This window comes from Dama dama, chromosome 15 (assembly GCF_033118175.1).
Source record: "Dama dama isolate Ldn47 chromosome 15, ASM3311817v1, whole genome shotgun sequence".
Lineage (NCBI taxonomy): Eukaryota > Metazoa > Chordata > Mammalia > Artiodactyla > Cervidae > Dama > Dama dama.
In genome coordinates this window covers 57365663-57437751 of record NC_083695.1, presented here as the reverse complement: position 1 = coordinate 57437751, position 72089 = coordinate 57365663, and the positions used below count along the sequence as shown (strand labels likewise).

The 72089-nt window shown below is 39.9% G+C and overlaps 2 protein-coding genes across 2 annotated transcripts; one reads left to right on the top strand and one right to left on the bottom strand.

Moving 5' to 3' along the window:
* The first annotated feature begins 21252 nt into the window (after positions 1-21252).
* ANKRD22 (ankyrin repeat domain 22) lies at positions 21253-46303 on the top strand. The gene is made up of 6 exons (XM_061162120.1): positions 21253-21484; positions 34370-34561; positions 36553-36660; positions 40867-40944; positions 43697-43795; positions 44058-46303. Exons 1-6 carry the CDS (start codon positions 21464-21466, stop codon positions 44133-44135), a joined length of 576 nt encoding a protein of 191 aa, XP_061018103.1. The 5' UTR covers positions 21253-21463; the 3' UTR covers positions 44136-46303.
* Positions 46304-46443: 140 nt separating this feature from the next.
* On the bottom strand, positions 46444-68018 carry LIPM (lipase family member M). The gene is made up of 9 exons (XM_061162119.1): positions 67872-68018; positions 59364-59481; positions 55371-55569; positions 54275-54384; positions 53004-53140; positions 52732-52878; positions 51103-51174; positions 49626-49697; positions 46444-47054 (listed from the first exon to the last, which is right to left on the bottom strand). Exons 1-9 carry the CDS (start codon positions 68016-68018, stop codon positions 46785-46787), a joined length of 1272 nt encoding a protein of 423 aa, XP_061018102.1. The 3' UTR covers positions 46444-46784.
* Positions 68019-72089: the final 4071 nt, after the last annotated feature.

Below are 72089 nucleotides of genomic sequence, written 5' to 3'. Positions count from 1 at the left end.
AAACGCAGGAAACAATCGCTTCAAAAATGGAAACTGCAGGCACGTTTGGCTTTTTCCACTCCTGAGATTTATTTTGGTGCTCTCTTCCTCTTAGTTACTTAGGCTTCAGAGAATTCTGTGCCCATTATGTTCTCATAGCCAGTATACTGGATACTCAGTGAGATTTCAGAATTCCTGGAAACTTGTCCTCTCCTACAAACTGCCCTGAGTCTCATCCTTCTCAGCCTAATTTTTCCTGCAGAACATGGGAATGATGGCCATGTTACAAAGGTAGTTGTGAAGCTCTTAATGTAGTTATGAAACTGATAAATATGAAAATATTTTGGAAATACAATGAGCTTTACAGATAGAAGGCTTACTACTATTTAACATTTTGACATCCAGACATTTGATGAAAATGTAAATTCTCTCTTCAACTGGTATTATTTAATCTCTTGGGTTTAGGTACATAAGATGGTGATAAATGTGGATAAATAGTAGTAGTGTTTGGAGTGACAGACTTTTTTCTAAAGACCTTTGTTTGTAGGCTGGCTTACAGACAGACACAAGGGATGTGTGTACCTCTACAGACAGGGAGAGGGAGAGCAGGAGAGAGGTGATATTAATAGAAAAGCATCTGACCTTCCGCCCTTACTGTATCCCCCTGCCCTTACAATGTATCCTGTGACAGTTGCATCTCCCCTGGGGCTGCTTCATGTAATAGAAATCCTTCTGTGGTAAGCTTTGACTATTATTTAACAGCTATTCAGTAGGTTCAAGCAGAAAAGCACACAAGATAGCATTGTATTAGTTATTTAAATTTAAAATGTCTTTGGGCAATGGAAGAAGAATATCTTCTGTTTATAGAAAAATGTGCCCAACTGAAGTTTTGGTTGGAGAGAATAAAACCTTCCTAAAATACAACTCTAAAATGTAATCTATTGCTGTGTGAGCAAAGACATGACCTTTTCCAAGGACAAATATTAAAAATAGCAGATCTCTAAATATACTTGTGCAGCTGGGCTTAAACTTAGTCTCATAATGTAGATACATGCTAATGTCTTTGTCTGCTCTGGCTGCCGCAACAAAAGGCCACAGACCGGGGGGCTTAAACTACAGAATTTTTCTCATATTTCTGTACGCTAGCAAGTCCCTATCAAGGTGCTGGCTAACTTGGTTTCTGGTGAGAGCTCTCTTCCTGTCTTGCAAACACCAACTTTCTCTGTGTCCTCACATGGAGGCCCAGGGGAGAAACAGATCTCTCTCTCTCTTCCTCTTCCACCAATTCTATAGGATTAGCACTCCACCCTTACGACTTTATTTAATCTTGAAAAGGAAGTGAAAGTGTTAGTTACTCAGTTCTGTCCAACTCTTTGAGATCCCATGGGCTATATAACCCACCAGCTTCCTCTGACCATGGAATTCTCCAGGCAAGAATACTAGGGTGGGTAGCCAGTCCCTTCTCCAGGGGATCTTCCCTACCCAGGGATTGAACCCAGGTCTCCTGCGTTTACCATCTGAGCCATCAGGAAAGCCCTTATTTAACCTTCAGTTCAGTTCAGTCGCTCAGTCGTGTCTGACTCTTTGCGACCCCATGGACTGCAGCATGCCAGGCCTCCCTGTCCATCACCAACTCCCGGAGTTTACCCAAACTCATGTCATTGAAACTTAATCACTCCCTAAAAGTCATGTCTTTAAATATAGTCACCTTGAGCCACATTTGGGGGTACGCAACCGAACTGAACTGAACTGAATTCTGTCCCTAGCAACATATTTGCCATTTGAAGTAGGTATTCGATACAAAATAGGCCTTGAATGAAACCACATGGTTTCATACAAACCTCTTAGGAACTAGAGAATTCTTTTACCCCAGGCCACAAAATACTCATGACTGTCATTGTTATGCACTTACTTATTCAGTTTCTCTGAATAAATGTCAAACTTTGTCATCATAGGTCAGTCTGTCATAATGTGTTATACTTTCAGACTCAAATAAATACAGAGTCTGCCCTCCAAAAAGAGAAGGGGGAAATTCTAAGAGGTTATTGTTATCCCCTGTCTTCGATGTAATCATTTTTTTAAATCAGAAAGATTTTGTTATCATTTTTTGAGGTGGAAAATAAGGTATATTTTCCTGAAAAAGCAGAATTTTCAAGTTTGAGAGTCAGAAGTTACCACAGATGTCATCTAGCCCAACTTCCTTACTTCACAGCGGAGGAAACTGAGATCTTGAAAGTGCAATGACTTGTCAAGGTCACTGTAGACTGTACCACAGTTTGCTCTTGAATCTGTTCCACTGCAGTCAGGAAACATGGTTAGCTCACCACTTGCTAGTGTTAGGTTTTACTTTTACTGATTGTGCATTACTTTCCCAGGCAGGATATTAATTGGTTGGTTCTCTTAACCCTGTGGAACTAAAAGGCTGTATGTGAGGCCAAAAGGTGAAGGATTGTGTTTCTAGAAGGGGTACACAGAAAGGAGTGGAGATGAGAAGAAGGCAAATCTGCAAAATACATGACAGTTAGGGTCAGAAATAAAGCAGAACTCAAGTGCCATATAGACGCAAATGGGTATCTGTTCTGCATGATGAAAGATAAATGAATTTGTGAAATTGGATGTGAAGTAGCAAGATAGTCGAGGACAAAACATGGATGCTTTTAGTCAGACAAATTGTACATCAAAAGCAAGTTGGCTAGGGGACTTCCGTGATGGTCCAGTGGTTAAGACTGTTGCTTCTGCTGCAAGGAGGTTTGATCCCTGACTGGGGAAACTAAGATCCTACATGCTGTGTGGTAGCATGACCAAAAAATACAAATAAATAAATAAAAAAATTTAAAAACAGTTGATTTATGTAAGCCTCGGTTTATTGATGGGGAAATACAATAGAATTCTTATGAAGACTAAATAAAACCATATTTAGTCTCTTCCTGTGTAAGGCAGGAAGGGGATGGAAGGAGGTTTTAGAGTCTGGACTACAAAAAGAATGGTGCTGTTGTTAACCTAAACAATAAAATAGCCATTTATTTATTTATTACCACAAATGGATCTATTTGGGAACAGCAAAGGAGAGGAAGCTGTACTTTTATAGAGGAGACTAGGACATTGGGAAAGCCTGTTGTAAAAACTAAGTGCTTTGGAGGAAATTGGGGGTTCAAAGTCTAGTAGCTTTTCATTGGCTGAGTTGTGGCAGCCTCTCATTAGTGGAGCTGTTACTAAGTAAGAAGAAAATCTTCCTTCCTCCTCCTGTTGGTGGTGAAGTAGTGTTACTTCCTGCCCCAGGTGCAAGGTACATCTGTTTGTGTTGGAATCTGTATTGATGGCAAGTGGTAAATGTGTGAGGGCTCCCCCTGCTGGGCCCCGCATCTATTTTCATGAGTTTCCCTTTATTAATTTTCACACTATTTTTGCTAGGAAAAAAAAATCAAGCAATTATATAGGTTATGTGAGATGGTGATGTGTTGGTGATGAACCCAGAGCAGCCAAGTGGAAATGCCTAGCAATCCTGAGACCTTAACCTTAAGGTATAGATTTGGAGATTATTTGCTGAATGGTGATCAGAAAATGAATGAAAGCCTAAAGGCTTAATGGGAAAGGCCTGAGCATCATGGATGTCCACGTTTGCTGGGCTAAAGGAAGAGGAGCTAGAAAAGGGCAATCTTAGAAGAGAGCCAGGTATAACTGAGTGTGGGAAATGTTAATTGCAAAACCGCTGACTTTTCCTTGCCCATTTGCTTACATCCTCTCACTTTATCCACAAAACTCAACAAAGTAGGTCATATCATCACCTTTATTTTCCTGGTAGAAAATGGAGTGATACAACCATGATGAAAGCTGGCATTCTGAACCACAGGGAGCAGAGAATCTCATTAAGTAAGGGGTGGTGGACAGGGCCAAATGCTGCAGAGATGGCAAGAAGAACAAAGTCTGAAGGGAGGCAATAGGATTTTCCCATTTACAAGTCACTGGTCGTAAAGAGTATGCTTTCAGAAGAGGGGTAGCACATCAACCAGGTTACAGGGAAGTGAAAATAAAGTGTTGGGAAAGAAATGGGAAGCCACCTGTGCACCAGTTACCCCAAAGAAAGGCAAGGACTAGACTGGTAACCAGAGCCTAGCACTGATAGCTTCTTCCTCCAGTCAGGGAAGCAGAGGGAAAGACCGGGTAGCAAAAGGCAGAAAGAAGACTGTGCAATATGAAAAGAGGTAAGGACAACAGCTTGATTACTTCTTGGGCTTCCCAGGTGGTGCTATTGGTAAACGATCTGCCTGCCAGAAGACTCGATCCCTGAGTCAAGAAGATCCCCTGGGGAGAACAGCAACCCACTCCAGTATTCCTGCCTGGAGAATCGCATGGACAGAAGAGCCTGGCAGGCTACAGTCCATGGGGTTGCAAAGAGTTGGACATGACTGAGGCAACTTAGCATGCATGCAGTGAAGACAGCAAGATCTTAAAGGATGGAATCAATAATACAAGGAGAGAGGAACTATCTTACCAAATAAAATAATTCAATGGAAATCTGCCTCACAGTAATTACTGGCCCCAATTTTAGGTTTCAAGGTGGGATCTTGAAGGAGTTAAGGTTTGAGTGCAAGGCTCTCTTGGTTCAGCATTTTCCGCTGATCTTGGATCATTAGAACCATGAACACAGGTCATGTCTGCCAAAAGCAAGGTCATTTACAGCAACGATTAAGAGAGAAAGGGCTTTGGAGTCAGACAGACCTGGGTTTAAATCTTAGTACTGCCACTTTGCAGCTGTGTGACCTTTGAGCCAGTGAATTAACTTCTCTGAATGTTAGTTTGCGGCTGCTACTGCTGCTAAGTCGCTTCAGTCGTGTGTGACCCCATAGACGGCAGCCCACCAGGCTCCGCCGTGCCTGGGATTCTCCAGGCAAGAACACTGGAGTGGGTGTTAGTTTACTTGTCTATAAAATGGGGATAATAATTTACTTCAAAGGGAGTTTATAACTAAGCATTGAGTTGTTATAGTAAGTGCTTAGCACAGTGATCGGCATCCTGTGGGCACTCAAAAACTAGTCACCATTACAGTTAGTGGTGAAAAACGAGTCCCTGGTTGGCAGGTCAGTCAGATGGGCAGAGTCAGATGGAGAGACTTTTCTGAGCCATCCTGCAAGTTCTTTAGCTGCAAAATGGGATCAAACCAGTCTATCCTAAAGGAAATCAACCCTGAATATTCATTGGAAGGACTGATGCTGAAGTGGAAGCTCCAATACTTTGGCCACCTTATGCGAAGAGCCACCTCGTTGGAAAAGACCCTGATGCTGAGAAAAATTGAGGGCAGGAGGAGAAGGGGATGATAGCGGATGAGATGGTTGGATGGTATCATTGACTCAATGGACATGAGTTCGAGCAAACTCCAAGGAGATAGTGGGGACAGAGAAGCCTGGCATGTGGCAGTCCATGGGGTTCACAAAGAGATATAACTAAGAAACTGAACAACAACAACAAAAGTGTGTGTATGGGGTAGGGGGAGGGGGCAGGGGGTGCAGAGTCTGTCTAAGTACTTACAGGCTATTTAGTATGCAAATAGCCAGGCTTTTCTGGAAAGTGATGTGTTCTACTTGGAAGCATTTGGATACTCTTTCAGCCTTGACAAAAGTGAAAGTGAAAGTGAAATTGTTCAGTTGTGTTAGACTCTTTGTGATCCCTTGGACTGTAGCCTAGCAGGCTCCTGTCCATGGAATTTTCCAGGCGAGAGTACTGGAGCGGGTTGAAGTTTCCTTCTCCAGGGTATCTTTCTGACCCAAGGATCGAACCCATTTCTCCTGCACTGCAGACAGATGCTTTACTCTCTGAGTCACCAGGGAAGCCCTATATCAGAGCCAAAAAGATACACTTGCAATGCAGGCTAGACTAAGGAGACAAATGCATCTGTCAGCAGATACTTCATTAAGATCTGATTTAACTTGATTAAAATCAGTATTGACTTAGCCTAAGGAAGCTATAGCAATAGAAATAACTTACTCTAGCATCATGTCAGTGCCTAGAGAATGATTTGAATTCTGGGAAGCTCTTGGGTGATGGGGGATGGATTCATAAGTGATTTTAAGCTTCTTCATTTTTTGCAGTTTTTCTCATTGTGTGATTTTTCTATTTTTTCAATATTTCTGCAAAGAACACCTATTACTTTTATAATAATAAAACTTTTAAAAGTTGTAGAAGAAATACATGTCTTTCACTAAACACTCCTGTCTGAAAAGCCAGTTTGAAAGGGCATCTGGCCACTGTGTTCAAGATGGTTTGGAAGGGCTTCCCTGGGGGTCCAGTGGTTAGGACTTGGTGATTTCACTGATGGGGCCAGGTTCAATCCCTGGTTGGGGAATTAAGATCCTATATGCTGTGTGAAGTGGCCAAAAAAAGGCATTTAAAATTAAGTAGTAAAGGGGAAGATGACTCCTAAGGCTCTTCTCACTCTATCAGTCCATTATTCTTTAAGAGTTTTATGCGATATTTAACTAACTTGAAATGTTGTTCAGTTGCTCAGTAGTGTCTGACTCTGTGACCCCACTGACTGCAGCACGTCAGGCTTCCTGGTCCTTCACTGTCTCCCTGAGTTTGCTCAAATTCATGTCCCTTGAGTCGATGATGCCATCCAGTCATCTCATCTTCTATTGCCCCCTTCTCTTGTCCTCAACCATTCCCAGCATTGGGGTCTTTTCCAATGAGTTGGCTCTTCGCATCAAGCGGCCAAAGCACTGGAGTTTCAGCTTCAGCATCAGTCCTTCCAATGAATATACAGTGTTGGTTTCCTTTAGGATTGACTGGTTTGACCTCCTTGCTGTTCAAGGGACCCTCAAGAGTGTTCTCCACCACCACAGTTCGAAAGCAGCAAATGGTGCCCAGCCTTCTTTATGGTTCAGCTTTCACATCCGTACATGACTACTGGAAAAACCATAGCTTGAAATGTAGAGTTGGAGTTTAATCAAAGTAGCTACTCTTAGAGGGAAGATGATGCAGTATACACAATCTACCTTAGGAAACAGTTAGAAAAGTATTTTTCACTATCAAGATAATGTCAAAACTTTGAATGACATTTTTAGATAAGAAAATCAATATCAAATTGTGAACTGTTTGAGAAGTTATCCTTTAAGCATTAGTTGTTTTTTTTTTTAATTCTCAGCAATGATAGTATATGCTAATGGAGAAATAGTAAAACTAAGGCTATTATTCAACAATCAATGAACAAAAATTACATCTTGTAAGAACCATGAAACACAATCCTAGGGAGTGTTGTTGTGGAGTAAGATAACAACAAATGGAAAAAATTCATCAGTGGTCCTCATGAAGCTGAATTTTTTTGTATTCTAGAGTAAGACAAAATCTCGAGGGTTCTAGCAACCTGGAGGCCAGAGATCCAACACCTTCAGAAACTGTATTATCTGGGAATTTTACCTCAGGTTCCTGGACCCAGAAGAGACCTTATACCTGCTTTGGGGGATGACTTACCCAACATCTAAGAGACTAAATGAACCAACCAAAATAAAGGACTAGAAATGGTGATACATAGGCACTTTGTCACCACTTCTGTAAGATATCAGGAAGGATTGATAGACATTTCAGTGAGGATTTAATATCTCATAAAGGACTGATAGAAGAAATCAAGCAGAAAATATTGGCTGGAGTTCATTAACTCCGGATGGGTCCAAGAATCAGATTTGGAGACATTGCAACCAGGGCCAGTGCCGAGAATAACGCTGCAAGACTGATCTGGTGAACACACCGCTGGTACTATTGTTCAACTGGGTCACTGCAATTAGCGCCTCCAAACTCATCAACACTAGTCACTGAACCTTGTGTTAAGAGACATTTCTTCATTGGTGTCTTGCATTTCTGCATGTCTTGCAATCAGGGGCACTGATTGCCTTCATTTCAGTCTATTTCTCATGGACATTTGCTCAGCAGAAGCCTTAGAAGATAGAGATAGTATTTCCCTCCAGAGAAAAGAATAGACATGCTTATGGCCCATAATAAAAGATCCAGGTTTGTTCCCTGTAACACAGCCCCTGTGTGTTCAGGTTCTATCTGGTTCATCCACATTGTTCCCATGAAAATTAGGATCAAGGGCAACCAACTAGTGCATATGCTCATATTCATCCAGCTTGATATGCCATGATTAATAGAGTTCTTTATCTTTGATCCAACCATTTTGTGTCTTCTCGGAGGAGCATCAATCCAACTGTGTCACGTGACCCTATTAGCTTCAAGCAGAACAAAACCTTACACCCATCAGATTTTGCACATTGCTGCTAGAATGACTCCCACTGATGATGAAGAAAACCCAAGGCTTTCACTAGAATGGAAATGGAAGTCTCAGCCTTTTTTCTCTTTTGAACTTCCAATTCTAAGTTCTGATGACAGTTGCTTCTAATTGTCAAGTGCCCATGTCTAAGGTGAAAGGAGTCTGGGAAATCCAATATTTGTTTTTATATGGTTTTGAAAGTGAGAAATACTCCAAACATAGCTTGTTTAGAAGCATTGGCAATAGTATAGACAAATGTTCACTATGTTAGTAGTCATTCTATATTTCTCAAAGTGATACATAGGAATTCTAAGGACTTCATCAAAGGTTAGATCTAAAGAAAGAGGTCTATAATATTCCTCAGGGAAAAGCCTTAATTTTCCTGGCTCCTGAAGTGAAGTGAAAGTCACTCAGTCATGTCTGATTCTTGGAGCTCTCATGGACTATTCAGTCCATGGGATTCGCTAGGCCAGAATACTGGAGTGGGTAGCATTTCCCTTCTCCAGGGGATCTTCCCAACTCAGGGATTAAACCCAGGTCTCCCACATGGCAGGCGGATTCTTTACCAGCTGAGCCAAAAGGGTAGCTCCCATGGCTCCTAACCAACAACAAGAGAGATGTTTATGCCACTTGGCAAAAAACGCACCAGATGGCACTCTAAGCAGTAAATACATTTCTCTGTGTGTATGTGTGTTTGCTCAGTCATGTCTAACTCTTTGTGACCCCATGGACTGTAGCCTGCCTGGCTCCTCTATCCATTGGATTTCCCAGGCAAGAATACTGGAATGGGTTGCCATTTTCTACTCCCGGGGATCTTCCCAACCCAGGGATCAAATCTGAGTCTCCTGCATTACAGGTGGATTCTTTACCCCTGTGCCACCTGGGAAGCCCTAACAATTTTTCTACTTTCTTCTAACTGCACTGGATGATTTGGAGGGGTGGTTTTGTGTTTGTTCATTTGTTTGTTTCATGGCTTGTGGATAGAAAGGCAAGTCAAGGCACACCAGAATCCTTCCAAGAAAAGAAGAGAGATAAGGCCAAATTCTAGTGTTTCTTTTCATATATCTCAAATAAGATGGTTTCCTATAGAGTCATGGGTGATTCAGGGTTAGGATGAGGAAAGTTACAGGTGTCCGAGGCCTGCCAGAACTGCTATCATCACTGGGGTTAACAAGGTGAGGGGCAAGGCTGAAAATGGGATGACTCCCCAAGAGAATGGTGAGCTGGTAAGCATGGGAAAGCAGCGCCAGGGGAGAGGGTCCTAGGAAATCATGTTTGTTAAACCTGCTGGCAGTGGGCTCAGCCCATGGTGAGTGATAAATAAATGAGAGCTCTTATCTTTGATATCAAGGAATGGCTAGGTAAATGATATTAAAGCCTATTTTATAACATGGAAGGATGTTACTCTGTACTGTTGAAGGGCAAACATAGGATGCAAAAAAATCATGCAAAAAAAAATCTCATTTTTTTTCAAATAACTAAATAGTGTATCATATTCATAGGAAGAAGATTGAAGGGTATATACCCCAAAACCACTTTATTATAAATTGGAACATACAAAATCCCATAACAACTTGAGAGTGCATTTCATAGGCTCATAGGACCATTTCATAGGACCTCATAAGGGAGTAGACATAAATCATTTTTTTTTTTTCTTTTCAAACCCTGAAAAGCACCAGGAATAAAATAAACTTGTAGGTCACAGTGTAAAGTAGGCTACAGTCTTCATCCTGGGTTACAGTAATAAACTCACACCCTGAAATGTATAGTTTGTCTCATACTGTGGAACTGGGTTTATAGCAAAATTGAAAGAGACATACAATTTACGTCATCCAGCAGATTCTTGAGTCAATGGAGAAATAATGGAAAATTTGCAGAAGTAGGTAGCTGTATCTTGAAAGAGCCATCAGTGTAACAAGATTTGTCAGTAATATATTTACTTCCTAAGTTTTACTTTCTGTTTTTACTGAGAAAAATAAACTCTCTTGTTTCTCGTTAAAGGGACTCTTGAGAGTCCCTTGGACTGCAAGTAGATCAAATCAGTTAGTTTGGAAATCAGCCTTGAATTGGAAGGACTGATGCTGACGCTGAAGCTCCAATATTTTGGCCACCTGATGTGAAGAGCCAACTCATTGGAAAAGACCCTGATGCTGGGAAAGATTGAAGGCAGGAGGAGAAGGGGATGACAGAGGACAAGATGGTTGGATGGCATCATTGATTCGATGGACATGAGTTTGAGCAAGCTTCGGGAGATGGTGAAGGACAGGAAACCCTGGTGTGCCACAGTCCATGGGGTTGCAAAGAGTCAGACTTGACTAAGCGACTGAACAGCAACAAAAATAAACTTGCTTATCTCTTAATAAATTTGAAAAAAATTTGGAAACAAAAATGTCACCATTGCAAAGACCATGGGGTCACAAGCATGGTATTTACTCTTGTGTTTCCATTAAAGCATGTTATAATTAATTCTGCAAATACATGGTAAAGAATGACAGAGTAGAAAACACCATGGAATTAATAACCACATAAGAGCTAAACCATTAGGTTACCTATTTTAAATCCCCACTTGCAATGCTCAGATTTTTAAAAAATTTTCAGGGCTGGCTGACCCCATTTCCTTCTCTATTATCATAAATTTCTCTATTTCCTGGAAAGTTCAAAAGTGATTTCAAATCTGACAAGATTTTTAAAGTCTTGGATTAAAGATCCAGTGTTAGTACAAAACAAGAAGTATAATTGCAATTTGACTTCTGAATCCTGGACTTAATTTTAAGTGAATATTACAAAACAAGAGAGAAATACAGAAAGAGATGTCAGGGCTCGAATGCATGAAAATGAGAAACACATTCTGATTAGCAAAAGTCCTTATTTGATTAGATAGCAGTTCTTAACATTAAAAAGTGCTCAAATGAAAAATAAATGTCCTTGTATTATTTAAAGAAGAAATAACTATACAACCAAGGAATTTGTACAGGTTGTAGACAAGAAAAAAAGACTGTAACAAGGTATCTAAACCCTCTCATTTCTCACATTAAAAATTATTGATTGATATGCTAATAATTCTCAAAATCTTTATCTCTACAACAGCTTACTCCAAAGTTCTAAAACCATGTAACACACTTACATGAGTTACACCTGTGTCCCATATTCACAATTTTGCAAAAACTGGAGCAGATCATCTCTCCCTAACCCTTCCCCCGTCTTACTCCTAGAATTTAGAATTGCAGTGAAAGGTACCAAAATCTACCATATTTTCTAAATGGGAAACCTGCATGTCACCCTTGTTATGCTATTTCCTGTGTATCTTATATCAGACTAAGAATTCATGCTATATTTAGTGTCTAAACATCTCTAGATTATTATAGCAGTCAGGGAGCTCCAGTGGGACAACCACAGTAGTTACTTCAAAAGAAAGATTTAATATAAGGAATCAGTTAAGTGGGTATTGGAGCATTGTAAAAGGAAGGAGGGAACCCTAAGCTAACAGAGAGTTCAGGGGCAGCCACTACCTCTTGGATTGGAGGAACAGAGAACACAGGTTGGGATCATCAGAATTCAGGAACTTTCAGGAAGGACCCTGAAATTCTTGGGACCCAGGCATGAAGAGGGGCCATTGGTTGTTGCTAGTCCTACAGGAGCTCAGCAGAGGAGCTGCATCAAGTTGAGAGAGAGAGCTGGTTCTGGTACCACCGAAGGGTGTGATTAGGTTGGTTCAGGGAGTGTGGAAGGAAGCTGGACCAATGGCTATTCCTAGAATGAAAGGCTGTTCTGGGCTTACGCTGGTAGGACCAGCAAACATGGAGGAATGAATGAATCTCTTTCTCCCTCATTAGCTGTGGAGTCTCCTTTGAGAGTTCCCTATTGGGAGAACCCAACACGAAGCCAATGGAGAGAAAAGAAATGGTAGTTTACAGAGTTCCGATGTCAGCATCACAGGCTAAAACAGAAAGAACTGTGTTTGGTGCCAGGAGATAGTAGCCATCAAATGACAAAAATAAAACAGTTCAATATGATGTCCTTTGTTTAAGGGAAGGCAATCTGTGGATTGGAGGAGGAGAGTGGTTCAGAAGCAGTGGAGTACTCTGCCTGAGGGATGTTTGGGCAGTAATGAGTTTCATAGGTTGTTAGGAGCGGCAACACAGAAATAGGACATGGTGGGTTAGGAGCGTGGATATTTCTTCATAAGGCTGGCAGGTCATTTACGGAATAAGGAAAATGTTTTGACGTTTGGCTTAAACTGATTGCTCTGGGGTTGCCCATCTGATCTTATTTGTTTATTCATTTATTTGGCTGCACTAAGTTTTAGCTGCAACATGCAGGTTCTTTTTAGTTGCGGAATGCCAACTCTTAATTGCAGCATGGGGGTTCTAGTTCCCTGACCAAGGATTGAACTCAGGATCCTTGCATTAGGAGCACTGAGTCTTAGCCACCGGACCACCAGGGAAGTCCCTTTGACCTTATTTAGAACAAAGATATGAAAACAGATTCTTGATATTTGAGGACTGGCTGGCTGGAAATACTGTGTTTTTGGTCAATCAGAGCATTTATAAGGACACAGAAGTTAAGTAAGTTTTTGTCTGTTGACCTGGCTCCCTGCAGCCTTCAGAGTTCTTCCTTTTCTCTCCAATCCCACTATTGCTCTTCTGCTTTAGGAACTATAATCTCTCAGTTGACCTAATGCAGTATCCTTCTCCCTGGTCTTGCTGTTTTCTCTTTTGGCTACTTCAAATCCAGTCTCCACACAATGGCCAAAGTGATAGCTTTATTACCTAAAGGAACTTCTGATCATGACATTCCTTTACTCAAGTGCCTCCTATGGGAGCCCTTAGACAATGTGATGAGTCAAGATCTCAGAGGAAAACTCTGAGGTTCGGTGGGCCACACTCCCTAGTTATGTTCTGCCGAACTCTCATGAAGATCAAGTCTTTGGGTTAGACCTTGTAGCAACCTCTTTTTCCTCACAGACAGTAAGGTGCTGAGCAGCTGGAGTTGACTCTATCCACAGTCGGAGGAAAAGGGGATAACAGAGGATGAGATGGTTGGATGGCATCACTGACTCAGTGGACATGAGTGTGAGCAAACTCTGGGAGATACTGAAGGACAGCAAAGCCTGGAGTCCTGCAGTCCATGAGGTCACAAAGAGTTGGACACAACTGACAGACTGAACAACAACAGTCATATGAAATGGACACTTTTAATTTTAAGCCTGCCAGTGTCTGACTCAAACATTATCTCTTGATAGAAGACATTCATGTGTGAAAGTTGTTTCATAGAACTTCTTTTTGTTTGTTTCTGTCATTATGGCTCAGTTTTCCAGAGCGTAAACTCTAAACAGGTTTAAAAAATTATGTTTCTCATATTTCAGTGGGCTTCCGTGGTGGCTCAGCTGGTAAAGAATCCACCTGCAATGTGGGAGACCTGGGTTCAATCCCTGGGTGGGAAGATCCCCCCGGGGGAAGGGAAAGGCTACCCGCTCTGGTATTCTGGCCTGAAGAATTCCATGGACTGTATAGTCCATGGGGTCGCGAAGACACAACTGAGCGACTTCCACTTTCAGACCTCATTATGACAGTGTTTCACCCTGAGAGACCCCAGAACATGCTCCCCCTAACTATGCTTCTTTGGCAAATGAATTGCTTTATTGAACTAAAGTCCATTGAGAACCAGCAGAGGCAGGGAAAGATTTAAAGGCAAGATACAAAGTTTCTTTTTGTGAAGAAAATTTGTATCTGTAAAGGAAAGGGTGGAACCGGAGCCCCCTGCCTTGGAAGCTGGGAGTCTTAAACCCTGGACTGCCAGGTAAGTCCATGTTTTCCTATTAATCTATCTTTTCTTAAGGGCCCCTTGGAATTCTTTGGTGACCCAGTGGTTAAGACTTCACTAGTGTTAGGACTTAGTGCTTTCACTGCAGAGGGCATGGATTCTATCCCTAGTGAAGCAACTAAGACTCCATAAGCTGCGAGGCACAGCGAAAGGAAAAACAGAGAAGCAGACAAACTTTGTAGTTGTGAAGAGCCCCCAGCAAGAACCTAGAAGGGTAGAAGGAAAAAAATTTTTTTCTCCTCTACAATGATACTCCATTCTCACACCACAACTGATCCAGTCCTCTATCTTCGCCTTTAATTCTCCTGTTGGCCTAGAAGAGGGTTTCTCTACCTCAACACTATCTGGGGAGGATAATTCTTGGCTGGGAGAGGCTGTCCTATACCAGGATGCTTAGCAGCATCCCTAGAGTCTACCTTCTTGAGACAAGTCGTATGCCCCACACCCCTGGTTGTGGCAACCAAAAATGTCTCCAGATAACGCCAGATATCTCATTTTGAGTTAAACAGCCATTTCAGTTAAATGACATGATTAGTTAGTATAAGCATGTTCCACACAACATTTTTGTTTTGCCTGTAGTCTGAATCCCCAATCGGGAAAGAAGACTCCTCGAGACAATGCAACTTGCAATAGGGGAATTTATTACTGACTCGAGCCAGGGCCTCCCGCCCTCACCAAGGGTGTGAGGACGAAAAGGCCCCGAGCCCCAGTTCTCTCGGGTATTTATTGGGTACAATTATTTAAAAAGCAGCGGGTAGTTGGCGCAAGCGGATTGGTTACACAGTTGCAAGGCAATTTTTGTTGGCCCAATCCTTGGTGGGCTTTCAGCTTTCCCCTGATAGGTTCCCTTTTTCTGGCTAGGCACATGTTGATAGGCTGGCTCCAGGTGGCCTGATAATTATGTTACCCCGGGAAACCAGGCCTACTCCTAATCTAGGCTGCCTGTCATGGCGTTAGCCGTGACAGCCTCACAATTTTAGAAATTGATCTAAAATTTACATTTAACTGAACATCCCGTATTTTTATGTGCTAGGTCTGGCTGTCTTACCTGGGGAAGAAAATCATCCCTGATCGAGAGTCTCTGGTTCAGAGATTAATGAAAGTGTTTCACCACTTGCAATGAATCAGCTGCTTTTTTATTACTTTGCTTTTAGTGTCTGCATCACTGACTCAGTGGATATGAATTTGAGCAAACTCCGGGAGACAGTGGAGAACAGAGGAGCCTGGTGTGCTGCAGTCCATGGGGAAGCAAAGTCGGACGCGACTTAGCCACTGAACAATACAACAATACCTACATTCAAACATTTCATCTTTCACGATTATAATAAGTATTGTGCCTTTAGAAACAGACTGTAGGGCAGGAAAAAGGATTTTACCTCTACCCTTCTAGATCTATGGCTGAGAATCCCCTGTAATAAAGGCAGATTAACAAGAGAAAATTGAGCAGAAGGTTACTAGCAGGTATACCTCATGTACACCTAGGAGACAACCAGGAAAACTCGGAAATGGCCAAGTCACCACCTTAAAACCATCTTCAGACAGAAGATGTTGGGGGAGCAGTGGTTATGGGAGGTGATCAAGAAAGTACAGGAAACAAGGGTAATAGTGTTAGGCAGATTTAAGTCATTCCTTTCTCCGTGGATAAATTTCTAGAGATTTAGAGTCACCCTTGTCTTTCTGGTGGTGTTTCCCAGGTAGCTCAGTGGTAAAGAATCTGCCTGCAATACAGGAGACACAGTTTGATCCCTGGGTCAGGAATACCCCCTGGAGAAGGAAATGGCTACCCATTCCAGTATTCTTGCCTGGAGAATTCCATGGAGAGGAGCCTGGTGGGCTACAGTCCATGGGGTCGCAGAGTCAGACAGACTTAGCAACGGAGCAGGCACATGCACATTTTCTTCCTGGTACAGTGAAGGAGATATTTCTACAAATGGACACTTTCATTATAAATGTAAATCTCCCTTGCAAAAGAGTAAATTCTACTGCTTTCAGAGATTCTCCTGTGAATGTGCAGTTTGAATAATAATCAATTGAAAATAATCCTTATGTCAAAAAGGCCTATTTTAAGATGACGTATTCTGCTACCATTTATCAGGAAGGAAAAAAAAATTCTCTACCCTTTTAGGTTCTTCTGGCTGGCCTAAAAATTTAATTGACAAGAAACAGATTAACAGGAAAAGATCAGATTTAATTTTGCACACAGTGGAACCGCACATACATGAGAAGTTCAGAGAAAGAAAAGTAAATGAGGTATATATGCCATCCCGAGCTAAGGAATGGAACAGAGGCCTTGGGCTTCAAAGAACAGGAAATTCATTTGCAAGATAATAAGAGGACATGTTTGGTAATTAAATATTTGCCCTGCAGTATTAAATGGGTCACTTAGATAAAATTTATCTCCAGTAGCAAGGCTTTTTTGGGAAAAACTCCAAACTTAAGTTCTTCTGGGTAGTTAGTTCAGTTCAATTCATTCACGTCTGACTCTTTGCGACCCCATGGACTGCAGCATGCCAGACCTCCCTGTCCATCACCAACTCCCAGAGTTTACTCAAACTCATGTCCATAGAGTCGGTGATGCCATCCAACCATCTCATCCTCTGTCATCCCCTTCTCCTCCCGCCTTCAATCTTTCCCAGCATCAAGGTCTTTCCCAATGAGTCAGTTCTTCACATCAGGTGGCCAAAGTATTGGAGTTTCAGCTTCAACATCAGTCCTTCCAATGAATGTTCAGGACTGATTTCCTTTAGGATGGACTGGTTGGATCCCTTTGCTGTCCAAGGGACTCTCAAGAGTCTTCTCCAACACCACAGTTCAAAAGCATCAATTCTTCAGCGCTCAGTTTTCTTTATAGTCCAACTCTCACATCCATACATGACTACTGGAAAAACCATAGCCTTGACTAGATGGACCTTTGTTGGGAAAGCAATGTCTCTGCTTTTTAATATGCTGTCTAGGTTGGTCATAACTTTTCTTCCAAGGAGCCAGTGTCTTTTAATTTTATGGCTGCAGTGATTTTGGAGCCCCCCCAAAAAAGTCTCTCACTGTTTCCCCATATATTTGCCATGAAGTGATGGGACTGGATGCCATGATCTTAGTTTTCTGAGAGTTGAGTTTTAAGTCAACCTTTTCACTCTCCTCTTTCACTTTCATCTAGAGGCTCTTTAGTTCTTCTTCACTTTCTGCCGTAAGGGTGGTGTCCTCTGCATATCTGAGGTTATTGATATTTCTCCCGACAATCTTGATTCCCAACTTGTGCTGCATCCTGTTCAGCATTTCTCATGATGTACTCTGAATATAAGTTAAATAAGCAGGGTGACCATATTCAGTCTTGACGTACTCCTTTCCCAATTTCGAACCAGTCTGTTGTTCCATGTCCAGTTCTGTTGCTTCTTGATCCGCATACAGATTTCTCAGGAGGCAGGTCAGGTGGTTTGGTACACCCATCTCTTGAAGAATTTTCCAGTTTGTTGAGATTCACACAGTCAAAGCCTTTCTTATAGTCAATAAAGCAGAAGTAGATGTTTTTCTGGAACTCTCTTGCTTTTTCGATGATCCAATAGATGCTGGCAATTTGATCTCTTGTTTCTCTGCCTTTTCTAAATCCAGCTTGAACATCTGGAAGTTCACAGTTCACATACTGTTGATGCCTGGCTTGGAGAACTTTGAGCATTACTTTGCTAGCATGTGAGATGAGTGCAATTGTGCAATAGTTTGAGCATTTTTGTCATTCCCTTTCTTTGGGATTGGAATGAAAACTGACCTTTTCCAGTACTGTGGCCACTGCTGAGTTTTCCAAATTTGCTGGCATATTGAGTGCAGCACTTTCACAGCATCATCTTTGAGGAGTTGAAATAACTCAACTGGAATTCCATCACCACCTCTAGCTTTATTCATAGTGATGCTTCCTAAGGCCCACTTGACTTCGCATTCCAGGATGTCTGGCTCTAGATGAGTGATCACACCATCATATTCTTGCCACCTCTTCTTAATATCTTCTGCTTTTGTTAGGTCCATACCATTTCTGTCCTTTATTGTGCCCATTTTTGCATGAAAAATTCCCTTGGTATCTCTAGTTTTCTTGAAGAGATCTATAGTCTTTCCCATTCTGTTGTTTTCCTCTGTTTCTTTGCATTGATCACTAAGAAAGGCTTTCTTATCTCTCCTTGCTATTCTTTGGAACTCTGCATTCAGATGGGAATATCTTTCCTTTTCTCCTTTGTCTTTTGCTTCTCTTCTTTTCATAGCTATTTGTAGGGCCTCCTCAGACAATCATTTTGCCTTTTTGCATTTCTTTTTCTTGGGGATGGTCTTGATCCCTGCCTCCTGTACAATGTCACGAACCTCTGTCCATAGTTCTTCAGGCACTCTGTCTATCAGATCTAATCCCTTGAATTCATTTGTCACTTCCACTGTATAATCACAAGGGATTTGATTTAGGTCATACCTGAATAGTCTAATGATTTTCCTACTTTCTTCAATTTAAGTCTGAATTTGGCAATAAGGAGTTCATGATCTGAGCCACAGTCAGCTCTGGGTCTTGTTTTTGCTGACTATATGGAGCTTCTCCATCTTTGGCTGCAAAGAATAAAATCAATCTGGGTAGTTAAGGAAGGGGCAATGGATTCTCTTGAACCCACTGGGTCTCTATTGCCTTTAGTTCAAAGTAATCTTCATGTCAACATGGCACATTTGGGGAAGCTTGTTTCAAACTCCTACACCTTCAAGATGCAGTCAAGAGAGAGATAGATTCCAGTTAGAGGAGTTGTGGTCCTGTTAGGAAATTAAAGAAGACTTTTCAGTTCAGTTAGGGTACAAAGAGCTTGGAGAAACCAGCAGCAACCTTAGCATAGAGGTAGTGAAAGTGAAGAGTTCTGTTAAATAAGTTAGAAATTACAAAGGAAGCTAAAAAGGGTTACAGAAGATTTACACAAGAGAGTGAAGTACTCCCTGGAAATAGCATTAATGTTTAGGTCAATGGGAAAGACCCTGAATGTGTTAAGAATAAAGAAATGCAGAATCAAACTAAGCCAAAGAGGAAGTCAGCTGCAATCTTACTGGGTATTGCAGACTTCCGACTTCAAGTCTCCAACAGAAGTATTAGCTAATTCTTAAAATTACTGGGGGGTTGGCTCCAATGCCAAGGCACAGTAGTGTATAATTCTCATTATAACAACAATAAGACTCCACTGCATCCATCAGTGGAGTAGAAAGAATTTCCCTGGGGAGGAAAAGAAATTTAAGAGCTCAGGTCTTGAATCCTAGCTCCTTAATTTTGACCAGAAAGAACCTCAACTGATCAGAGTCCCATCCATTTGCTTGGGATGACTGAACTCTTTTCTCATGAGTGTGTGTTTTAATTCTGGGAACGTTTAGCACTTTGCTGTGATTGTGTTAAGTTCAGAAAAAAATGTGTGAATATTTTGTATTATATTTGGTACCAAATATAACAACTTCCCTGGTGGCTCAGCTGGAAAAGAATCCACCTGCAATGCGGGAGACCTGTGTTTGATCCCTGGGTTGGGAAGATTCCTTGGAGAAGGGAACTGCTACCCACTCCAATATTTTGCCTGGAGAATTCCATGGACAGAGGAGGCTCTGAACTGGCAGGCTACAGTTCATGGGGTCACAAAGAGTTGGACATGACTGAGCAACTTGCACTTTCACTTGATATATAAAATGTCTGGGCTTCCTAGGCTCTAGTGGTAAAGAATCCACTTGCCAATGCAGGAGAAGTAAGAGAACTCCATGGGTTTGATCTCTGGGTCGGGAAGATCCCCTGGAGCAGGAAATGGTAACCTGCCCCAGTATTCTTGCCTGGAAAATTCCACTGACGGAGGAGCCTGGCAAACTACAGTCCATGGGTCTGCAGAGAGTCAGCCGTGACTGAGTAACTGACTGTTCACACACACAGACACACACACACACACACAGACACACACACACACACACACACACAATGTCAACAGTGCTTAAGAGATTTGGCATGTTAGCCTATTTGACCATGTGGCCTGGTGATTCCATGCAAAATGTATCGTTGTTGTTCAGTCACTCAGTTGCATCTGACTGTTTGCGACTCCATGGACTGCAGCACACCAAGGTTTCCCTGTTTTTCATCGACTCCCAGAGTTTGCTCAAACTCATGTCCATTGAGTCTGTGATGCTGACCAACCATCTCAACCTCTATCGTCCCCCTTTCCCCCCTGCCTTCAGTCTTTCCCAGCATCAGGGTCTTTTCCAATGAATTTGCCCTTGGCATCAGGTGGCCAAAGTTTTGGAAGTTCAACTTTAACATCAGTCCTTGCAATAAATATTCAAGATTGATTTACTTTAGGATTGATTGATTTGATGTCTTTGCAGTCCAAGGGAGTTTCAAGAGTCTTCTCCAATACCACAGCTCAAAAGCATCAAATGTATAATAGAGATTTTAGACTTATGATTTTTAAATGGAATATTATAAATTAATTTGACTAAATTTGAAAAAAGAATGTTTAAGACAATTTAATATTTGTTTTATTAGAGTAAGTTTAGTTTATTCAATTCACAAGATCGTTTAGCTGTGAAAGTATTACTTGTTATGCTCAGAATTACAGTGCTTATAAAGGAAAATCAAATATGGTAGTACTATAAGTGTAATTTAAACCTTTCAAGGTAATTGAATTGACTAGAATGTAAATGGGATTAATTTTTCCAAAATTTAGTATCTTTTTGAGTTGCTCAAACTTTACTCAGAGATGCCCTTGAAAGTCATTATGAGTGTATTTATGTATTTAAAATAGTATAGTTCACAAGTTGACTTTATTATTTTAATTAGTTTATATCAAAACATCAAGAATATTAAACAAACTTATCTGTGAATAAAGATAGCAATAATCCATTAGTTTTAAAGTGGATTTTTCACAAAGGTCAAGTCCTGTGCCAACATATATGGTTCTAACAAGTGAGTTTGTTTTCACTTAGCCTTTCTCAATAGCCACTGAAAACCAGATTTCAATAGGAAATGTCCCAAACACAGTACCCCGTTTTGAGCCCTGAGTCCTTCCTGACCCTGTGAGAACTTTTCTTCCCCCTTCAACTCTGCTTCCTTCTTTTCACATGTCACCATTGGCAGAGTAGATATGACTCAGAAACCGGTTCCTCGGGGTTGTAACATTAGATGACGCAGGACTTGGGTCATTCATTACACAGTAAACTAATGCCCTCGTTTCACTGGGTTGGGCTCACTGGAAGGTGTGTTGCTGTGGGCTGCTAGAAGAATACTCACCGGCGTCAGAAGAAATGACTTGCCGCTGACCGCCCTGGGCTTCTAGAGACCTTTCTCTGGACTGGGAAGGATTGGATTAACTGGGAATACGTCAAGAAGATTCAAGAAGCTGTAGAGGTGAAGTAAATCTGTGAAGGACCAGTATGGGAATCCTATACTCTGAGGTATGTAAGTTCTCTGGAAATAAGATTCCCAGGGTGTTAAAACTGGCTCCTGCTTTTCAAATGGAACTTCCTATCCCTGTTACTATGTCTCCTTTTCTTCTGTCTAACTTTCTGTAAGAGCATTAAGTCAAAACAAGGTCCTGTGTGCTAGTCTTTTTGATATGTTTAATATTTTTACAGCAATATTATTTTGCAGCTCTAAAACTTTAGCTAGACAGAGCCATAGCGTGTACAAGTCATGATGTCCAGATGTTTATGGGGGTAATTTGGACCCATAAAATGAAGTTTATGAAGATAGAGTTAATGGAGTTGTGTTTTCTGATGTCAAATATCCAGGGGATAAGGAAAAATTGTCCTCAGCTGAATTTTCTAAACAGACAACAGATAGCCTGGTTCTTTTATGGAACCATTTGTATAATATAGAGTAACACCTTTCTTCTTGGTATTTGAAAGGAAATTCACCTCTAGCAATTACTAATAAAGCCTGCCCCTATATAGAAGACAGATAAAACAGAATGCATTTTGATATTTTTCTTTTCACATCTGATGGATACAGAAATACTTTCTCCTATATTGAGAGTAACCAGTTAGAATCAAATAGATTTTTACTAATGTTTTAAAGGAGAACAGGAGAGTGATGTTTAAACAAGAGTCCAGGAGAGGAAATGATGTTATTGTTCACGATTTGCTCCCTCTCCTCTCTGACACAAATAGCCTGTCTGTCCGCATTTCATTGCAGACGCTTGAAACCTCTTTCAGCAGTGGAACCTCTTTGGGTGGTTCGTCTATTACTAAAGGCATTTTCTCAGTGTTGGCAGTTTTGTCTAATGCCAGGTGTGGGTTTGTGTTTCTGTAGTCAACTTGTTCTTTAATTAGTTTATATTTCTAGGTATGTCTTGCCCAGCGACTTTAGGCTGGTGAAAAACCCACATAGATGAAAGTGTCAACATGTATAATATTCTAAAATGCTACTCTGGCTTTTCTTAAACCCTAGATTGCCTAAGCGCTGGGGAGAGGAACTTGTTGAAAATGCAGTTTCAAGGGCCCCCACCCCAGAGATTCTGCTTCACTCAGTTTGGGGTAGGGTCCAGAAACCTGCTTTGTAGAGGAGCCTCTCAAGTGATCCTGATGTAGGTAATCAGCTTACCACCTCTTGGGAAAGAAACATTGGTTTAGGCTAGTGCTTTTCAAACTTTAATGTGCATACAGGTCACTCAAACATCTTTTTCAAATATAGATTATTATTCCGTAGGTCTGGCTGGGCCTAAGATAATGCTGCTGGGCCAGGACCACAGCTGTGAGAAGCCAGGCTACAGTTTTAGCTGTTCCCTTCTCCAAGGGATCTTCCCAACCCAGGGATTGAACTCAGGTCTCCTGCATTGCAGGTGGATTCTTTACTAACTGAACCAACAAGGAAGACCAGACTGTAGTTTAGGCCCCAGGAATAATTACTTACAGAAAATCTCTGTGTGAGCAGCGTAATTGTTAATGGCCTGCTGATGCGGCAGGTGGTTGAGTCAAGGCAAGGCAAGACATAATGAGTTACTTAGCAGTATCAAAGAGAATATCCTCAGAAGCAGAATGAATGGTTCACTTTTCAGATATATCGAGGACAAAGCAATGTGGAATTTACTGTGATATTTGAAAGCAAATACAACAACCACATGCACACACACATATCACATGCTTACACATATCCATAAAAGACTTTAACTTACCCAGAAACTCATAGGTAATTATTCAAAGCTCATAATTAATATTGAATCATGGATAGTATTGACTGAAAAACACATGCACAACCTTAAAGTTGAGAGTTATGTTTTATTCAGCAGACACTCTGAGGATCTCAAGCCCAGAAGGCAACATCTCAAGTAACTCTGAGAAAACTGCTCCGAGGAGGTGAAGGGGAAGCCAGGATATATAGGAGCTTTGCAAGCAAAGGCAGGTAGTAGGAACAGATGATTACTGTTAACAAAAGAAAACTAGATATCTCAAGTTAAAGAATTTAGTGCTTTTCCATGTATGGAAAGACACCAGAGTCTGGGCTCACTGAAATCACTTCTTTGATATGCATCTCAGTTATCTCGGGCCTATATTCTGGTTTTCACATCCTGAGTGTTCTCGGGGCTCACTGTAGGGAGTGGCCGCAATCTGCTGGCTTCCAGATGGCAGGTTATTTGTTTTCTTCCTGAGTTCCCTCAGGGCTCATCAGGTCACCTTTGATGGTCAGAGGTGGCTGCAGTCTTTGATGACTCTGACATTCTTTGTTTACTGATATGTCAGGCAATAAGGTAGTAATGGGATAAAAGGTATTTCCATGCAACTCAGTATCAAATGATACTACTCAAGTAACTCAAAGAGGTACTTACAACTTGGGCTCACATAGCATCTTAACAAAAGAACAACGAGTTTGTAGATCAGTGGCAAGATGGAAGGAAAAGAACTTTGAGTTCCTAAGGCAGAAAACTGAGGGAAGGCAAATACATAAGATAGCTAATGGAAGATGAGGGCTGGTTTCTGTAGATTGCTTTGTTGCCTTCTCTGGGCTGACAAAGGTAATTTTGTGTTTCCTGGTAGAGAAGGAAGGGAGACACCTTCACAAATTTATATCCTGCTTTTAGTTAAATAGGAGGGCAGAGAATAATCTTTGTATCTACTTTTTCTCAATTGCTTTTACCTTAAAATAACTGTTCCATTAAGAGGTGAAAATTGGGGTGCATATTCTGCTATTCTTTAGAGTCTTGCATTGCTAATAGTTATGCTATTTTATATTAATAGCTATTTATATTAATACCTAGCATATATATACTTATTGAGATACAACTGACATTACATTAGTTTCAGGTGTATAAAGTTATGATTCAATATTTGTATATATTGCAAAATGATCACCACAATAAGTCCAGTTAACATCCATCACCATAGTCACCAGGCTTACATTGCATCCCAATGACTTACTCATTTTATAACTAGAAATTTGCACCTTTTGACTTCCTTTACCCATTTCCCCCACCTTTCACCTCCTTCCCTCTGTCTCAGGCAACCACCAATCTATTTTCAATATTCGTGTGTGATTTTTGTGTGTGTGTGCTTGATTTGTTGTTTTTCATTGTTATTATTTAGATTCTGCGAAGAGTCAGACATGACTGAGCAACTGATCACAGCACAAAAGTTAGAGCATCTGGTATTTATCTTTTTCTGTGTGACATACTTCACTTAGTATAATACCCTGAAGGTTCATCTTTGTTATGAGCCCCTGCTAAGGTACTTCAGTCATGTCTGACTCTTTGCAACCCCATGGACTATAGCCTGCCAGACGCCTCTGTTCATGGGATTCTCCAGGCAAGAATACTGGAGTGGGTTGCCATTTCCTCCTCCATCTATGTTGTAACAAATGGTAAAAGAAATTTGTTCCTGTTTAAGGAAATGGCAACCCACTCCAGTACTCTTACCTGGAAAACCCCATGGACGGAGGAGCCTGGTAGGCTGCAATCCATGGGGTCGCTGGGAGTCGGACATGACTGAGCAACCTCACTTTCACTTTTCACTTTCATGCATTGGAGAAGGAAATGGCAACCCACTCCAGTACTCTTGCCTGGAAAACTCCATGGACGGAGGAGCCTGGTAGGCTGCAGTCCGTGGGGTCCCTGGGAGTCGGACACAACTGAGCGACTTCACTTTCATGCACTGGAGAAGGAAATGGCAACCCACTCCAGTGTTCTTGCCTGGTGAATTCCAGGAATGGGGGAGCCTGGTGGGCTGCTGTCCATGGGGTCGCACAGAGTCAGACACGACTGAAGCGACTTAGTAGTAGTAGTATGGTTGAATAATATTCCATTGTAGATACAGATGTACCACATTTTCTTTATCCATGTATTCACTGTTGGACATTTAAATTATTTCTAATATATTTTTAAGAAAGAAGGAGAAACTAACACAACATCGTGAATCAATTATACACCAATAAAATTTTTTTAAAAATAGAAGGAGAGAATGAGTGGGTGTCCCAGAGTCATTCCTAATGCCTACAGTAGGGGATATGCTCAGAGCTCAGTGAGAGAACCTAGCTTGGAGTGATCACCCCCGGTTACACAAGCCAGACTTTTAAACAGGGCTGATTCGTTTAAACTCTTATCACACATATCTGTTCATACTGTTTACAATAATAACAAACATGTACTTTGGACTTATTATGTGCCTGGTTGTGCCTGCCAATGCAGAACACATAAGAGATTCAAGTTCCTCCACTGGGTTGGGAAGATCCCCTGGAGGAGGGCATGGCAACCCATTCTAGTATTCTTGCCTTGAGAATCCCATGGACAGAGGAGCCTGGTGGGCTACAGTCCACACGGTTGCACAGAGTCGGGCATGACTAAAGCGACTTAGCACACATGCACACATGAGGCAAAGACAGTTTCAGGAACCTGCTCAGAGTTAATGCAACTAGAGAGTATTTACTGGCTAGAGACCTGTGTACATTCAGGGAAATTCTGCTTACCTGCTGGTGAACCTGCTAAACTCTTTCTCTAAAGCTCTCTAAACAGGTATGTCACCCTCCATAAAGAAGCTGGTCTTAACCACTCTGCTCCCCATGAAGACACACTACGGCCCTTTCCCTTAGAAGAATAGGGTACTAAATCCAGGTGCCAGTGAGGTACATCTTACTCTCAGCTGTAAAGAAGTGTTGCACTGGAAAGTATTGTTGCAAAACAAAAATTAGAAAGCAGGAATATGTATAAAAACTTAAAGAGCTCAAGAATTAGTGCTTAGGAGACCTATAGAATCTTCTCTAAGCTCTTATACTTGTCAGCTGGAGAATCAGGCCCTAAGAGGAATATCTAGGGAATCATACAATAAATGATGTAGCACTTTAAACTTTAGGAAAGTTTAATGTTAAAATTACCTGTGAACAGAGGTGCTTACAGACACACACACACTCTTAGTATTAATGTTTTAGAAATGAATCTATTTTTCAGATAGGAAGATGATGCCATAGAAAAAGAGCATATGGTTTAAAGAAAAGGGGGCTCATATTGAAATGAACAGTGTCCAGAGAAAGCAATTTCAGCTGAGCAGGGCTTTTTGGGAGAGCTGGTACCCCTGAGGAGGAGAGCTCAGTGGGGAGAGAAAGAGAGATGTAATGAGTGGAAAGGCCATTGGGATGGAAATCCAGAAGACCTTGAATTTAGTCTCCATTGTGCCAGAAACTCTTGGCCCTTACAGGGAATCATTTAACCTCTCCAAGTCACAGTTTTGATACACATAAAACAAGAGGGCTGGGTGAGATCCAGTTCAGCATGAAACACTATGTCATTCCAGATGAGGGAAAAGGAGAAGCAAAGGCAGTTGAAAAAAAAAAAAAATCCCTCCTCATAATTTTACAAGCTGTATCTTCTTTGTTTGTATATTGTCCCTTTGCAAAATTTTGGTGTTATGTATTTAAAAAGAGCACCAAAGAGCACCCCGTTGTTTTCTTGATTCCTTCCTTGTATATTTTAAGTATTTTACAAATGATGATAAGGTACTAAATCACTTTTCAAAGAGGAAATGATAACTTCAATGTATGAGCAGAAACTGGGGCTAAGTGCTAATAAATATTTATTCACACATTCAGTCATCTATTTGTTTAATCAACAATACTTATTGATCACATACTACATTCCAGGCACATACTAGTTCCTGGCACATAGTGATAAGAAAATAAAAGTGGATCTGGACCTCTTGGAGCTACCAATGTGAAATGAATATACAAACTGGAAAAAAAAGAACTAGATGCACTGAAAAGAGGAAGCAAGGAAAACAACAGGATAAAGAGTATCTAAGACAGGTGTATATATGGAATTAGATTTGACCTGAAAGGCTTCTCTGAGATAGTGACATCGAGCTAAACTCTGGGCAAAATGAATCAATCTTAGACTCTAGTCTTGGGGATAGTGTCCTGGACAGAGGATGTATGTGTGGAGAATCTGAAGCATGGGAAGTTGGGCCAACTGGAATAACCAAGCAGTGTATGCAAGGCATGCTGATGAAAGCAGTTCTTCTGGGTACAGGCAATAAGAAGTTTTATCATCTATTCAGAACTTGTGCTTGCATGCGTTCAAGTTGTGTCTGACCCTTTGTGACCCCATGGACTGTAGTCCATCAGACTTCTCTATCCATAGGATTTTCCAGGCAAGAATACTGGAGTGGGTTGCCATTTTCTTTTCCAGGGGATCTTTCTGACCCAGGGACTGAACTCACATCTCTTGTATCTCCTGCGTTGGCAGGCAGGTTCTTCACCACTGTGCCACCAGGGAAGCCTGGAATTTAGAGATTAATGAATCTGACTCTGGATTGATTTGCTTTTGGTCATCACTGCTCCAGGGATTCTAAATAATGTCAGCTTAACATGGTCCTCCACACCCTTGGGCAGAAAGTCCCAGAGTACAGGAAGCAGTAAGTGTAAGACTAATCTCTGGCGGTCTCGACCGGTAGCAGCTTGAAGCAGAGTTTGAGCTCCTGGCGGATTGGTGTCAGGCCACGGCAGTGAGAGTGTCAAATCCTGGCCACCAGACCACCAGGACCAGTGATCGGTGACAAGGCCCTGGCCCCTCAGCTGTGTGCAAATGAATTTCCATGTAGAGAAGGAAAGTTGTGAAGCAAGTAAAGTGTTTATTAGGAGGAAAAAGAGTACATATGGAAAGACACACAGGCAGGCTCAGAGAGAAAGAGTGCTGTCCTCGTGGTAGTTTGAATTACTTTTATGGGACATTTCTTCTGGGTTTCCTTTGGCCATTCACCTTGCTTGGCTTGCTTCTGATATATTTGGTGCATCCCAGGACCCTCCTAAGTGTGCACATGTGTCTCTTAGCCAAGATGGATTCTAGCAAAGAGGCCTATGGGAAGTTGACATCACTTACTATGAGCTGATGCTGCCTCCCTTTCTGACCTTCAAGGAGCCTTTCTGCACACGTGTCATCTGGAAGGTCTCCTTGCCTTCGAGAATGAGGAATATGTGATCTTTTATCTCTTACCTGGGTAGGGCTCAGCTCCTCTCTTGCTCCAGCTATTTCAGAGTATCTGTCCACGGGGAAGAAATTCCGGCTGTTCAGACTGGGGCCCGTCTAGCTCCTGCCTCAACACGACTTCCTCCTCAAAGCTCTGAACTTACTTCTTTGGTGGTCTGAGCTGGTGGGGAGATACAGGGCTTCTGATTTGCTAAATCTAGCAGTGAGAACCCACACTTCCTCTGCCCCTTCTCCTCAAACAAGCCTTTGCCGTCTCCTGGTCCTCATCCCTGACCGCAAGGCTTATCAGTCTCAAGTGTGGTAATGATGCTTCTTTAACTTTCTGGCGGTGAAGACAACACCACGTTCTCAAGAGGATCTTTGTTAGAGAAACAACACAAAATAGATAAATGTGTGCCTTGCCTTGATTTCCCCTTCACTGTTACTACTCCTTATAACCCAACTACTGCTGAGACTATCCTTCACATAACATAAAGGCTAGTGGATGTAAAGATGAAAGACAAACAGCAGCAACAACAAAAAAACACCTTGTGCCTTTTTAAAATTTGTCTGAAAGAAAGAATTTACTAAGAAATTTAAGTCACAGTATGTGAAGAAAGGAGTCATCAGAAGGAAAGGCTTGAGATTTATTGTACAAGTAAAATTAAACCTTCATTATTGTTCCCTAAGAGTTCTTGAATTGAAGAGGAAGAAAATCCTTTCTCGACTTTTCTGGGAAAACTTTTCATTAATATACAAGGCTCTCTACCTGAACCATGTTGCATCAAAAGCCACTTATCCTTCTCAGAAGTTGTTAGGGAATATTTTAATCCACCGCCCCCCCCCACTCCTTTTTTGCCATGCCATGTAGCATGCAGGATCTTAGTTCCCCAGCCAGGGATCAAACCTGTGCTCCCTGCATTGGGAGCGCAGAGTCTTAACCGCTGGACCACCAGGGAAGTCCCAGGGAACATTTTAAATGAGTGGATCTTCAGCATGGAGATGGTTAATAAGCAGCTTATCAAGGCAGAGTTCCACATCATTTTTCTTTAGACTGACAGTTAAGGAAGATCCTCTACACTTAAAGGGAAGCAATACTGAGAATGGGCATGGTGGGGGAAACTTTGCTTTTAGAGAATCTATAATGGTGCAGGCAGCTCAGTTTCTTGCATGTTACTAAAAATGCAAACCCGTGGACTGTAACCCACCAGGCTCCTCTGTCCATGGAATTCTCCAGGCAAGGATACTGGAATGGGTTTGCGATTCCTCTCTCCAAGGGATCTTCCCAACCCAGGGATTGAATCTGGGTCTCCTGTATTGGCAGGTGGATTCTTTACCCTCTAAGCCACCAGGGAAACCTGAAAAGGTGGGATACAAAGTGGGACAGAGGTGGGCTTCTAGCACCCAGCTCTCGACTATTTTTAAGGCCAGACATGGACACTTCCTCTTCTTCAGGCTGATCTGTGAATTAGATGGGCATGAGGAAGATAAGCAGGAGAAAATCAATCAAAAGTTTGATAACATGTTTACATGGGAGAGACCCAGGAAAACTGAGTAGCTCGCCAAAATGGCTGAAATCTTCACGTTAAATACCATCTTCAGCTAAATATGCAGAGGATGTCGGGGTAGTGATTTGAGACTTCAAAGGGGAGGAAGGCAATTCGCGTGAAGATGAGAAAGCAGAGAACTTCCCTGGTGGGCAGGTGGCTAAAACTCCATGCTCCCAAAGCTGTGGGCTCAGATTTGATCCCTAATCAGGGAATTAGATCCACATGCCATAGCTAAGACCCAGTGCAGCCAAAAAAACAAAAATAAACATTTTTCTTTAAAAAGATGAAAAAGCAAACATTCAGTAGATGGATGTTTGCTGGGCCTGCAGAAACAGTGGGACACAAAGTAGACTCTGATCTTTAGGCTTTGCTGAGTTTTCCCCATATTCCTTGCAGAGATCTCTGGTGATAGCTCTATTCTGGAATGGGCCTTTTTTAAAAAAAAATTATAGTTGATTTACAATGTTGTGCCAGTCTCTGCTGTATAGCAAAGTGATTCAGTTTTACATATACATACATTCTTATTTTTAAATATTTTTTCTATTGCAGCTTATCCCAGGAGACTGGATATAGTTTCCTCTGCTGTACAGTAGGACCTTGTTGTTTATCAGTTCTAAATGTAATAGTTTATTTATATCCACCAACCCCAAACTACCAGTCCGTTTCTCTCCCTCCCCTCAGCCCCTTGGCAAGCACAAGTCTGATCTCAACCAATCGTCTATGAGTCTGTTTCTATTTCATAGACAGGCTCATTTGTGCCATATTTTAGAATCCACATATAAGTGATATCACATGGTATTTGTCTTTCTCTTTCTGACTTACTTCACTTAGTATAATAATCTCTAGTCGCATTAATACTGCTGCAAATGGCATGAGATTTTGTTTCCATATAGGTCATTACTGGGCATTGAGTAGAGCTCCTTGTGCTATACAGTGGGTTCTCTATCCCATCATTACTCTTTCAGTAATTATTTATCTGATAACCATCTCTGCTCATCTTCACTGGCTTCTATGTTTTTAAAAAATAATTATAAGGGTATAGTTTATGTTAATTGAAGGTTTATTATGAGTCAGATCTGAGCTATGTGCTTTATCTATACAGTCACACTTAATCCTTTTTGTAACCTAATAAAGAAGATGTGATTATTAAATGAAGAAACAAACTGAACACAAATTGTTTAAGTTGTCCAAAGAGCACAGTTGTTAAATGGCAGGGCTGAGATCGGAACCTAGAAACTTTGCTTCCAGTGCCTGTATTTATAACCACTTGAAACTACCACCTTGTCTATAAGGGGGGTAGAACTTTGGCTGGACCCTGATACTCCCCTCTGGGTACCCACTGGCTCCCTCTTAACTTTCACTACCAAACTTACAACCCAATCCAGTATTCTTTTCTGGGAAATTCCACAGATAGAGAAGTCTGATGGGCTACAGTACACGGGGTCGCAAAGAGTCAGACGTGACTGGGTGACTGAGTACAGATTCCTTGCCACAGATTCCTCTCTGATCACACTCTTTAATTCTTCTTAATCCGAGTACTCAGGCCCATATAATCTGCCTTCTGCCCAAGCCTGTGTGAAATTGATCTCTGAATGGTCATTAATGATCAGATCCAACCATCTTTTCTTGAACTTGACTTTCTTAATTCTATCTTCCTTCTTGAAACTTTTAAACTTTTTCTTTTTTCAGCAGATATTGCTAAACACAGAAACTGTGTATCTAGGATATAGGGAGCCTAGGAATGATGGAAAGATAAGATCAGGTTAATATTGTAAGTAATGTTGCTCAAATGGGATTGAGAAAACACGCCAAGGCACTGGGCAACTCTTGCAGGCAAACTGCCCACTTTTCCTTTCCTCCTCATATTTAGCTCTCAATGAAGATTTTGAGCAGCCCAAGCAGAGGGAACTTTGTGTGGTGTCCTGCGTGAACTGTGGGCTCTTAAAATGTTTGAGTAATTTAAGAGAATCTGGAAAGCCCGATTACGACATAAAAAACTCCACCTTTTTAAATATTGTCAATAAAAATTTTAGAAAAAGAAAAATTAACAATTTGGAGAGGATGTCTAACCAAGCCAGGAAGACACTTTACTTTTTAACAGAAAAATTAACTCTAGAACCACCTGTTTTTAAGTTTTGGAAACCATCACTTCCCAAACGCTAGTCCGTCAGTAGTAGTGATAAGAGGCAAAGTTTCACAGGTCTATGGTTAAATTTTTTAAAAAATGAAATGGGTTTTTCCAAACAATTAAATCTAGCTAATATGACAGTTTTTTCCTTCTGATTACAGACTGGCATCTGTTGTCAGTGCTTTTATGACTCCGAGCTGCCCCCTAGTGGAGATAGCATGTAGAACAGCATAGAATTTTCTCATCTGCTTGTACAAGTCATCCAACAAATCACTTCTGTGTGATGTCTAAATAAAAGTTGAGAGTGAAAGTGTAGTCGCTCAGTTGTGTCCAACTCTTTGAGATCCTGTTGACTGTATGTAGCCGCCAGGCTCCTCCGTTCATGGGATTTTCCAGGCGAGAATACTGGAGTGGGTTGCCATTTCCTTCTCCAGGGGATCTTCCAGACTCAGGGATGCAACTCACACTTTCTGCATTGCGGTCAGGCTCTTTACCTTCAGTTAGACATAACAATTTAATTTTATAATTAAAAAAAGCTTTGCCTCCTTTGCATTTGGGCTATATCTTTTTCTGTCTTCTCTTGCAACCACTCTGACCACTATTTCTTTACCTGTTGGCAGATATTGCTAATTAATTTAATTAATACTTGTTTTAGTCACTAAATTATGTCCAACTCTCTGCAATTCCATGGACTGCTGTCCACCAGGCTGCTCTGTCTGTGGGATTCTCCAGGTAATAATACTGGAGTGGGTTGCCATTTCCTCCTCCAGGGGACCTTCTTGACCCAGGGATCGAACCTGTGTCTCTTATGTCTCCTGCATTGACACGTGGATTCTTTACCACTTGCCACCTGGGAAACTCATTAGCAATAATAATAACTTCCATAAACTAAGTATGATTCATGTGCTAGGTATTTTAAGTGCTTTTTAATACTGTCTAATTAAAATCAATCTGAAAATATTTAATGTTTTTCTACTCTTTTCCCAGTGCTGACCAACACTGCATGAAACTGATCTCTGAATGGTCATTAATGATCAAATTCAGCAATCTTTTCTGGGGCTGCTGTGGTGAATGAAATTAAGTAGTCTCTATTCATGTAGAATTTCTAGCCTGCGCTTCAGTGCTTCCCCTCACTCACTGTGGCCTCAACACCTCCTGATTCACACTGGTGGGAAACATACAATTATAAATAAGAAAAGAGGTATAATTATGTCAGTTGCTGTAAAGGAATGCTGTAGCCAGGAAAGACTTAGATAATAGGAAAATAAGTTATGACATGAAGGATAAGCTAGAAGTTAGCCAGGTGAGGAGAGAGGTGAAAAGTGTTTTGATTTGTTTAGCTTGTTTGTTTTCTAGAGGGGGTAGTAAAGGGCAGAGGCCCTGATGGGGGAATTAAACATCGGCTTCCCTGGTGACCAGTGATAAAGAATCCACCTGCCAATGTAGGAGACATGGGTTTGATCCCTGGGAAAATCCTCTGGTGAAGGAAATAGCAATCCACTCCAGTATTCTTGCCTGGGAAATCTCATGGACAGAAGAGCCCGGCAGATTACAGTCCATGGGGTTGCAAAAGAGTCTGACATGACTTAGTGACTAAGCAACAACAAATTGAAAAAAAGAGAGAAGTCCAGAGGGAGAGCAGAGCGGGGAAATTAGGCAAGATTAGGTAGGTTCAGAAACTCCCATCATGCATTGCCAACTTCCTTATAATTCTTTATAAAATAAAAAGCATCTAGTTGCAAGTAATTACATAATTCAATATTTGTATATTATTTGTCTGAAATAGGTCTTTCCCACTGTGCAGAGTTCCTTGGTGGGGTGTGCGGGAAGGGGGCAGGTGGTCATATGTCTTTGACCCATTACTTGGCTGCCCTGAACTCCTCCCATAGGCCGATTTCATTTTAAGTAAAATCCTGCTTTCCTGACAGACATTAATCCATGAACCCAACATATGATTTCCTTAGCGAGTTGGTAATATTGTATTCATCCTTTCACTCACTGGTCTTGGATGAACATGCCTGTGTGCCAAGCAATTCAGGAAATCATGAGGTTCTAGTCCTTAAGACTAGACATAATGGAGACCCAAGATCTCATCTACAAAGCAGAGGACTACTGTTCCAAAACACAGAATTTCAAGGTATCAGGTGATTTTTTTTTTTTTTTCTGCTGTAGTTTAATTATTCCTGTATTTAAAAACCTGCTTTTGTTTTCCTCTCCTCAGCCCATCTGCCAGGCGGCCTATCAGAATGACCTGGGTCAAGTGTGGCGGTGGGTGAAGGAAGATGGCAACTATATCAATGTCCAAGATGGCTTTAATGGAGACACCCCCTTGATCTGCGCTTGCAGGCGGGGGCACATGAGAATTGTTTCCTTTCTTCTGAGAAGAAATGCTGATGTGAATCTCAAAAACCAGGTGAGGCTGTGACCACGGTAATGCCTTTCCCCTTGGCCCGGTGGAAGCAGTGGACGTCATTTGCTTGTTGTTTGCAGTTCTTAATATCAACAAAAAAATTTTTTGGCCTTACTTTAGAGAGACTGACGCTTACTGAGGCCATGTTATCAGGCTAAAAAGCAAAATAAAGCATAGTTCCATGAGCAGGTATAGTTCCATGAGCAGGCATATTTTGTGGGTTTTGTGGCAATTATGTCCTTGCATTTATGAAAAAACAAAACAAAACAGGAATGGTTCACTCATTTGTCTGCAAAGAGCATCTTCCTTTCTTTTCCTCCTTCTCCTCCTCCCCAGGCTTCTGTTTGCCCTTCTTCTTTCCCTGCTCGTCTTCCTCACTATTACAAAAGTTAATTGGCAAGAGTCCCTGGAAAACAAGTATTGACCTGGTACTGCTATTTCATTAGTTAGTCTTTTGTCTACCATGTCAATGTTCTGATCTCCAGAAGATTCTATAATTTGCTTATGGAATAAAAGAATTTCAATAAGAAATTTGCAAACAACAAATATGAGGCTACTTGAAACCAGACAGGAGATGCTGTGAACATCCTTTCAGAACCCCACAGGAACGTCCAGTATTGGCATCACAGTAAAGCCAACATTTAAAGGACACTGAGTAAATATAAAAAGTCACTTTTTCTAATAACTGTGAATGCCCAGAACCCACTCAAGTACATTCAATGACAGAAAATAGCCCATAAGGCCCCACCTGCCCCATCCAAGTCACTTCAAAATCCACATTTGGAGTAATAATATATTATCAGAAAATGGGTCACTGCTGGACCTTCTTGTTTGTGCTTCCCATTTTTTGTGTTGTTGGGTTTAAAAGCACGTCATGGCTGGGCTGCATCTAACAGATAGGCAGTTTAATGGAGTGTGACATGATTGCCCCAGCACCCAGCTGAGGAACCAGGTGGGTGGCCTTGTGGTGAGAGGGGGTGGCCAAGACAGATGTTTCTGGGTTCATGCCCTCTCAGGAAACTTGGTGGTTAAGAGGCTGAGAGATGTTTGTCAACACTGGGAGGAGGCAGCTTAGCTCTGTTTGGCAGAGAACCTGAGCCAGGCTGCTCGTGGAGATCATGGAAAGGACTTCAGTGGATATTTAAGTAGAGATTTTATGAGAAGTGGTATTTGGTTTGCAATTTTAAAAATATTTTTAATGTTTTTTTTAAAGGTTTAATCAGTTACATTTTCCCCCATTATTAATTCTTACACATTAATAATTTGAACTGGTGCTTTCTCATTTCTTAGGTCTGTGAATTGCCTTCAGGAAGTTCCCCTAACCTAGGAGTTAGGAGTAAGGACTCCTAACTGGAGTCCTTAAAAACAAACAAACAGAAAGCTCTGGTGTACCATTGATGATTAAGGAGGGGTGGTGGTGGTAGCTTAGTTGCTAAGTCGTGTCTGACTCTTGTGATCCCATGGACTGTGGCCTTCCAGGCTTCTCTGTCCTTGGGAATTGTCCAGACAAGAATGCTAGGGTGGGTTGCCATGCCCTCCTCCAGGGGATCTTCCCAACTCAGGGATCAAACCCAAGTCTCAGACCTGCACCTCCCACATTGCAGTTGATTCTTTATTGCTGAGCCACCAGCAAAGCCCAGATTAAGGAGTAACTATAGATTTTCATATTAAATTCAGTCCTTTGTTTATATCTCAATGTATCCCCCCCCCCAAACTGAAATGAGTGTAATAATCCATTTTTTGATAATTTGTAAAACATGCATTTTATTTACTGTCTTCTTCTGTGGCCCAACTTTTCCTTTAGACTGTACTGTGTTCAATATTCTGGTCAATGGAAAATGGGGTTTATTTGTTAGATGTACTCTTCAGAAAAGGGTGCCATGGGTACCACAAAAATAAAAATCACAGACTAAAGTTTTTGATATTATAATTTCAAAACCTGAATTTTGAAAAAGTTTTTTTATTAATAAAGAGTCCTTTTATGAATTTTTTAGAAACAGAGAACCTGCTTGCATTACGCTGTGAAGAAAAGATTTACCTTCTTTGATTATCTACTCATTATCCTCTTAATGCCTGTCCTGCTTATTGGGTATTTCCTCATGGTGAGTACAACACTCATGAGATGAGTGAGTAAGAGATCGTCAGCATGAGTCATTAAGTTTTGCTACACTGGTGAGATGTAAGTAAATGGTAACAAAAATAAGCTCTTGGTTTGTATTCTATAAATGGCATTACCAACATATATGCAATGCTATGATTGAAGTAAAGAAAGAAGAAAGGAAGCCAGGTTAATCAATCAATGATTAAGTAATCTATGCAATGTTTATTTGGAAAAATAAATTAATTTTGATTACAAATCTTCTGAAGGAAAAGCAAAAATTCTAAATATTAAAAATATTTTCTCTCTCTTTTTTTTTTTTTGTAAGGAGAGTGTAAGTCTGTACATATCTTTCTGAGTTTCTAACTTTTACGACAGATCCCAGGAGATTTGCACCAGAAGCTGACAAACATAGGGGATCTTTACAGAGAATTTGAAGCCCACTTTTCCCCTTGGTTGATTTATTCATGCTTGAGGGAATCTTTGGAGTGCAGTAACCTGCTTACATAAAGAAAGATGCAGTTGGTATATGAATACAGTCATATTATGAGTAGAAAATGAAGCTTGAGATTTTTTTCCCAAATAGAGTGACCAATTTGCACTGACTCATTCACTTTTTCCCATCTGGTTCTTCTTCTGGCAAGTTCCATGTTTGAGAGATGACTCAACATATATGCAATTTATTAAGTGACCAACTCCCTTCCCTTCTTGCTAATAGACTATGGGTGTCAGTTATAATAGTCAACATAAGCTCCAGAACAAACTCTGCCAGTAGGCAATGTGATTATCTCCTTGAGTAATTAAATGTTATAAATTTTGAAGAACTATAATTAAATATGGTAACATTGATTCTGATGCTTGGATTTATGAGAGAGGAAAAACTATAATTCACTGACAAACATATAATCTGTTTATACTCTCAAAAAGTTCTTTAAAATGTATATTTAGTCCACAGCATTTGAGTATTTGTAGTTTTGTTGTGTGTGTGGGGGCAGAATCTGCCATTCACTTCCAAGCCTTTTTAGAGATTATGAAGAAAAAGTCTCAACTATGATTGGTCAGACTGTTTTAGAATTTGGTGACACACAAACTTGCTCTTTAAAACAGTACAATGTTTTTTTTTTTTTTCCCATTTATTTTTATTAGTTGGAGGCTAATTACTTTACAGTATTGTAGTGGCTTTTGCCATACATTGACATGAATCAGCCATGGATTTACTTGTGTTACCCATCCCAATCCCCCCTCCCACCTCCCTCTCCATCCCATCCCTCTGGGTCTTCTCAGTGTACCAGCCCTGAGCACTTGTCTCATGCATCCAACCTGGGCTGATGATCTGTTTCACCCTTGATAGTATACTTGTTTCAGTGCTATTCTCTCAGAACATCCCACCCTTGCCTTCTCCCACAGAGTCCAAAAGTCTGTTCTGTACATTTGTGTCTCTTTCTCTGTTTTGCATATAGGGTTATCATTACCATCTTTTCAAATTCCATATATATGTGTTAGTATACTCTATTGGTCTTTATCTTTCTGGTTTACTTCACTCTGTATAATGGACTCCAGTTTCATCCATCTCATTAGAACTGATTCAAATGAATTCTTTTTAACGGCTGAGTAACATTCCATAGTGTATATGTACCACAGCTTCCTTATCCATTCGCCTGCTGATAGGCATTTAGGTTGCTTCCATGTCCTGGCTATTATAAACAGTGCTGCGATGAACATTGGGGTATACATGTCTCTTTCAGATCTGGTTTCCTCGGTGTGTATGCCCAGGAGTGGGATTGCTGGGTCATATGGCAGTTCTATTTCCAGTTTTTTAAGGAATCTCCACACTGTTCTCCATAGTGGCTGTACTAGTTTGCATTCCCATCAACAGTGTAAGAGGGTTTCCTTTTCTCCACACTCTCTCCAGCATTTATTGCTTGTAGACTTTTGGATAGCAGCCATCCCGACTAGTATAATGGTACCTCATTGTGGTTTTGATTTGCATTTCTCTGATAATGAGTGATGTTGAGCATCTTTTCATGTGTTTGTTAGCCATCTGTATGTCTTCTTTGGAGAAATGTCTGTTTAGTTCTTTGGCACATTTTTTGATTGGGTCATTGATTTTTCTGGAATTGAGCTGCAAGAGTTGCTTATATATTTTTGAGATTAATCCTTTGTCTGTTGCTTCATTTGCTATTATTTTCTCCCATTCTGAAGGCTGTCTTTTCACCTTGTGTATAGTTTCCTTTGTTGTGCAAAAGCTTTTAAGTTTAATCAGGTCCCATTTGTTTATTTTTGCTTTTATTTCCAATATTCTGGGAGGTGGGTCATAGAGGATCCTGCTGTGATTCATGTCGGAGAGTGTTTTGCCTATGTTCTCCTCTAGGAGTTTTATAGTTTCTGGTCTTATATTTAGATCTTTAATCCGTTTTGAGTTTATTTTTGTGTATGGTATTAGAAAGTGATCTAGTTTCATTCTTTTACAAGTGGTTGACCAGTTTTCCCAGCACCACTTGTTAAAGAGGTTGTCTTTTTTGCATTGTATATCCTTGCTTCCTTTGTCGAAGATAAGGTGTCCATAGGTACGTGGATTTATCTCTGGGCTTTCTATTTTGTTCCATTGATCTATATTTCTGTCTTTGTGCCAGTACCATACTGTCTTGATGACTGTGGCTTTGGAGTAGAGCCTGAAGTCAGGCAGGTTGACTCCTCCAGTTCCAGTCTTCTTTCTCAAGATTGCTTTGGCTATTCGAGGTTTTTTGTATTTCCATACAAATTGTGAAATTATTTGTTCTAGTTCTGTGAAAAATACTGTTGGTAGCTTTATAGGGATTGCATTGAATCTATAGATTGCTTTGGGTAGTATAGTCATTTTCACAATATTGATTCTTCCAATCCATGAAAACGGTACATTTTTCCATCTATTTGTGTCCCCTTTGATTTCTTTCATTAGTTAAAACAGTACAACGTTTAAAGTTGGAGCCTGGGCAAAAAAGATGAATTACAGTGAAAAAGTCAGCTCTGATTGCACATGTATTATATTAATTCATGGGGCCTGAAGTTGTAAATTTGTGATGCATAAAGAATAAATGACATGAGAGGAAATAATCTGGGAAGTGATCAGAAAGGATTGTGCTACATCAGAGGACAGGAGGAGAAAGGCAGATATTGAGGTGGGAGGGAACTGCAAAGAGAAGACAGCTGGATGGAGCTTCTTAAATGATAAAGGGGCTTTACTCCAGGACATGCCCATTTGAAAAGGGACAGCCATTCTTCCTACACAGTGGAATGGTGTGGGATGCTCAAAGTGTCCTGTGATCAGAATCTCAGAAGACTAGGCAGGAAAAGTGGATTTCTGAGGAGCCTAGTTAATTTCATTCATGTTTTCAACCATTCACCACATACTTATTATAAACCTTTTATGTGCCAGACAGTGTGCTGATATTAGGAATACAATGATGCACCAAATAGGTTTGGTCCTTGTCCTCATGAGAGTTAGATGGTAGTGAAGAATGAGTCATTCAATCAAACAGTGAAAGAAACTTATGAAATTCTCATGAGGTAGTTGGTACACAGAGGTGGTCAATGGAGAGGGATGTTGCCTGGATAGATAGGTCAGAGAAAGCCTGCTGGAGGAAGAGCGGCATAGGGTAAGATATTTACCAGGCAAAGAAGAAAGAGAGGAGGCTTCTAGGCAGAAGAAACATTCAGTGCAACTCTTCTATGGCACAGGGGAGTCTGTGGGGATGAAAGACTAACAGAGGCCAATGTGGCTGGAGCAAGGTGAGCCAGGGGGTGTGGTTGAGATGGCTGAGGCCATAAGTGGAGAGCAGAATATAGGGATTGCCACAGGCTGACGATTTTGCTTTTGTCCCAGAGCAATGGGATGTTATAGAAAGGTTTTGAGTGAGGAAAGGAAAGACAGGTCACTGGACTCCAACGTCAGTAGGATTTGGCAGGCCTGGGATGGCACCCTAGATTTTGTATTTCTAGGTCCCCAGATGCTGATGCTGCTACTCCAGAACCACACTCTGACAACCATGACTTTCCCTAGTTGTTACTGGAGGGCAGGGGAAAGGTGGGGAGAATTTAAGAATGATGCATAGATGCAGGGCGATGTTGGGATTAAAATAAAGCCTATTGATGGGAATATTCCAGATATAAGATGGAGACAACGTTTGTAAATAACCCTCTCTTGTTCTTCTTGTGCTTGCTGTTGTAACAGGTGTCAAAGACGAAGCAGAATGAGGCTCTTGTACGAATGCTGCTTAATGCTGGTGTCGAAGTTAATGCCATAGACTGTGTAAGCTTGCATTTGTAGTCACTTTGAAAGGACATTCAAAATGGTATTTATGGGTAGTATACTTGTCTCAAAAGAGTCAGACATGACTTAGCGACTAAACAACAATACTTGTCATCTGTAAAGTTGTTTGTTTTTTATTTTGTGAAACACTTGAACATTTAGCTGCTCCTTCCTCCTTTCTTGCCTTTCTTCTTCCCTCCTTCCTTCTTTGCCTCCCTCCCTCCTGCCCTCCTTTCTCTTCTTCCTTTTTACTGTGTCAGGCAACCTTGAGATTGCCACTGAACTCATGGGATTAATACTTTTATTGAATATAGTACATTTTTTAAGAGAACTGCTCCACCAGTAGTGGGAAGTTAATAAAAATGGAGGCTCTGATGACAAAATTCCATTCTCAGTAGTTAAGCTGCAATCCAAATGCCTGTGTATAAACCTTACCAGTTTTTATGTATGCAAGTTGTGGGAAGTTTTAAACTTACCTGACTCTTGGGTTTCCTCATCTGTAAGATGGGGACATCACTAGTTCTTACAAGGCTCATCACGTGATGCACAGAGCAGAGTGACTGGCACACAGTAAGTGCTCAATGAATCCTAACAGCTTTTGCAGCCAAAACCCCAACCCACTGGTGAGAAGGTCCCCAACTGCAAACTAGGGAAAAATAAGGGCAAAGCTCAAAGAGAAATCCAAATGACAATAAAAACAGTGATAACAGAAGCAGTGTAAGCTACCTTCTTCCTGTTTAAATATAAGATCTTGTTTTCACCTTTTGCTCCATACCCTTGCACTCATCTTCTCTTGCATGATAATAAAGGGATCAGAAGTTTACTTGCATGAAATTTTGCTTATATTAGCAAAATGAAATTTTGCTTCCCAGTTCTTTATTGAAAGGGCAGGCAAGTTGAAATTTGATCCTAAGAAAACCAATATTCTTAGGTTTTCTTTATGATCCATGCTGTGTACATCCATGCTGTGTATTTTATGCTGTGTACATCTGTGTGTGTGCATGTTTATTACTATTTTTCTGTGATAGAGAAAATGTCTCCACCCCTGTTTGCATTATTGTAATTTTAATTTTGGTTATATTGGTATTGTTTAAATGGAAGTAGCACACTCTGTCTGTGTGTGTGTGTGTGTGTGTGTGTGAGAGAAAGAGAGAGAGAGAGAGAGAAAGAGAAAGAGAGAGATACAGGAGGAGAGTGCCCAAGAGAATATATTTATGAAATGAATGTTTTCCCTTTTATTTAAGTTAGAATTTTTGGATTAATTTGGATAGACTGTACATCATCAATTTTTTAGATAACTTTGAAATATATTAAGTAAGATTGTTTAAGAAACCTAAAAGATTTGTTGCAGGTATTGCTTGGTCTTCTTATTTAGATTCAAAAGGTGTATTTCTTTTTTTCAAATAGTTTTTGCTTTTAAGTATTGTCTAACCATTTGTGGTTAGAGACTGTATTGGATGACTTCTGATGTCTTATCTAATTCAAGATTCTGCTTATTTAGTGTTATTTGTACAACTGAAAATATGTAAAACACATGTAATGTGTTGAAAGATCTTTTCATCCAGAGCTTCTTAGTTTCTAACTTAGTAGTTGATGATTTTAAACTTGCTACACCAAGGATGTATATAAATGAGTCAACAGAGAATGTATCTATTTTTTAAAATGTGTTCATAATATAATTTCAAACTTAATTCCCCTTAAAAAAGGTTTAAACTTTGCCTATGACTGAAATTTCCCTAGGATATTTTTCTCATTATCTATGTCTCTCTCCATCTCTAGATAGAAAAATAACATTTTTGCATACACACAAGCACATACATGCAGACACACTCTTCCCCCACTATTTTTCAAAAACCATCTGAATATTAAGGTCCATTTCCCAAATCTAAGTAATGCAGTACAGTGCATTTTTAGGGAATTAGGTCCTATTTATTTCATATGGAAAAATTCAGATCCAGATCTTCATTTAACATGTTATCATTTAATAAAAAATAAGTGGTTGCAGCATTATTTCCTATGATCTTAGAAGAATTTCTGGGGAATAAGATCCAGAGTCAATTTTGTTAGTCTTGACAGTCATAATATTTCTTCACTTCTTGAATATTATTATTCAAAATCATAGTTGTTTGGCTGCTTTTTAAAAGACAAAATTTTGGGCATGAATATCTCAGCTATAAATTTCCTTTGACTGTCAGTTGTGTTTTAAATTAGACCTCCCTAGTAGATCTGCTATTGTATAATACATAAGATAAGCTACAACAAAGCAAGGATGGGTAATGACTATGTGGACCAACATTGATCTTGTAGGTTTGCTATAACATTTGAGCACCAGCAACCTTCTTCAGACTGGAGGGATTTTGATTATGAACCATAAAGGATGATATTTGTAAAAACTTGGGAACTCTTTAAGAGAAAAGATGGTAACATAATCAAGGTGGTGATTGCCCAGAATTGTAGAAAGAAACCTTGGGATAGTTCAGCATTAGCCTTTTATAAGCAGAATTTGTTTAGTCTGGAACAGAAAACAAGAAGGGAAGATATGGATGACTTATAGGATGTTGATAATATACACACTGAGGCACAACAGACTTTTTGAGCTTAAGAAATGTAATTGCATGTGGATGGTTTGCAGACTGTTGATTTGGCTTAGTTTTACAAGACAAAATATGAAAAGTACTTGCTAAAGAAGCCACAGGTACAGTGTGTAAGGGTTCCGATGGATCCGTTGCATTGTTGGTCTTTTGTGTTTCAGTATGGCTGCACCGCGCTACACTATGCCTGTGAAATGAAAAACCAGACTCTCATTCCTCTGCTCCTTGAAGCCCATGCAAACCCCATGATAAAGAATAAGGTAAGGATCTGGGGACCACTGTCTGAGGTCCTTCTATCAGCATCACCTTCTAACGTTGGCCTTGTGTTGATGTAAATAAATTGCCCCTGAAGTTGTTAATAGCAAATTATTAAGGAATCAAGTTATCCTATTAAAGTTAGAACCCAGTGACATTCAAAGCCCTTGCCAAGCCTGTGAGTCAGTCACACTAAACTGTTTACTAGATCCTTTGCAATGACATTTGACTTTCTTGGTGATAATTATAGTTTCTTTTTCTTCTCAGCATGGTGAGACTTCCCTGGATATTGCACAGAGATTAAAATTTTCCCAGATTGAATTAATGCTAAGGAAAGCATCATAATCTTTGCAATCTCATGTGAAGAAGTAGCAAAAGGCCTGGATTGTGTCTCAATCTTGGACTGTGGGTCTGCAGACCACACAACCTGGAGACCCCCATGGTATGGGGATAAAGTTGGTTGCCATGGGTAACATTTTCGAAGAGCTTTGTATTTCTAATGTTTTTTGCTCAGTGGAGTTCATTATGGTCACAATCCTTCTGGGGGAGACACTAAAGATGTTGGACTCTCCACATCAGTCAAAACAAGGTGATGTTTCAAAGTCAATCTCTTCTGAAGGAAAGAATCAGTGTTCTTCTCTCTTTTCAGTTGCACTGCTCTTATAAAGAGGCTGTCCCATCCATATCCTGCCCCAAGAGACAAACTGTTCCTCTAAGGCTCCTTTGAGTAATAAGACCAAGAATCAAGCATATATATTCATACAGAATGGTATATGTATGTGTGTAGGTTTAGAGATTTATATGTAAACATTCAAACTTCAACAAAATCATGTATCAGTTATCAACAACAGATATTGGCAAATGCTTCAAGTAAGAGCTTTTTTTTTCCCTTACAAAGAGCCAGTGTACCAGCACATCTCTAGATGTTTTGCTATCAGCTTGCAAATTAGAGCCATCTTGATTTCAAACATGATTATGTGACTATCAAGTTGTTTGTTCAAAAATATTTTTATGATTCTCTTGTGAATGCAGGACAGTTATTAACCTTGTTAGTGTATTTTTTATTGATAAAAATATTGTAAATTATTTGAATAAAAGAATTCTTGACAAGAAAGAACTATGTGATGAGGTGGTATCTGGATTAAACTTCTAGAGGAGAGATAGTGAACATTGAAATGTCTGTCTCAAGTTCTTTGTCAGTGAGAGAACAGAAATGAGCACATTTAAAAATGACTGAATTTTGCAAAGCAAGACTGCATCATGAATATTTTTAGCTATGGACTACACAGTGTGTAGTAACAAATGCAGTCTAAGAATGAAAGATTTACCATCTCCAAACAGAACAAAGGTCTAATAAAAAAATAAAATCCAGGAAAATTTACTGAACTCTGCACAGTACCTTAAGCACATACTTTTTGAGGGAAGTAGTTGTGTGTAGATATAGATTCTGAAGACCTTAAATGTCTCTTACTACATTATCTAAGATCCATTCACATTGAACTTAGTTATAAGGTGACTCTGAAGATTAAAAAAAAAAAAAAAGTGAAACTTCCAACAAATTGCCAGAATGCCTTCAGTTTGGTGTCAGAGTTCTGCAAAATCACCATACCATGTAATTCATAACTGTTGTCTTTGAAACTGTGTGAAAAATTGAACAATTTTCTAAAGAAATAAATCCAGGTTTATAAACGAGTTACTTTGCCAACAAAGGTCTGTCTAGCCAAGGCTATGGTTTTTCCTGTAGTCATGTATCGATGTGAGAGTTGGCTTATAAAGAAAGCTGAGCGCCAAAGAATTGATGGTTTTGAACTGTGGTGTTGGAGAAGACTCTTGAGAGTCCCTTGAACTGCACGGAGATCCCACCAGTTCATCCTAAAGGAAATCAGTCCTAAATATTCATTGGAAGGACTGATGCTGAAGCTGAAACTCCAATACTTTGGGCACCTAATGTGAAGAACTGACTCATTAGAAAAGACCCTGATGCTGGGAAAGATTGAGGGCAAGAGGAGAAGGGGACGACAGAGGATGAGATGGTTGGATGGCATCATTGACTCAATGGACATGAATTTGAGTAAACTCCAGGAACTGGCAATGGACAGGGAGGCCTGGTGTGCTACAGTCCATGTGGTCGCAAAGAGTCAGACATGACTGGAGCGACTGAGCTTAATTGAACTGGGTATGATTGCCTAATAACAGTACCTCTGTTAAGATCAAAGCATAATGTTGTATTATGTTCATGATATTTTAAAACTTTCTTCCTGGTGTTTAATTTTTGAAGGCAGAAACCTTGGCTGGACATTTGTAGCCAGTAGGTCTCCTAGCAACAATCTGTAAATTATCAAAGAAGCTTGAGCTAGAACGTAGGTACTGAAATATGCACACATGCTTTATTGGAAAAACTCATAAATATCCTAGAAGATAATCTTCTTTGACTCTTAGCTATGAAACTTGGCCTTTTCATCTATACTGTACATTGATTTTTCTTTTTTGATTAAAGCAACTTGGCTTCCTGAGGTAGTGTTATTATGTCTCTGTAGCAATAAGGTAAAAACATCTAGCTTATTTTTTCAAATTCAGCAACCATCTGGAGCTTCAAGACCTCTGACCCCAATTCATCATTTTACTTTATTGCTCCAAAAATATGGCTCATAGACAACAATAAATGTTTTAAGGAAGTTTATTTGAATGACGTAAAGAATGACTAGATAATTTTTGGCTGTCAGCTAAAACCTACCTTTTAAGATGGAAGAATACACAATAGTACATGAAAACTGTATTCACCCAATGAGTAGTTCAATTAATTGAAAAAATTAAATGTCAGTTTTAGCCTCAAATGCAAAAAGTCTAAAGGAATGAATACAATCTTAACCCTAATCTCGGCCCTCCCTTTTCCTAATATGGTGGGTTTCCAGTGCTGAAAATCTTTGATATCTTTCACTCATGGCCCCATCATTCATGAGGTTTTTTTCCTAAGACTAGTCAGTATCAGATGCTTCACAAGCTTACATTGATAGTTCCCCGGGAAAGGCTGGTATCTTCCTGTTTCATCAGATGTATGATTTCATTGTACATACGGTGAGGCGCATCCAGACCCCAGATGAAATCCACGTGGGCCCATTCAGGAATGTTCTTATGGTAGATGAGGGTGGTCACCTCAGAGAGCAGTGTTCTCACATCATCCGGATTTGAAAGCCAGTCCTGACCCCCAGTCCACATCGCTGTAGGGACTGTCATATCTCTAACTCTGTACCTTATAGGAGTTGGCTAGAGAAAAGAAATAGTTTTTAACTGTATAACATTTGGACTTCCAAACTCATCATTTACTTTTCTGATAAACACAGTCAATGTGCTCTGTGTTGTGATGAAAGGGGCATGGGCACTGGACCCATACAAAACTGCATTAAGAGTTTCTACTCCAGCCCCTGCTTAACCTCATTTAACCTCGGTTTCTTCATCTGCAAAATGTGGATGATGCCTGAAATAACTTACCAAGTTAAATGGGAAAACATCTCAATTGCCTAGCACCATTGGCATTGCATGTTCAATTCTTTCCCTTTCTATTAGTAAATATTTAATATATAAATTGCCTTTAAAAGATAATACTCCTGTCTTTTTCAAAGATAATTTCACATTTCATGAGGTCAGATTGAAGAGATTCTACAGAGAAAGGCAAGAGGATGGAACCTACTGAGAAGGACTTGGGTGTTCACAGGGGTTTTCTGTCCTCTGTCTCCAGAAACATGGGGAAGCCAATGGCACTGAAACTTAGGGAGTTTGAACCTAGAAGTGGTAAGAATTAGATCCCTGCTCTAGTCACCCATCGCCCAGAGAAAGGATATCTAGGATTCCTAGTTCTTGAGATCTTCTCTTATTCAAACAGAAATACCAGATCAGTTTGGTTGGCTGAGAGCCCTTGATGTTAATAAACACCAAGAACTTTCAACAGAAATGTCCAGGCCCACTTCTCACTCAGAAAATCCACCCTGGATCCAGGACTCCAATCCTGGGAGTCTTCATTTCTCTTTGTGGCTTTTAAGAATTTGAAGGTATAGCATCTGATACTGTGAGTTATAATAAGACATATGTGTATGGTCTTCATTCACGTTTGTAGTCAGATCCACTTTTATATAGTAACTAGATGTGAAAGGTTGGAATAGTCTATGGAACCTATAATATGTTTTTCTCATCTAACAGGTGAAACGATTGAACTGAATATCAGGACTGGCTCTAAGGCTATGTGCTTCTATGATATCTTTTTGTCATAATACCTTTTGGTATGTGTGTTTTTCTTTCCATGACATTTTCCGTCACCTATTTTGCATGCTTCACTTTCTAACTCATGACCTTAAATATTGATTAATTAAATCTATCTTGGAACTGGTATGCTTTCTCTGAAGATATACTTTAGGAAACAAGAAAGATCTAAAAATATATAGCTGAAACTTGTGATTGAGAGTTTGCTCTTCGGGGGCATTGCAACGGTCTCTCCAGTTTCCTAGACTCTTACATTTAGACTGTTGTAGAAAAGTGGACGCTAAGTATGATGTGAGACTCTCAAAGATTCACCTATGTGTGTATTCTGCTCCCTCCAGCTTTATGTTTGTGTGGTCAATATCTGTTTACATTCATATACAAGCTAACCAATAAACTTCAGAGAAGATTTTATGCTCAGAAAAGTTTGATGCCCATGACTTTTACTTTAAATTTTAGTCCATAGCATCGATTACACACATATTTTCTTGGGTAATATTTTTTCATATTTTTCACTTGCAGATTACAGATTCATCAAAAGTGCAACCAGGCAGAACTCTTAAAGTTTACCTCATCCAATAATTTTTATTTTAAAGAGAAACAGATTGAGGCCTGAAGAATCAAAACCGTCTAGCCATCATTACACAACTTTGTAGGGCAGAGGCACAACTAATGCAGTAATTCTCACTTGTTATTAATACTCTTTTTACTGTACCATGAACCAGCCTCACTCCTGCCATCTTCATTTTTTTTTCTGTTGTCATTGTTGTTTTTAAATCTTGAAAGATCCTTCTAGCAGCCACCAGACCACACCCTTCCCTTCACTGTCTACCCAATCTTGCTCCTAAGAGGCCCAGTGTCTTGTTCACAGAGGCAGCATCATCAGAATAGTTCTCCTACTGCATTATAACAGTTTGTTTTAACCTCTGAAAGTCTCTTGTCAAAGCTTTGAACTTTCTCATTCTTAAATGAAGTTGAACCAGAACTAATTACTTTTTACTTGAATTCTTTTTTTAAGAATTTATTTTATGCCATGCACATAATTGACTGACAATGTTGTGTTAATTTCTGCTGTACCACAAAATGATTCAGATGTATATTCTTTTTCATTTTCTTTTCCATTATATTCACAGGATATTGAATAGAGTTCTCTGTGCTATACAGTAGGACACTGTTGTTTATCTATCCTATATATAATAGTTTGCATTTGCTAATCCCAAACTTCGAGTCAATGCCTCTCCTAACCCCTCTGCCCTGGCAACCACAAGTCTGTTGTTCTCTTTGTCTGTAAGTCTGCTTCGTAGATAAGTTCATTTGTGTCATATTTTAGATGCCACATATAAGGGATAACATATGGTATTTTCCTTTCTTTTTCTGACATACTTCACTTAGTATGATAATCTCTGGGTCCATCCATATTGTTGCAAATGGCATTATTTAATTCTTTTTTATGGCTGAGTGGTATTCTATTCTACTTGATTTCTTGTACTTTATTCCCATTTCTAGAATAAACTGCCAGTATAACTTTTCTCTCATGCATTTCAAAAGGATATATTTTCAGCAGTTGGTATTTGATTTTCTTACCTGATTGCCTTTCTCCAGATTTTTGGTCTCACTGCCCCAGTCAAATGCCCGGAGTTCCCCAGAATTCATAGCCTAAAAGGAAAAGAAAATTTAGATGGCATTCAAATGTGTTAAGGGATAAAGGTGGGAGGAGGGGTGAAAACATGCTGCCAAGTCTGCAGTTATGAGGGAAGCAGAGAACAAAGCCTGAAGCTACTTTCCATTCAACTTCAGGATAGTCTTTAGGAGAGTGTAAAGACAAGAATAAGGTCCTTCAGGAAGAAAAATGTGCTATAGAAATACTTGACCACCATTTTATACAACCCCAGAAAGTGTATCCCCATTGTAGTCTATGTAGGCAGATATCCTGTACAAACCTACAGTGGGAGAGTAGCCCCTACAGTTGTGCAATGTAGTGATTCTGGAAGAAGATGACCAACATTTAATCCAGGTTAGAATTCTTCTTTGATTTTGATGATAAAATGCCTCCCCCTACTCTCCTCTCTCTCTATCTCTTTCTCTCTTGCTCTTACACACATCTACTAAAATATAACAATGACCTTTGAAGAACAATTTGACTAGGTTCTAAATTAGAAAAGTGGACAGGACCAATATTTATGATTTATTAATGTCATCATCACTATTACAACTTTTTGTTGAGTTAAAAAGTCACCCATTTTTAAAAACAAAGTAGTATTTTTAGTATATACGTATATACATTAGTCGCTCAGTCATGTCTGACTCTTTTGCAGCCCCATGGACTTTAGAGCCCACGAGGCTCCTCTTCCATGGAATTCTCCAGGCAAGAATACTGGAGTGGGTGGCCATTCCTTCTCCAAGGGTATTTTTAATAGGTGAGAGTCTGAGGTTAGTGAGGTTCTAACTCTCTGGCCTATGTGCATTTTTATTCCCACAGCCGATTGGGGTCACTCTATAGTATCATCTATAATGAGCAATATTAGTTTTGTTGCTTCTTCACATGTGAAAGAATAATTAGCAGTCACATTGTTCCTTGAACCAATGCCGAACAAACTCACCACTGTGCCTAGAACTAGTTCCTGTGACTGTTAATCAGGACATTCCTTCCTTGCCTGCAGGTGAAATCTGCAGCACAAAGGACTTCTGTGGAAACCTCTTTGGGGAATTAGACCTGCATTTGCATTTTTATTTCTACTTGATTATGTTGTCCTGCTGGAAAAGCCTATCTCCAGTCTCATCTTTGAGGTGTCTAGAGACTGAAAATGTCTCACCTGAACCATCTGAATTCACACTTGCAGAAGTCTACTAAAGATGTCCTAGGGCCAATCCTTTCCTCCCACATCCTGAAAAGCTTCAGTATTCTAGATCAAACTCACAGTTGAAATAGTGTTGACAGAATCTCGTGTCATCTTGTAATAAAGGTGAAACAACTCCTGGACTCTCCGAAGAGCATTCTTTGACTTTTCCAGATAAACTGCACAAACACCTTAAACAAAGACTACAAATTCAGCATCCTTACCTGACTCCAGTGCAGGATATTTTGCACAGATGTTCCTGAAGGAGTATGAGCGACGTAGACATTTGCTCGGCTCTGTGACAAAGCATGAGTAGTTTGTGGGACATACATGGAAAAACTCACAAGATTTGTACCTTGTTAAGATCAAATCTTCAGGGTGTCAAACTCAGAAATGGTAACATCATCAGTCTCAGCATTTATGCATGAAATAGGAAACTACACATGCACATAATTTAAAAAATGACCCTAAACATATCGCAAGCACCTATATATTTCATCTGAGAAAAGTTCTCATTAGACATCTGACTTTATCTTTTAAAAAGCTTTCCTAAAGTAATTAAGGATAAAGACTCAAGAACTGAGACTGCATTCAAATCTCACTTCTGCTGTTTAATTTTTAGGAGAAATTGAGAGTATAGCTTAATCCACTAAATGGCAGGTTATTAATCTGAAAAGTGGGAATATTGATAATACCCATCTCATAAGGTTGTTATAGGGAATAATAGCCTGGCATACAATAAAATGCTTATCAAATGATAGCTCTTCATCATATCTTTGATTTAAAAAAAAACCGCAAAAAATCTTCAGGAATTAAAAACATGTTCCTCCTGCTGTTGACAGATAGCCTTCCGCTGTCTGGTGTCCTTGGGGAACTGTCCCCTCTGCAGAGAGCTGCACTGCCCAATGCCTCCCCATGACTGGTGCTGTCTGCATTAAATGATTATTTGATGTGGGGGTTATAAAGACCCAGCCCTCTCATGCTAACTTGGGATAATTCTCAAGGGTCATCCCATCTTCACAGATCCCTAGAGGGTCAACTGAGGTTCGTACTGAGGCTACATCTCAGCTGGACTTTTTTGATCTACCAAACCCTGTTGCCTTCCCTTTTCTAGGTGTTATTCCAAGGCCATAACCCAAATCATTTTGCACACGAATCTCCATCTCAGAGTACGCTTCCTGGGGAACCCACTGTCATACTCACCAAACAGTAGCCACGCCTTGTGTGTGCTAAGTTGCTTCAGTTGTGTCTGACTCTTTGCAATCCTATGGACCATAAACTGCCAGGCTCCTCTGTTTATGGGATTCTCCAAGCATGAATACTGGAGTAGGTTGCCATGCCCTCCTCCAGGGGATCTTCCCAACCCTTGGACCAAACCTGTGTATCTTACATCTCCTGCATTGTCTGGCAAGTTCTTTACCACTAACACCACTTGGGAAACCCTGGGAAGCTATGTCTTAGCCAAACTGAAACTCCCAGGCAGCCTATCACAGCACTTAAACTACAAACCGGAAAGTCTGAGTAAAAAGAAGAAGTGGGTGATGCACAGCAGTTTTCTTTTGACTTATGGTTCTAATCACATATTTTTGCAGATTTAATTCACTATAGTAAAGCTGCTTTCAGACCTCTTCAATCTTGAATCTATGGAGTTAAAGTGTAGTCATGTTGTTATGTTAAACTTGACTTAGCCCATGTTAAAGTATTTTCTGCATAGTACTATGATTTGAAGAAAACTGAGTTTCTTGGAGCATCACTTCTCTGTCTTCCCTGGCATTAGCTCACTCTCAAGGAGAGGGAATAACAACTGTTTGCTTTGTTCTGGGACACTGAGAATTGACTAGGCTGCCACTTACCATGTTCATATTGTTTGCATTAAATCCTCCCAGGAGTAACATGAAGTTGCTACAAATCTGATCCATAATCACCTGGCCACAAAGGTAAATAACAAACTGTCTGAGAAATCGGGTCTGGTAGAGAAATTCTCTTTTGCCAAACAATCCCTGTAAAAACACGAAATAGTTATTATAGTCGAAAAGAAGTGTCTCTAATGTAAAAGTGTATCTCCTAGCCAATGGGCTGGAAAACTCTTGTGCATAGACAAGGAATTTTCTGAGGAGTCACATACCTTGATCATCATATCTGGCAGCAGCAAAAATTTGGTCCCAGGGCTTTTTGCATATTTAATAGTAGCTATGGGTGCTAAAGCAAAATACATTTTTATTTTCTGAGCCAGCTCTGGCATGGTGGAAAATGCAATAAAGCCTGCAAAAAAGAAATATGTCAACATGGATATTGAATATCCTAGAGCAAATTAAATGCTTATTTTACTTCTACCAAGACGTTTCATTAATATTTTGTTGTTTAGTAGCTAAGTAATTATGTGTGTTCTAACTCTTTTGAGAAGTTATAAGGTCCTCGACAGGCAAAAACAACAGCAGCAACCACATCTCTGAGCTTCCTTTGACGTTTTGGATACTTGCTGCCCATTACTAGGTTCTCAGTGAATTATTAAATTATTGAATCCAATTATGGATTTTGAGAAAATACGTGTATTGAGAGGTAACTATATGTTAGACACTATGCAGGAGACTTTCATGGATCTTACTTAATTTTCAGATGTTTGTGAGGTATCTTTTTTTTAGTAAATCTTTATAGTGAGAGACATCAAGGATGAAAGACATTTTCTTGTTTATTGATAAAAACCACGTTCTCTAATATAATGGGTATTGAGATAACAGAGTTTTGCGATTTTCTGGATCTCTAACTTTTCTGGAACCCAAATTGGAACACAGTAGTTCAGCTGGGAAAGAATCCAACTTCAATGCAGGAGACCCCGGTTCGATTCCTGGGTCGGGAAGATCTGCTGGAGAAGGGAACAGCTACCCACGCCAATATTCTGGTCTGGAGAATTCCATGGATTGTATAGTCCATGGGGTTGCAAAGAGTCTGACATGACTGAGCGACTTTCACACACACTAGTAGAGAAATTGTCCAGTGAACTGGATTCCAGTTCTTATTAGTGCCCATAGACGAGGAATGGGATACTGGTAAAGTCAGTCTGTGCCTCAGTTTCCATACTTATAAAATAGAGACTAATACCCCAGATTGCAAAGGGACAATCTTTCTCGAGCCTTTGGGAGGAAAATACTATCATAGACAGCCAGGGCATGGCCATTATATTTGAAATACTATATGTCTATTTCAAAAGCGCCTGCATACTCTCTGTCTAAGCTGATATTTGCATGTTGTGGGGCAGGAGGGTGGGCAGGGAGAAATCAGAATCTCATGGCCCTGAAGAAGCCAGATCTGAGAGAAGTCTGTGATGCCTGGCCTGGCTGTGCTCATATACGGTCACATTTCTCCTGAATATACAAACCTGATTTTTTTGGAACTTACCCATGGTGGTGCCCTGTGAATAGCCAACATAATAAATCTTTTTTTGGCCTGTTTTCTGCAAAATAAAGTTTATGACTGCAGGAAGGTCAAACCTAGCCATCTCATCATAGCTACAAGGGGAAAAGACAAAGTTATATGAAAAATTATAACCACAAACAAACAAAAGCAGCCCCCCCGGGTTTACAAACACCCTTGAGTTGTCAGTCCCATCCATCAGCTTGTTACTGTGCTGCTCATAATACTCAGGATGGACTTGTTTCAAACCCATGATGCATGGGTGCCTCTGGGATCATGGGCTGTTAGCAAATTGTTGTTTTCTGTAGATATTATCATAGAGAAATAACCGTCTTAATCAACATTTAGTGAGCAAAAGCTCCACCTCCTGAGGGAGGTGTCCTCGTTATTCGCCTAGCAGAATAGCATAGGGCCAACCAGATTGTTTTTTTTTGGCCATGCCAGGCGACCTGCAGGATCTTAGTTCCCCACCAGGGATTAAACCCATACTGCCTTCAGTGGAAGCATGAAGTCTGAACAACTGGACTGCCAGGGAATTCCCATCCAGATTCTTTATATGAAATGTATTAAAGATGCTGCAGGGTCCCTTCTCTGGTGAAACGGATAAAGAGCAAGTTGAATATCAATAGATCATTCAAATAAAAACATTAAAAACAACTTTTGTAAGAGTGTGAGAGATCTATTAACCAAGTTGATGGCCCCTAAAGCTTATTCATTCCCCTTATATCTTTAACACTGCCTGTCCTCATCTTCTTCTGGGGGCCGGAGTCATCACTTAGGGAAGAGTCAGTCCCAGGATATCCATCTACAAGGAAATGGACCTACATTTCTCCCATTCCAGGCTCCATCATCTGACACTAACCATCATTCTTATCCCACTGGCCACAACAACCTTCTACTTGAGGAACTCAATTTACTGCCCCCAGAGAATCACTAGTCAACTATGACAATTGGGGGACATAGTGTTGGGATATTGATGGGCCAACCAAAGTAAATTATCCTAATACCAGGAGCTCTAATTCTTTACTCAGTTCTCCCAAAGACATCCATGTCCATCTCCACTCTCAAGATTTACATATACCTGAAAGCCCAGAACTCATCTTGGTCTATGGAGAGGGTCTTGTGCTTCCGAGACCAAGTGTTTCCTCTGCTGTTCCCCAGCCACACGTCAAAACCAGCATCTGCCAGAATGAAGCCCAGGCTGTTGTTGGGCAGGTTGGAAATCCAGTTGCTGGCATCTCCCAGCAGGCCATGCTGCAGTAACACCACAGGTCTGGGACCTACAGAGAAGTGAATTTCAACAGTGTGTAATGTTCTGCACTTGTCTTATCCCTAATGTATTTGAAGGCTTAAAGTTAGACAGACCTGTGTTCAAACCTCGATTCAGCTGCTTGCTAACTTGATTACCTTGGCCAGTTACTCAACCTTTCTGTGCCATGATTTCCTCATGAAAAAAATAGTATTTTTGTTATGATTAAGTAAAATAGTGCACAAGAAGCAGATGGCAGAATGTCTGACACAGAGAAAGAATCAATAACATTTGCTTTCTATTGTTGCTTTTGTGTAGTTACCATTATCATTAGACTTGTCTGGGGTCAGAGGATATTGGAAGTGCCCCAGGAAGAATGTATAGTATAATGATTAATTTAATTATATATAATTATAACTATCACATATAAATAAGAAAATAATGTTATAATATTTAAGTATGCTATATTATAAAATTATATATAAATATATGTGTATATTAATATTTTAATATCAATAATGTACACTATGGGCTGTAAAGAGTCAGACACGACTTAGTGACTGAGCAATAAAGTTAATATATAATTTAAAATTAGGATTATACAGTATATATAATTATTGACATACTATTAACATACACACATATATGAATATATACACAAATATATTTAATATATTATATATGTACTATATTAATAATATATAACATACACTTGTGTAATTATAAATATATAATCTTTATACACACACATACACATATATATATATACACACACATATCATACACTTAATGGCTTAATTGTTATAGGTCTTTCATATCAAGAGGACTGGCAAGCCAACTTGAAGGAATTTCAACTGTTAAACATGTGAAAGTTTTAACATCAAAATAAATAATGATGACATAAATTATATACCATTGAATAAATTAAAAATGTATGAGTTAACATTGACACCAACAAAAAATAAACAAGTAATTATGGGAGGAAAAAACTCTTAGTAGCAGCATGTGTGTGAAAGTGTCATTCATTTATGTCTGACCTTTGTGACTCTATGGACTGTAGGCTGCCAGGCTCATCTGTCCATGGAATACTCCAGGCAAGAATACTGGAGAGGGTCGCCATTCCTTTCTCCAGGGGATCTTCCTGACCCAGGGATCGAACCCAGGCTTCCTGCATTGCAGGCAGACTCTTTACTGTGTGAGCCACCAGGGGATATGGAAACTTGGATGGTGTTATAAATTCATCCACGGATACTAAAATTAATGGGTAAAAGTTTGAAGAGATATAGGATATTTACATATCCTGAAAATATCTCCTCACAAATTATTTATGAATTCCAGAGTGAAGAATATGAACTTTATTGTGGAAAAACAGCAGACACTGCCTTAGCAAAGTGATCATTGCTAAATATTGCCAAAATGGAAATGCCTGACCTCTTAAAAGATAGTAAACTGAGTCCACATCGGTGAACTGAGTCCATACTCAGTCCATACTCAGAGCCTCCATATAAGACAAAGGCCTTTCTATAGCAAACTCATTCAGCATCTGGGCAATCTTCATGAATGCCATTTGGCTCATTTTATCCTTCTGGAGAGAGAACTCGAGGGCTGCTACTGCAAGGCCAGGATAAACGAACTCAGAGTTATTTTAGGCTTTCATTTATGGCTGGTCCTTGAGTTCATCCTCTTAACCCTCAAGGAGATGACCTCAACATGAGGTGATCAAATCAAGGAGAATCAGTGCTCCTCTTTGGAACCCTAAGGACGTTTCCCATGGTTGGGGCCAGCTTGGTCCTCCTTAGCAGTACGCTTTGTACTTATGGTTCACCTAGTGAATGAATTGGCTTACAAATGATTTATTTAATTTCAAATATTCCCTTGAGTCAAGGGCTTTCATTTAAATTATAGCTAGCAGGTGAGTGTGTAAGGGCTGCTCAAAGATCTATCGTTTCTGAAGATGGCCCAGACTATTTTACCTCTCGATGTAAATATTTGAAGCTAACAACGATTACTTGAGAAAATAAAATTTTAAAAAGACTTTTGTCACAAACTTATAGACATCTTTCAGTTGTTTGCAGTATGAATTTTATCGGCCCTCTTTTTGAAGAGATGGTGAGAAATCCTTTTCCATCATTGCTGGGAGATACCTTCCTTGAAGAGGCTAATGGGAACTGCAGGAACAACATCAGCCACTAGAGGGGAGTATTCTGCACCCGATAGCTCAGTTGGTAAAGAATCCGCCTGCAACGCGGGAGACCTGGCTTCGATCTCTGGGTTGGGAAGACCCCCTGGAGAAGGAAACGGCCGCCCACTCCAGTGTTCTGGCCTGAAGAATTCCATGAACTGTGTAGTCCACGGAATCGCAAAGAGTCGGACATGACTGAGCGACTTTCACTTTCACTTTCATCTTGAACTCCAATTGCCTGGGCAATGAGGGGACAGTCTAAATAAACAGTATTTAAGAAAACAAACTTCATGGATGAATAGGTGCTGCAGATAACCCTCTAAGCTTATGAAAGGCCACAGTCTCCTGCTTGCTTGGAAGAACTGTGGCTAGCTTTCCCTCTAGGATTTGTGGGGCTCAGTGAAAAAGTTCTATCTCCAGGCTATTCATTTATCTACAAAAAATTCATTCATTCATTCCACATATATTTGGTACCTGCCATGTGCTTGGCACTATTTTAGGCACTGGTTATACCCTTGAACAAAGCTGATAAAGTTTCTTGCTGAGTTTACATCCTGGTTGGGAGAGACAGTTAATAAATGAGAAAATATCTATCATATCAATGGTGTTAAGGGCTATAAGGAAAAGTAATCAGGATAAAGGGCCAGATCTCCATAGCTGGCAAGGGTTTGTTATTTTGAACAGACTGGTTAGGGAAGTACATGGCAGAAGACCTGAAAGAGAGGCCAGAGCAAACTGCATGGATATCTGATGAAACAGTGGTACTCCTGATGGATAATGTAGTTGCTGCTGTAAACATAGATCTAGCCTTTTAAAAGGAATAGAGCCAAATGTAGCTGAAGGATGGATATACTTTAGTTAGTAATGAAGGTGAATTTCTTAAAAGCCAACAGTGACTGAAAATCATAAAAAAAAAGGGATTGTAAGAGCTATGGAGACATGTACCAAAATCTTAAAATATACATATAGTCCTCAATTCTTTAAAAGACTTTAGTGAAAATCTGAACATCTTAAATATTTACAGGATATTTATAAGACTATCTGGATGGGGAATATAATGTGCAGGGGTGGATATCAGATGCTATGTGGGAGTTTATATTCTTTGTGAGCAAGGTTTGCAGTGATCTATTTAAGAGATTATCGGTGGATATTCTAGAATATCTACATAGGAGGGATTGGGGGAATGAATTAATTACTAGAAGGGATCAAAAAATAAACTTTTCTTGAAGGTGTTTTTTGAAAAGCAAATGCTGTGTTCAGAGACCTCCTTGGTGGTCCAGTGGTTAAGAATTCCCCTTCCAGTGCAGTGGATGTGGTTTCAATTCCTGGTCAGGGAACTAAGATCCCATATTCTGAGGGGCAACTAAACCTGTGTGCTGCAAGTAGAGAAAGCTTGTATGCTCAGCACAGCCCCCAAAACAAAAACAAAAACAAAAACCAACCATACCCCACTGTTTATTAGAGATAATTGGGAGTGGGGCAGTGGTGATGAGAATTAAGAAGGAGTTGAAGCCACATTTTGGCTGGAGTAATGGGCCCAGTCTCTACCAAAAACCCAGGTTTCTTTCTACATACTCAAATCACAAGGAATTCTTTACTGTAGGGAAGACTGCCATGTTGGGATAATATAGGGGAAATCATACTTGTCTTCTTAAGTTGCACGAGGCCTTGAGGAATCCTGTTAACAGAAAGGATATATCCATCTTCTGTTAAGACTTCATACTCCTCACAAGGATAACCTTTATGTTGGATGATTTCACTCTATGGAAAAAGCAAAAAAAAATTTTTGTTTTAGTTCGGTTCTGTATGATTGTGTTCTCAATGATTATAAAGTAAAAAGTAGATTTCTTGAGCACAGAAGAGATAGACAAGAAATTCCTTGCTTCTCACTAGCTAATTATGTTATTGTTTTTTTTTTAATGTAAACCCTCTCCAGTTCTCATTTTCTTTATCTTTAATGTGGAAATTGAACTAGAAGGATAGTTTTAAAAGTGTAGCCCTGAGCCAAGAGCATAGCATCGTTTGGACACTTGGTAGAAACACAGAATGATCAGTTTCCACTCACACCTATTGAATTGGAAACTCTGAGGATAGGGTCCAGCAATTTGGGTCTTAACAAGTCTCTTAGGAAATTCTGATGCACTCTAACATTTGAGAACCACTGGACAAGATAATTTATTCCAAAACCTGAGCATACGTCAGAAACATTCAGGGCACTTAAATATTCCTGACCTGTCAGGAAGCATTTAACAGGAGGCTTGCTGTGTGCTGTTTTGGATCTGTCAGGATACCTTTGGCCCTTATTAATTCCTGAATATTCAGGAATTAAGAGGAGAGGCATGCCTTTCCCGGGGCTGAGGAATCCGGGCATTTCCTTTGTTAGTTTCTCATTATGGTGATAAGTATCCTCTTCTCTCTTTAATAGGGATCGCCTTGTGTTTTGTAAGTCTGGAATTTTAATCTTTATTTTTGCTGAGAATAACTACCTTATAAGACAGTATGTATGCCCACACCATGTTGATTAAAACACCTTTGCTCCATCAGAGCTTTGGTCCCCATGTCTGTCTGTCTTTCTTTCTTTCTTTCTCTTTCTGGCTGATTCCCTGGAGCGTGAAAGCCAGCTATATAACCCAGGGAATATTAGCCTCTTTCCTTCTTTCACTTTCTCATCGTTGACTCTGGACCACCAGGTTCTGGTCCATTAAAGGACCAACAAGTGGTGCCCAGAAACAGGGACTCTGGTACACGTGGATTCGGACGGAGTGACCCCAGAGGGCCTAGTGAGCCTGGTAAGTACTAAGACATGGGTCAATCGGATGGAAAGCCCCCTCACTTTTCTACTTTACTTTATCACTTATTTAAAGTTCAGGGATTTTTGGTTTCACGCCAGTAAACAGAGGCTTGCCCTCAGACAGTGGTTGAATGTAACCCTTGGTTCCCTGATGAAGGTAGTTTTGATTTAGAAATTTGGCATCAGGTCAAAGAGAATGTTGAACGAGCCATCAGACAAGGAAAAAATATTCTGGTAGGTTTTTGGCCCTTATGGGCTCTCACCGAAGCTGTGATTCTACCATTCCAAGGTAATTCTAGCCCTCCTGATATTTGGCAACAGGCAGAACACTTATTGCATGAATATGAATTAGACGATGAAGCCTTACAAAAGGCCCAGTTAGAATAACATAAGATATTTCAGAATTTTCCTATTAATCTTGCCCCAGTTGCTCCAAGTGCTCCTCCCCTGCCAGCGGGCACAAATCCCAAAGTCTCTAGAAATTGCTATTTCCCATACCGTACTTGAAAAAAAAAAAAAGAAAGAAAGAAAGAAAGAAAAAAGCTAAAAGACAACTAAAAAAATCACTTGCTTATGAAAATGCAAATCAAATATGTCAAAGGCTATAGTTCCAATTCATGAGACAGTGACTATTTTTGATTATCTGAAGGCTTGTCACCATATAAGATCAGAAACTCAAAAGATGTAAATGCTAGCTGAAACAATGGTTGCTGCCTTAAGGGAAAAAAAAAAAAATGAAGGTTGCTTTATATGTGGAGATAAAAACCACTTAAAAAGGGACTGTCTTAAGAAAGCTAATAAAAAAACCTCCAAAAATCTGCCCTCACTGCCGTAGAGAAATGCATTGGGCCAAAGAGTGTAAATCAAATTTGATATTGAAGGGAAACCTATTCTGGAAAACTCCAAGCAGGAGACCCCCCAGGTCCCCTTCAACAAAAACCAGGGGCAAATTCCATCTTTTCCCTCAAACCCTCAACATCCAGCAGTGCTGATGTCAATATACCAGCCCTAACTGACTTTCTCCTTTACCCTCAAGTAGTCCCCTCTAGAATACCTACTGGACTTTTTGGGCCCCTGCCCCCACAAACCTTCGGTCTTTTAAGCAGCCGATCTAGTTTGACTTAACAGGCAGGAAGGCCAGAGGTCTCCAAATGGAGAAAATAGGCTGCAAGTGTCAGACATTTTTATCTCTCTTAAGTGGCAGGAGGAAACAAACTAGCGATATTTCTTCTTTTTTTCCTTCTCTATACAAATTTAAAAGGAGCCCAGGTGGGATGCATGAGACAAGTGCTCTGGCCTGGTGCACTGGGAAGACCCAGAGGAATCGGGTGGAGAGGGAGGTGGGAGGGGGGATCGGGATGGGGAATACGTGTAAATCTATGGCTGATTCATATCAATGTATGACAAAACCCACAAAAATAAATAAATAAATAAAGGAAAAAAAAATAAAAATAAAAGGAGGTTTCTCTTAAAATACTGTGTTGCCATAATGACACCTGGTTTCACTTAAAGTTAACTACTCTCAAACCCTGAGTTAAGCAGTGCATTTTTCTTATGGAAATGTTTGTCTTAAGCTATGTTAATGAACTATGTATTTGCCCTAGATTCTTTCTTCAAGTTGATTCTGCCTAAGACTCAGAACCGACTTGACAAACCAGTATGTTTTACTCATGCAAATTTTCTCTTAAGCTATGTTAATGAAACTGTATTTGCTTGGAAACCTGCCTTTCTTCGATTCATGTCAATCATTTTGTGCCCCGGGACAACTCACCTGGTGCCAAGGTTATCTCAAAATGCATATTGTGGGCGAGGGGCCTGGTGCTATTGTCTTCAGTGTTGAGACATTCCTTTTCTCTAATTAGCAGACTGCTGATAGTTATATGACATCTGGCTAAAGACTAGCAGGGGGGCACTCTTTCTGCCCCTTTCTGATGCCTATGTCAGAAGCTTTCTCTATCTCCTTTATACTTTAATAAAACTTTATTACATATAAATCTCAATTTGAGAACACATTACGAACTTCTACGGATTTCCAGTTAGCTTTTCTAAAATATTTTGGAGAAATATCATTTCATTATCCTTCTGGTAAGCTGTGTAATTTCTTCAAAAACACTGAATTTATTATTTCTCACATTTCTTTTATATAGATGGGACTAAAAATGCCAAAGCTTCATTCTGATCTCTTAAACAATATAGAGTCTTTTACACTAAATTCCATTCTGCTCAACAAAATGAATTATATGCTCTTATTCAAGTTATTTGCCTACATCCTTACCCCATTAATATAGTCTCTGATTCTATATATTCAGTTTTTGTATTAAAAAATATAGAAACCTCCACCATAAACTCCTAGTTCTATTAAAACAGACAGTAGCCCTGCCTATATTTCTAGACACTTTAAACAGTTTTTACAATCTTTTTCTATTAAGCATATTACAGGTATTCCTTATAATCCACAGACACAAGACATAGTCGAATGAACACATCACACACTAAAGTTACAAATAAAAAATTAAAGAAGGGGGAATACACAGGTACACTACTGTCTTCCTTATCTAAAGCAGACTTTACTAGATTCCAACATAAAATATTTTCTAAAACTATAATTATTGTTAATACAGCTTTATTTGTTTTAAATTTTAAAAACCTACCACAGGGAAATATTTTAACAAGAGCAGAAAGACATTTTGAGGAATTGAAGGACACTTCTCTTCCTCTGCCCATTTGGTGCCAAGATGGGTTCAATAATCAATAGAAATCTGGGAAATTAATCTTACAGGGAAAGGGATATGCTTGTATTTCCCCAGATGGATCCAACAAACTTTTTCCTCAGAAAATTCGACCCAAGGGGGCCCCCGACATTCAAAATGGAGATGAAACAACAAGAACCTCAGGAGGAAGAAATTCTGGTATGGGCCATGGCGACTCTAAAGATCTCCAGAAAGTGCCTCCCTTGGCGACATCAACCCTATGATCTCCCCACTAGGGGACAAATAAAAACCCTTATTAATCAAGTTAAAAATCTGATTTCTCAACAGGGAATGCCTCAGAGTCCTGAAAACCTTCTTATTGCTATGCTCTGTTGGCCTGTGTGACCCTCGCTGGAGCCGGATTAACTAACTTACTCACCCACCCCCCCTTTATTACAGGTCATAAAATGGATGGAGAAAAGACCGATTGTATCAACCAATGACTCCACCCATATGCCCCCTCCCTGGAACCCTCACACCCTGGGGAAGAGGGAAAACTAATTAACATTTCTTTAGGTCTTCCATTGTGCCTGGGCCCAGGAAAATTATGCATAAACGTTGGCCGACAAACTTGGGCTTTTGTCTTGCCTCCAAAAGAAGACTTTCAGACATTGCTGCCCTTTTTCTGTCTGTGAACCATGTTTAGTACTGAAACTTTAGGGAAAGAGTTAGGGAAAGAACAAAAACCATTTTGTAAAAGGTTACTAACACTATGTTGAAACATTACCATGACAAAGGAATTCTTGGCTGGCTTGACGGTGGAATGGCATCCCCCCCCCCTCCTCGAATTGTGCTCAATAAACAAATTGGGCCTAAACAATGGGACATCGGGAAATTTGCTGCCAGCACCGAAGAACTTGAAACTTGGACTAGACATTTCACAGAGACCAGTCGTGGTCATAGTAACTATTTCTTTCGCTATAATCAGTCATATTTTATACAGGCCTGTGTCCCACTTCTTTTTGTTATGGCCATAGGAAATTTACAATTTAATAAGACTTTACATTCTGTAACTTGTATTAATTGCCAATTTGTGTTACTCTTGTTCAATTCAATCATAGTACCTACAACTGGGAATAAATCAAATTTCGTTTACATGATAATGCCTCTCTGAATATACAGTTACTGCAAAAGAAAATCTTTGAAACTTTTTCTAAATGTCTGCCCTCTTCCACTAATTTGGAAACTTTAGCTGAACAAATTATCTGGGCTAGACCCACGAGGATGGTTTTTTAAAGTATTACCCACAGAATCGGGTCTGGAACTGTAACTTTGGTGATTGTCTTGATAATTGTATTTGTTGTTTATCATCGCCTTTCTATAAGGTTGATTAATACTAACCAAACTCATTTGGTCAGGACCTTTTTTTCCTTTTTTTAACAAATATAATAAGATAGGAGGAATTGTCAGGAAGCATTTAACAGGAGGCTTGCTGTGTGCTGTTTTGGATCTGTCAGGATACCTTTGGCCCTTATTAATTCCTGAATATTCAGGAATTAAGAGGAGAGGCACGCCTTTCCCAGGGCTGAGGAATCCAGGCATTTCCTTTGTTAGTTTCTCATTATGGTGATAAATGCCTTCTTCTCTCTTTAATAGGGATCGCCTTGTGCTTTGTAAGTCTGGAATTTTAATCTTTATCTTTACTGAGAATAACTGCCTTGTAAGACAGTATGTATGCCCACACCATGTTGATTAAAACACCTTTGCTCCATCAGAGCTTTGGTCCCCATGTCTGTCTGTCTGTCTTTCTTTCTCTCTCTATTTTTGGCTGATTCCCTGGAGCATGAAAGCTGGCTACATAACCCAGGGAATATTAGCCTCTTTCCTTCTTTCACTTTCTCATCATTGACTCCGGACCACCAGGTTCTAGTCCATTAAAGGACCAACACTGACCCACTTCAGGTTAGGAATCAGGTAATTCCAATGCGTTTGTAGAATATAAAGCTGCCAAGTCTCCTAAGTATCCTGTTTCTGCCCATTGTCATTACTTAGAGAAGGAGGGATTTATTCCTATTAGCTGCTGGTTTTAAAGGAACAGGAGAGGAGAAAGCCAGGTGCAAAGTGGCCAGTGTAGTATAAAGGATAAAAGGGCATAGTAGTTAAGAGAAACGCTGTGGGGTCCCACCGCTTGAGTTTTAAAATCCTGACACTTGCACTAATACATAAACTGTGTGATCTTAGGAAATTTAGTTAATCTGTCCCTATTGCTCAGTTTATTTGTTCATAAATTAGGTACATCAATAGTTTATTCAGGCTTCCCAGGTGCCTCAGTGGTGAAGAATCTGCCTGCAATGCAGGAGACGCAGGAGATGCAGATTTGATCCCTGAGTCAGGAAGATATCCCCTGGTGAAGGAAATGGCAACCCACTCCATTTTCTTGCTGGGACAATCCCATGGACAGAGGAGCCTGGAAGGCTATGGCCTGTGGGATCTCAAAGAGTCAAACACAACTGAGCACCCACACATGCATGTGCAATAGTTTGTATTCTCTGGGATTATTGCTAAGAATGTAAAAAGATAATTCACATATGACACCAACAAGATTGACTGGTACATAGTAGGGACTTAACGAGCATTAGCTACTATTGCAATTAAAAATCACCTCTACCCCTTCAAGTAACTCCTATTCATCTTTCAGAATTCAGGTTAAGAAATCTTTCTTCAGAAAAAGTTCTTAAATTCTCTATTTTATATTTTATTTTTTGATTTCACTGCTCTTGTGGTTAGTAACTGAGTGTCTGTCTTCTCTGCTGGACTGTTAACTCCATGAACTCAGGGCTTTGATATGCTTAGATCTCTCTGTAACTTTGGTGCTTAGCCCAGTATTGAGGCCTAACAGGTGCTCAATTAACACTAGCTGGAAGAATACTTGAGTGAGTCAAGTTGTATACCAAAATATAGGATAAATTTTATCCATATGAATTAGTTGTGTGTATATGCTCAGACACTTAGTCATGTCTGATTATTTACAACCCCAAGAACTGTAGCCTGCCAGGCTCCTCTGTCCACGACAGCTTCCAGGCAAGAACTCTGGAGTGGGTAGCCATTTCCTTCTCCAGGGGATCTTTCCAATACAGGAGTTGAACCCATGTTACTGGGTCTCCTGCGGCAGGCATATTCTTTACCACTGAGCCAGATCCTTAGGAGACATCCTTCTGGCCCTTAGAAGTTCCCATACAGATTCTTCTGGGTTGTTGAGTGAAGAGAATCTCTTTAGTTGTAGATATAGCCAGTCTCTCTGGGCCTCAACCACTGGGTGTGCCCAGCACCTACACAAAGCTCGGGCTTCAGGAGCCCTAAGACTAAAATCCATTAAATTGGACTCTGCATGGAGAATTGTACATGGAGAGGCAAAGTAAGATAGAAAATTCTTATAATCTCCCATATAAATTAAATGAAGTAGAATAGAAGTGCTTCCGAGTACTAATTTATATGGCTTCCCTGATGGCTCAGTGGTAAAGAATCCACCTGCAATGTAGGAAAGGAGAGTTTGATCCCTCAGTGGGGAAGATCCCCTGGAGAAGGAAATGGCAACCCATTTCCAGTATTTGCATGTGTGTAGATTCAGAATATTTTGATAGCCTATTTAGAGTTTTAGAATTCATTCAAGGAAGTTTCTGTAAAAAGCTTCTTAAATCTGTATTAAGATATATTAATTCTATGATAAAGCTATGGAGCATGAACATTACTGCTCCATAAGAGAATCACCTTACTCAGCGGGAGGCAGCCTCTTCTTCCCTGGGAGGATTTGTTGCAGAGTGGTTACAATTATGAGTTGTGTGTTCGGGCAGGTCTGGATTTGAATTCTAGTTCTACCACCTACCAAGGATATGGCCTGATTTGAGTTGCTTAACTTCTTCATCTCAGTTCTTGGATTGGAAAAATGAGGATGGTCATATCTATAGCATAGGACAGTGAAGATGAAATAATATCTTTTCAGCTTTCATCACAATGTCTGCTGTGGGATAAGCATTACTATACCATGAATGTTATTAAAATTCAGCTAAGAATGTGAGCAAAAGCCAAAAAAATATTCTGGGGATGCCTAGAGAGGTCACATCATTCATGAATTTTACTGACAGGAAGACCTCTTTAGCATTCATAAGGGTCCTTTTACTGCCAGTTAAAGAGTTACCAGTTCAAACTAGAATTAAATAGATTAGAATGGCACAAACTGTTACTAAAAAGGGCTGTCCTGAGAGTAAGAAAGGAGGTCTAACATCTTTTTAATATTGGAAAAAGAAGAGGAATATAATTAGCACAGATGATATAGAAATAATCATAGCTCTGAGCTTGACCCAAGACACTGCAATGATTTAACTGTTCATAGGATGAACCTAAGAATTCAAGAGAAAGTTAAACTGCGTTTGAAGCTCAAAGGGATTTAATTATTTGCTTGAATTTACTGAAACTGTTTGAGGTGAACCCATATCCACTCACACCCAGCTTAATGTTCTTTTCAGGACAATATGTTAATTTACAACTATGCTCTACTAGCAAAAATCACCACCACATATAAATATGATATATAGTGCAGATAATACACAGTTGTAAGCAATAAGCATGTAAGGTACTTCCTTTCCCCCAAAATATGGAAAATCCCAACTTACAATATTCATGAATGCTTCTGGGTCCACAGTGATAGTTGGCATATGTCCTGAATTCACATTCCTCTGGAACAAATGCGCCACCAGGATCAGAAGCCACATCTCGTTTCTGTATGAAACAATCCATTTTTTTGACAAGATTTTTGGCATGGTCCAACATCTGCATTTATCTCTTCCTGGTAATATAACAAATGATGCTAAAATCAGAAGAACCTCTAGGTTTAAAAACTCTTTCACATGTTTGCCAGCTATAATTTCTTCTCCAAATTCCAAAGCATATAAATAAGCTTGGTTGATAGGAACGAAAGAACATGAAGTAGAATAGAAACATCATCCAGAATGTCCCAATACCATCTGGCTCCTCCCATTCCATCACACGAATTGGTGTGTAGAAAGAACTTTCTCTGATGCAACCTGCAATTAAGTGCATTTGATGCAACCCATAAAAATCTCTGTTCACCATCAGGTAATATGAACCTTGTTGTGCTTAGCCACTCAGTTGTGTCTGACTCTTTTTGACCCCAAGGACTGTAGCCCACCACTCCTCTGTCCACGGAGATTCTCCAGGCAAGAATACTGGAGTGGGCTGTCATGCCCTCCTCCCAGGGATCTTCCCAAACCAGGGATCAAACCCAGGTCTCCTGCATTGCAGGCAGATTCTTTACCACTGAGCCATCAGGGAAGCCCAAAATGAACACAGGAAGGAAGCATCATTTTCTTTTTACCTAGTTCTTTAAAAAAAAATTTTTATTGGAATAAAGTTGATTTATAGTGTTGTGTTAGTTTCAGATGTACAGCAAAATGGATCTGTTATACATATACATATATCCCCTCTTTTTTAGATTTTTCCCTCCATATTGGTCATTACAGAGTATTGAGTAGAATTCCCTGTGTTATACAGTAGGCCCTTATTAGTTATCTATTTTATATTTATGTATAGTAATGTGTATACATTAATACCAATATTCCAATTTCTCTCCCTTTACCCCTTTGTAACCATAAGTTTATTTTCTGCATCTGTCTTTCTGTTTCATAGATAAGACAAGTATATGATATCACTTATATGTGGAAACTGAAAAAAAAGTACAAATGAACTTTTTCTTATGTATCTTACCTTTCTTTTGTTAAGTAGAAAGATATGAAGTCTGCAGAAAACTTTATAACCCTTAGAGTCACATTCTAGGACTTTAGTGATCACTGTCCTTTGGTTGAAGGTCAATGTAGTGATAAGCATTTTTACTTAAAATGTGGAAAAATTTTTAGGATATTTTCTATTTTCAGTGATGGGTAAAAACATTGATTGAAAGACTGAATCCTCCATGTTTAGATCATTTCTAGCTAGCTCAACTAAATAGATGACAAGTTTTATTTGGGGTTGTAATCACTAGTTAATAGCTGAGAGATTAATTTGATGGACACCTGTTAATTAAATCATCTGCAATAACTAAAGTGAGTTGCAGGCTAGTTATTTTCATGAACTGAATGTCTTAGTTTAATCAACTGTTTGAGCAATGCCTTGGCCGACTAATATTTAAGCAAATCAGAATAGTCTTACTGTCATTATAAGTAAAGAATGTGTTAGAATTTAAGAAAAAATACTGTTTAAAGTAAAATATTTCTCTGCTTTTACATCAAATCTTCAGAACTGAGGTACCAGCAGCCACACAAAATGAGAGACTTTTGGAATGTGGTTGGTGAAGCAACTAAAGCTGAAACAGGAATGGTGAGTCTGTGAGTAAATACCCACCCATACTTTCAACCTCACCCACCCTGGGCTGCATGGCATAGACATGAAAAAGTGAGCTTGCAGCTCTTATCTGTACCAATCTCAACATCTCCACCACTAAAGAGCTGATGTGTGCTAAGAGTATGCTTTGACCTATTTTAAGAGAGCCAATAGATTATAAAACTGGAAACAGTGAGAGACTTCACTTTTTTAGGCTCCAAAATCACTGCAGATGGTGATTGCAGCTATGAAATTAAATTTTCAGCCATTAAATTTCCTTGAAAGGAAAGTTATGACAAACCTAGATAGCATATTAAAAAGCAGAGACACTACTTTGCCAGCAAAGGTCCATCTAGTCAAAGCTATGGTTTTTCCAGTAGTCATGTATGGATGTGAAAGTTGGACTATAAAGAAAGCTGAGCACTGAAGAATTGATGCTTTTGAACTGTGGTGTTGGAGAAGACTCTCGAGAGTCCCTTGGACTGCAAGGAGATCCAACCAGTCCATCTTAAAGATCAGACCTGGGTGTTCATTGGAAGGACTGACACTGAAGCTGAAACGCCAATACTTTGGCTACCTGATGTGAAGAGCTGACTCATTCGAAAAGACCGTGATGCTGGGAAAAATTGAGAGCAGGAGTAGAAGGGGATGACAGAGGATGAGATGGTTGGATAGCATCAACGACTCAACAGACGTGAGTTTGCGTAAACTCCGGGAGTTGGTGATGGGCAGGGAGGCCTGGCGTGCTGTGGTCCGTGGGGTTGCAGAGTCAGACACGGCTGAGCGACTGAACTGAACTGAAGAGAGCGGAGAGTAGGTGCCCAGCGCCGCAGAGCCCAAGTCCTCAGTGCCCACTGAGCTCACGCTGAAGTTATGCAGAATAAAATTTTGGAAAAGAACTTGGGTTCCCACTGTCGACACTTTAGGATTTTAAAATGTCATTCAGCCAGATATATACACACTGTGTGCATGCTAAGTCACTTCAGTTGTGTCTGACTCTGTGACCTTATGGACTACAGACCACCAGGCTCCTCTGTCCACGATATTCTCCAGGCAAGAATCCTGGAGTGGGTAACCATGCCCTCCTCTGGGGATCTCCCCATCCCAAGGATTGAACTCCTGTCTCCTGCACTGCAAATGGATTTTTTTTTTTTTTTTACCACTGAGCTACTGGGGAAGCCCCATATACACACAACTATATATAAAATAGGTAAACAGCAAGGACCTACTGTATAGCACAGAATGCTATCTTCACTATCTTGTAATTATCTATAATGGAAAAGAATCTGGAAAAGAATCGAAAAATCTGAATCCACTTTGTTGAATGTCCATTTGAACAGTCCACTTTGCTGTACACTTGAAAATAACACAACACAGTAAACTAATTTTTAAAGAGTAATACAGTCAGAAGGAAACAGACTCTCATTCAGCCCTGTCATTTTCATTTGGGAGAATATGCTAAAAAGCCTTGCCCAACATTACCTAGCTAGACTGTGGCAAGGTCAGAAATAAAATTTAGAAATAAAATCCATCATTGAGGATTATTAATATATGGGGAAAAAATGTAGCATTTCAATGTTCCCCACTGAAGGACAAAATTGCATCTACTATCAAAAGCAATTATATCAAACTCTATGAATTGTCTCTTTAAAAGTTCTCTCTAGTTTTAAAACTCAAAATGACTCTCAATAACTTTAAAACTCAAAATGACTCTCATTATAAATTTGGGACGTATCTTCCATTGTTCCAATATATTCAGATAAGATCAACTCTCACATAATATACATGTGAATACTGTATAGACTTATAAATGAAAGAATTGATACCAAAAACTGATTCGTTTTGGGAAGAAAACCCTATGTTTTTGGTAGTGGGACCACTTTCCCCCAACACTACCTCTTTTTCAGCCTTTAGAAACTGTTCCCTCCTTTGTATGAGCATAATGTAGAGAAAACAGAGTTCAATTCAGCTTATCAAATTGTTGGGTGACTTTATGAGCTCACAACCGTCATTTTGGAAGCAAGAATGTGACAGGCAAAGTCCAGCTCAAAGAGCTGCATTTTGAACAAATGTGAAATAATTATAATTATTCTCCACTGCAGAATTTTAAGAATGCCCTTAACACCTGAGCAATCCACAGCTCATGGAAAGTATCAGCAGCATCACAAAATGAGCCAATGTGACCTCCCACTTGGAACTGTTTATTTTGAGAGGTTTATCTTTAGAGGTTTCCATCAAGGAACTCTGATCTTTTTAAATACCTTTTTTTTTTTTTTTTACCATCTCAACACATAAAGAAGGATGATATGAAGTACCCTTACACCTTGAAACTAAGGAAATACATTCCCCCTAGTGTATACAACCTATAAATCAATTAAATATCAAAATTATATAAAAAGCAACAGGTCAAATAGGAGACAGGTTAAGGAAAAACTAAGAAAAAAGCGAATAGAAGGTGATTACCTATAGATGTTCTATGTGTAAAAATTATGAAA

Excerpts from the sequence above, each read along its gene's own strand:
- LIPM (XM_061162119.1), bottom strand. The coding sequence starts at position 68,018 with ATGCCAAAAATCTTGTCAAAAAAATGGATTGTTTCATACAGAAACGAG. Across the intron at positions 55,570-59,363 it reads CGTGCAACTTAAGAAGACAA|GTCCCAGACCTGTGGTGTTA; the intron begins GTATGATTTCCC and ends ACTTCTCTGTAG. Across the intron at positions 47,055-49,625 it reads ATCTGGAGAAAGGCAATCAG|CCAACTCCTATAAGGTACAG; the intron begins GTAAGAAAATCA and ends TCTTTTCTCTAG.
- ANKRD22 (XM_061162120.1), top strand. The coding sequence starts at position 21,464 with ATGGGAATCCTATACTCTGAG. Across the intron at positions 34,562-36,552 it reads ATGTGAATCTCAAAAACCAG|AAACAGAGAACCTGCTTGCA; the intron begins GTGAGGCTGTGA and ends TGAATTTTTTAG. Across the intron at positions 43,796-44,057 it reads ACCCCATGATAAAGAATAAG|CATGGTGAGACTTCCCTGGA; the intron begins GTAAGGATCTGG and ends TTTTCTTCTCAG.